Source organism: Phaseolus vulgaris, chromosome 2, assembly GCF_000499845.2.
Source record: "Phaseolus vulgaris cultivar G19833 chromosome 2, P. vulgaris v2.0, whole genome shotgun sequence".
Lineage (NCBI taxonomy): Eukaryota > Viridiplantae > Streptophyta > Magnoliopsida > Fabales > Fabaceae > Phaseolus > Phaseolus vulgaris.
In genome coordinates this window covers 32183878-32245155 of record NC_023758.2, presented here as the reverse complement: position 1 = coordinate 32245155, position 61278 = coordinate 32183878, and the positions used below count along the sequence as shown (strand labels likewise).

At 32.7% G+C, this 61278-nt stretch overlaps 7 protein-coding genes across 9 annotated transcripts; 2 read left to right on the top strand and 5 right to left on the bottom strand.

Moving 5' to 3' along the window:
* Positions 1-5039: 5039 nt before the first annotated feature.
* LOC137811509 (ribosomal RNA small subunit methyltransferase, mitochondrial) lies at positions 5040-6905 on the bottom strand. Its single transcript, XM_068613294.1, has 2 exons — positions 6383-6905; positions 5040-6261 (listed from the first exon to the last, which is right to left on the bottom strand). The coding sequence occupies exons 1-2, from the start codon at positions 6716-6718 to the stop codon at positions 5578-5580; spliced, it is 1020 nt and encodes a 339-aa protein (XP_068469395.1). The 5' UTR covers positions 6719-6905; the 3' UTR covers positions 5040-5577.
* Positions 6906-12930: 6025 nt separating this feature from the next.
* On the top strand, positions 12931-18778 carry LOC137811507 (beta-galactosidase 3-like). Its single transcript, XM_068613292.1, has 19 exons — positions 12931-13406; positions 13497-13592; positions 13689-13801; positions 13913-13979; positions 14115-14207; positions 14341-14484; positions 14739-14827; positions 14906-15011; positions 15104-15191; positions 15412-15530; positions 15637-15801; positions 15965-16149; positions 16473-16582; positions 16671-16780; positions 17081-17191; positions 17277-17390; positions 17477-17679; positions 17765-18101; positions 18204-18778. The coding sequence occupies exons 1-19, from the start codon at positions 13227-13229 to the stop codon at positions 18330-18332; spliced, it is 2559 nt and encodes an 852-aa protein (XP_068469393.1). The 5' UTR covers positions 12931-13226; the 3' UTR covers positions 18333-18778.
* A 2047-nt stretch (positions 18779-20825) lies between these two features.
* On the bottom strand, positions 20826-23289 carry LOC137811508 (thioredoxin H-type). Its single transcript, XM_068613293.1, has 3 exons — positions 23021-23289; positions 21240-21362; positions 20826-21167 (listed from the first exon to the last, which is right to left on the bottom strand). Exons 1-3 carry the CDS (start codon positions 23114-23116, stop codon positions 21024-21026), a joined length of 363 nt encoding a protein of 120 aa, XP_068469394.1. The 5' UTR covers positions 23117-23289; the 3' UTR covers positions 20826-21023.
* A 2251-nt stretch (positions 23290-25540) lies between these two features.
* LOC137811506 (protein RTE1-HOMOLOG) lies at positions 25541-27384 on the bottom strand. Of its 3 annotated transcripts, none has more exons than XM_068613289.1 (3): positions 27179-27384; positions 26376-26707; positions 25541-26060 (listed from the first exon to the last, which is right to left on the bottom strand). In XM_068613289.1, exons 2-3 carry the CDS (start codon positions 26646-26648, stop codon positions 25638-25640), a joined length of 696 nt encoding a protein of 231 aa, XP_068469390.1. In that variant the 5' UTR covers positions 26649-26707; positions 27179-27384; the 3' UTR covers positions 25541-25637. The 3 variants fall into 3 exon arrangements, with proteins under 3 accessions (XP_068469390.1, XP_068469392.1, XP_068469391.1); XM_068613291.1 differs by having other exon boundaries at positions 26376-26665; positions 27179-27319; XM_068613290.1 differs by having other exon boundaries at positions 26376-26677; positions 27179-27297.
* A 981-nt stretch (positions 27385-28365) lies between these two features.
* LOC137811504 (protein WALLS ARE THIN 1-like) lies at positions 28366-31003 on the bottom strand. Its single transcript, XM_068613288.1, has 6 exons — positions 30625-31003; positions 30452-30514; positions 30248-30364; positions 29473-29875; positions 29011-29162; positions 28366-28764 (listed from the first exon to the last, which is right to left on the bottom strand). The coding sequence occupies exons 1-6, from the start codon at positions 30801-30803 to the stop codon at positions 28590-28592; spliced, it is 1089 nt and encodes a 362-aa protein (XP_068469389.1). The 5' UTR covers positions 30804-31003; the 3' UTR covers positions 28366-28589.
* A 1162-nt stretch (positions 31004-32165) lies between these two features.
* LOC137811503 (uncharacterized) lies at positions 32166-38669 on the top strand. The gene is made up of 13 exons (XM_068613287.1): positions 32166-32424; positions 32544-32702; positions 32934-33182; positions 33265-33384; positions 33864-33944; positions 34365-34460; positions 35140-35235; positions 35930-35983; positions 36078-36281; positions 36783-36908; positions 37189-37254; positions 37370-37669; positions 37981-38669. Exons 1-13 carry the CDS (start codon positions 32362-32364, stop codon positions 38455-38457), a joined length of 2091 nt encoding a protein of 696 aa, XP_068469388.1. The 5' UTR covers positions 32166-32361; the 3' UTR covers positions 38458-38669.
* A 16381-nt stretch (positions 38670-55050) lies between these two features.
* Positions 55051-57969, bottom strand: LOC137811502 (protein SHI RELATED SEQUENCE 1-like). Its single transcript, XM_068613286.1, has 2 exons — positions 56589-57969; positions 55051-55873 (listed from the first exon to the last, which is right to left on the bottom strand). Exons 1-2 carry the CDS (start codon positions 57199-57201, stop codon positions 55524-55526), a joined length of 963 nt encoding a protein of 320 aa, XP_068469387.1. The 5' UTR covers positions 57202-57969; the 3' UTR covers positions 55051-55523.
* Positions 57970-61278: the final 3309 nt, after the last annotated feature.

Below are 61278 nucleotides of genomic sequence, written 5' to 3'. Positions count from 1 at the left end.
TTTCTTATTGATTAGTGCCCATGCAATCAATTCAACACTATTTTTATTGTTCTATTCAATTTTATATTTAGCGATTATTGTACTCGATAATTCATTGTTCTTTGTGGGTCGATATTCGTCCTTAGGGACAATTATTACTTATGACAACGCGATGCATTTGTCGTAGAAAGTCCTCACCATGTACCATTCCATGTAAACTCCCAGGAAAGAGAGGTGAATCACATGTGGACAAACTTAAAAACCAAGTATTTCCTAGTCAGAGTGTTCCCTGAATTACTTTCAATTTAAAAAGAAAATCAAAGAGTAGCAATTGAAGTGTCTACCCTAAACACAAAATCCTAAAAAAAAAACTAATGCAAATGCTACACTTAATGCTTAAAAATGACAAGAAAAAAAATGCAAAAAATAAATAAATATTGAAAATAAAAACAACAGCAACAAAAATAAAAACAAAAACAAAAATAAATAAAGAATGACAGAAAAAAATCATAACCAAAAACAAAAAGGATATAAAATAAAGGCAAAATAAAAAAAGATAAAGATAAAATATATAAAAAAATCAAAACAAGATAAAGATAAGAGATATAAGGTGATAAAATAAAGTATGTCACACCCAACATCTTTCATTTCTCCATCTTTCCTTTTCTATTTCACACCCAACATTTTGTTTTTTGTCAACAAATGACTTAATTATATGTCATTGTTCACTATGATGGAGCAACGAAAGAATGTATGATTGAAGGATGTACATTCAATTCTATGACACCAATAGTTATTGCTATCAAAAGGGAAATGAGCCTACAAAGAATGAAAGAAGTCATCCTCAGAAAACTGCATAGGGAAGCAGAAGAAAGGGTCGCAACAATTCACTTCCGCTACCCGACTAGACTTGATGGCAACGCCATCGAGATGAGGATGATGATGTTAAGGCGTTCTTTGTCATCTACGACTCCATTCAACTACAAACCGTGACTCCATTCAACTATAAACTGAACCTGAAGTGTACATTTGAGAGGTTTGCATCTTCATCAACACAATGTCAACCCACACACTCCTCTCCTTCACTAAACATTCATTTTGAACAATCACAAGAACTTCAACCTTCATACCACCACCTATCACAACTATTGTCCCATGAAACACCACACCTTTTCTCATTAGATCTAAATGAACCCACCCATCAACATCTTGGGGAATGGAAAAAAGACATGTAGTCATATACCCAACTATTAAGAGGTCCATAGCCTAGGCGAACACGAAAACCAACACCTCCCTCAAGAACCACCATAAGAGCATGGGGTTGTTGGTCTTCCCGATGAAGTCTTCGATCCTTTTAGTGAGGATGAAAACTAAATACTTACAGCTGCTGATGATGAGGAGCCAGAAGAACCATATCCACACCATACAAACAATCAACAACATGAACATAACTCATCTTATGTCCCATCGGAGCATTTTTTGCAATTTCCACCTGAACCACCTATGTATGACCCAACATTTGGTAATGCCTTTGATCGCGACACAGTAGTGTATCCTTTAGGGACACTTTTTGTCGGGAAAAGGTTTCAACACTAAGGAAGAAGCTCAAAATTCCATCAATCGTTTCCACATTATCAATCATTGTACGTACAAGGTGTCATCATCAAATCAATCAAGGCTCTTAGTTCAATGTGTTCATGATGATTGCGCATGGAGGTGTAGAGTGATTTTGCGAACCAAGATCAATTGTGGGAAATTATGAAGTTGGAAGGTGTTCACACCTGTGTATCTCACAAGACCACAATAAGTTGGGTATCAAATGATTGCACAAAGCATTCATGAAATCATCCAGATTGACCCTTCCACACCATGGTCAACCATAATAGCGCACATGAAAGCATTGGAAGATGCACAGTCAAAGGCAAACACTCATACAATGCTTTCCTTTAATAGGAGGAACACCAAATTTTTGGTAGAAGAAAGACAAAATCGAAGAGAAGTGCGGCCACCAGGCTGATTTGCAATTCGCTTGGATGAATTATGGTGTGACTGTGGGAAATTCCAAAAACTACACCTATCATGCTCCCCATGTGCTTGCTGCATGCAAATATGATTTTGCTAGCTACATCTCACTCTGTACACATTGCAACATGTCTTTCATGTTTACGAAGGACTATTTGGTAAACTCAAAAAATGAAGAGTATTGACACAAACTATTTAATGTACCATTGAAGAAAATATTAAATGAATGACTATCTCTAATTTAATTTTTTTTTTATGTTCAACATATACTACATCATTTCTATAATTAACAACAATTCATAACTAATAAACATGAATTTTTTTAAAACAATTCACATTTATGTTATTTAAATCTCATGTATTATCTTTTTCCATCTTTAACTAATATATAAATTGTACTTTAATGAGTGTTCACCACATATTTCATTTTTTTTATATTTTTTTTTATATTTTTTTTTATATTTTTTTATAATTAAATATGATTATATAATATTTGTTATTATAATTTATGACATATATTTATGTATAACTCGTTATTTACATAATTTTTCAATTTAAATATAATTTTTTTTCTTAACTTTTATTTTAAAATTATAATTTATACATTTATTTTTTATTAAACCTAATAATAAATGTATTCACTTAATTTTATTATTATTATTATATACAAAATCAATGAATAACTTAATTTTTATTTATAATTTTTTAAACCATTCAGTTAATATTTTTATTTATAAAATATCCAAACAATTTTATTTAATTTTTACTACTACTTATTTTGATATCTTTTTAACAAACGAAAAATACCAACATTTAATTTGGTAACAACATTATAATTTATTATAATTTTTTAATCCGAATTTTATTATAAAAATATATTTACAAATGTATTATAATTTATTCTCCACAATTCAAGTTTACTATAAAAATACAAAAAAGCAAAATAATGTTACAATTTTACATTTATTTTACCCATAATATTTACTTACATCCAAATATCTACAAAATATTTTATTTCATTCTCTTTGTATTAATATTTCTTCATAAATTTTTATATATTTCATTTTAAATTTTTAAATTTCAAATTTCAAATTTTCTTCTATTTTAATTTTATAAATATTTAAATTCACTACAATTTTATAAATATTTTAAATTTATTCTCCCCATTTTTAATTGAAATTTTCAAGACATTTAAGTTTTTAAAATTTATTTTATTTTATTTTATTGGTTCTTAAATTTATTTTTATTCTATTTTATATTTCTTTTTTTTTCTTTTTCATTCACTATAGATAAAGAAATAAAATAAAATAAAAATTCTAAAAACACCCGCCTTAAAAACCAAATTCTAAGAGAGCTTTTTTTTTAAAATACAAAATGAAAACATGGGAAATGGAAAAAACGGTGCTAGATAGGAAAATAAAAATAAAAGAGTATTAGATAAGAAAATAAAAAACAAAAGAGTGTTAGATAGAGAAATAAAAATAAAAATAGTGTTATATGAGAAAAAAAGTCTTTTGGTATTAAAAAAACAACAAAATCATACAAATTTTTTAAAACCTTACAAATCTTGTTCAAAATGAAAACAACAAAATTGACATTCACTTTTGAAAAAGACACATATCTTTAAAATAAAACAGTGATAAACTAAATATAGCCCGGTTACCCATGATTAATGAAAATAGTATATAAAATCCTAAAGTATTCTTTAAAAGAAAGATAACAAAATCGGTGCTCACCTTTGAAAAATACAGTAATCTTGGAAAAGATACATAAATTGGTGCTTACGTCATCTAGGTTCATGAACATATTGGAATCAGCACTCATCTTTACATTTCAATAAAATAAACATATGTAAAAATACCATTATAAATACTAGTGAAAACATACTAGCAATAGCAAAAACGCTGTAGCGCCTTTATATCCGCATTTCCTTCTTCGGTTTAAGTTATATGATGATAAAAATTTAACGTATATATAAAAATAATTTTGGATTGGTCGAAATTAAAAAACAAAAAATAATGTACAAAACTGATTAATTGCGTGTGGGAATGGAGGAGTGAGAGTAAGGGAAGAGTAGAGAGTTAGTTTATACATAAAAACTGTCACATAACATAATTTAAAAAATTTAAAAATAATTTTATTTTTTAAACAATTCATATGAAATGACAAAATACTACATTGTATTAATAAGATGAGATATATTAAATAAGGATAGAATCAGAAAAAAATTGTGTATACCAAAAAACGGTGATAATAGAGAATTCCCTTTATATAGATATAGATGAAGAAAAAGACTACCAATGATAACTACTTCAGTTGTCAAGATTCGCCTTTATCCAAAAAGTCCATATATGTGATTTTCTCTTCTTGCACCCAATGAGTGCTAAATGCATCCCATATTATAAGTAAAAATACTAAATTGTCCTCTAACAAGTTTGGTTGGAAGTTTATTTTAAAAAACTTATTCTAAAATGCATTTTATAGAGGCCGAGTTTAAACAAATTGTTAGATGAGCTCTTGATCAACATGAAAAATGGGAATAAAGAGAAGCAACCAAAAAATGAAAGAGAAGATTAAGTTTGGAAGAAAAATGAAAGGGAAAAAAAATAAAGAACAATTAAAGAGGGAAAGTAACTTCCTAGTCTATCACTTGTAATCGCTGAGTTTTGTAGTCTTGGAAGTGATCATTGTAGAGAGACATGCAAGGAGCCAAGGAGTCTGGCAAATATTTGTTTATTGTGGTATTGATGTGTGAAGAGCCCAAAGTTTGTTCTATTAATATATATACATATGTTGCAATCCAGTTTTGAATGCAATAATGTACACGATCATAAGATTGCTAAATCAAAAGAAAAGTGCATTTTAGATTTACAAGCTAAGATTTTGACCAATGAGCCACGACTGCAGCATACCAATCCAAATTTTCTTCATTAGCAACAAATAAACCAAACAGAAAGATCCTAACCATATTAAACCAAATCTTCTTGTTAAATATGCAATGTCGTCAAAAAAACAAGACAGTATGATAGATTATAAGATGCACTAAAGAAAGGTTTATTTGCGATCAAATATTTTAAACCAGAAAACAAACATGCACATTTTCTATCATGATCCTATAGGTACAACAGCTTTCTTAAACACCAGGATGCCAGAAGTTAGTTTCAACTTGTGCTATAAAACTTCAATTGAATCCCATTTAGACACAAGCACTGCCCTTGTTCACTACCATAAACTGTACTACAAGTTTGATTTGCAGCTTCTGGCTTTGGCCAATGCACCCCAATCTTTAAAATACATTTATATTTTAGGAGTACCATGAGAAGGCATACAAAGAGCTGATCTCGGTCCTTCAATGCTATATTGATGTTTTATCTAAGTAAAACCAGTCTGGATCAATCAAGCCAGATTTAATGGTTAGTGTTAACTCTTCTCCCTTCCCATACTCTTTCTAGCTCCCTCGTGCATTATTTTTTTCTCAAAAATATTATCAAATGAAGAAGGCTTGCATTCTAGTAAAAAAGAAGAAACAATGATAATGTTATACACAGCCGTTGATAAACATATCAGCAGTGTGCACTATTCATCATCGGCATCAAACCTATCTTCCCTCTTGAAATGTCCACGGTATGCAAAATAAATGCCAGCTTGATTGAACAAAGAGAGCAAATGCAGAAGCTCCTCGATAGAAAGTTTTGCAGGCCTTTTATCTTCAAACTCTCCCGTTCTAAGCACCCCAATAATCTTTTCCTTGAACGAGGTAAAGCCTCCATCATCTTCAGCATCATCACCCTTGTGGGAAGAAGCTTTATCGTTTTCATTGGAGATTTTGAGCAACTCAAAGACTTTCCTCTTGTTCTTAAAAGATGCCCCTAGTGTCTTGTTACGGTTATTGAAACAACTCGAGGTGAAAGCCCTCCACTCACGGAGATCCACATTGGGAACCTGAGGCTTAGGGCGGATTATGACCACAGAAGAATCAACTTTGGGGGAAGGGAGAAAGTCCCTCTTGCTTACATCCATCACATGCTCCACATCAGCCAGAAGCTTCACATTCACCGACAACCGGCTAAAGTCAGAGTCACCGGGATTAGCCACTAACCTTCGAGCGAACTCTTTCTGAAGAAGAAGCGTGGCACTCCGAAACGGCGTCGACCCATACACCAGTTTGATCACGAGAGGGGACGATATCTGATAAGGAATGTTGGCCACAACAAGATCAAACCGCGGAAACGGGGCTTTCATTGCATCTCTTTCAATAACCTGCAAAACCAAAACCCACGTGTTACGCCTTCTTCCTTAACTCTATACTTTTTGGCTCAGGCATTTCATCAAACGGGTGAGGTGTAAGGTATCATATGTGGTCGAGTCAGTCAACGCTTACCCTGAGCTTATCTTTGAGACCACTTTGAAGAACACGCTTCTCGAGAACCTGGACCAGGCGGTGGTCAATCTCGAAGGCTACTACCTTGTGCGCGGCTTCGAGAAGCTTGAGGGTGAGGTTGCCTGTGCCAGGTCCGATTTCGAGGACAGTGTCTGCTGGATTTATGGCGGATTTGCGAACGATGGTATCAAGAACTCTAGGGTTGATGAGAATGTGTTGACCTTTGCTCTTGTGAAAGTGTAAACGCTCTTCGCCATCCCCATCTCCATGCACTTGCCGCACTGGTCGTAACCTCCTAGGAATGAACCCAACTACGCGTCTGGTGGCGCCAAACATGGTACGCCCTCATCAACATGCTTCATTAAGGTAATAATAGATTGATAATAATTCACATTTTTCGTAAAATTACATTATAACTCTTAATATTATTATTTTTATATTTTTATCATTTAATTTTTATTATATATATTTATTTTTAAACCGTGAAATATATATACACCTTGTAAAAAAGTATCATTTTCCCTTCATTAATCTCCCAACATCAACGTAAAATACAAACTTACTTTGCTCCTTTCTTACATAGGCCCATCAACGCTATTTCCTTCTGGGCCTATTCCTTCTGCACCCCATACCACAAGAAGAAAATTACTAAAATACACTTCCTCACTGCACCATGCCACCATTGCGGCTGTCATTGCCGCTTACTCTTTTAGAAGTAAGAAGAAGAGAGAGAGTAAAATGATGGGTTTCGGTTAGAAGTTTGTTTTATTGTTTCGACTTTAGCTATGAGATATAACATCATCACCAAGCTCAATATATGTATTTAAGATATTATTTGTTTTGGAGGTCGATGTTATGTTATGGTTTTATCTTTAAAAGACGGTGTCTTGGTAGATTAAAGGAAGAAATAGTATATAAACTGTTATTGACTTTGACTTCTGAACAATGTGGACGTATTTTGGTACTGGAACAAGAATGTATTTCGTAAGATCTAAAAATCCTATTAAAGAAAGTTTATTCTGAAAAACATCTCATATATTCTGACTCGTTCTGAAAAGCTTATTATGGAAATCCTTTTCTAGAAATCATGTTCCTAAAATTATGAAAAGTTTATTTCCAAAAGATTTCTAGAAAAGGTGATTTTAATATGAGAGTGTAATTAGAAATTGTGGAGGTGAAATTTCTTCTGTCTCTGGATTTAGGGGCAAATCCACTTCGATCCTCACCAACCTAAGCCCAATATGTAATAGGTGTATAAATTACTTACTTAATAGTTTCTGGAAGGTCAAACTGAGGTGTGGTGTGGAACCAGATTTGATAGCAATTATGATTCTCCTAGTCCTTTCTCTGGTCAAAGGGCCACGTATGAAAAGCTTGGAAATATGATTTCTGAATGTGTCCCATACATCATTGCATACGCGTATTGTGGGACACAGATGGCTTTGTATTTGAGCTGATAATGCAACAACATTGGAGTCATCTTCTTGTCTTTGGTATCACTGCAAGCTCTCAGCTTCTCTATATTTATACGAATGATTGGAACCAAACTCTACCTAATGTGCTGCTCTGCTATCAAAATGAAGAAACTAAACTAAGCATGAAACGAACCAATCATTGTTTCAAGCTCTCAATCCCTTTTATGAATGTGTACTTCGTTTTAGCATTTGAAATCCAAAATGATTCCTTGCTTTGGTTAGGGGAGGACTATGCGGGTTGTTGTCTCATAGTTGTGTTATCCTTTTCTACGACACACAATAACAACATGATTTTTGTGGTCTCTATTTCACTGCTCAGTGGAGTGCCAAAATGATTTTATTCAAATTCTCTGTCATTCTTAGTTAATAATGATTTTGTTTATCCTTAATTGATAAACTTTTCTTTTATCGTTTCTAAGTGCAAAGTGTTTTAATACTCCATTAACATTAGCTAATAACTTAAATGTATACTTGGAATTTTAGTTTTAGAAAAAAAATTAGAGATAAGGTTAGTTGTGAGTTTTGACTAATGCCCAATCATAATTAATTATTGATTATATTAACGGCGACAGGGTCCCATGAGCATAAACAGGTTCCAACGCAGCAGCGAGACTGAATCAGGTTTTGTTGGATCTTCTTCTTCCTGTTACTTTCCCCTCTTTCCTCAATATACTAAAAGCTAAGTAACCACCTACTTACTAAATACTAATAGTAGTGAAGTTAGAATTAAGTTATTTAAAAATCATTCTTAGTAAAACATGTTTTTTAATTCACATAAATATGGTTACATGTATTTATTTTATCTCTTTTTCTACTTTGATTTACTTCCCCACGCAATGAACTCATGACCCTATGCAAGCAATGTATAATGAATTAAATATTAAATTAATGTTGAAATTTAATTGAATGAAGTGAGGAATCTTTTCATGTTTTTAATTGTATTTGGCAAGCAAAGGAGCATAAGGATAGAATGTCTCACTTTATATGACTGAAATAGTGGACCTAATCTATTTGTTTAATTCCATGACAAGATATATTTGGTGGTAAAAACTTGCTTATTCTCAAAATGTGATGATATATATTCTGCTTACTTATAAAAAAGTTGATAAATAAGTAAACAAATTTCAAGGCCAGATAAAATAACTGAATTACCATATATAATAAAATCCACAGGACATAATTAAACAATGAAATGAAATTTCTATAATTTAGGATGCAGTAAAGGTTGAATCTATTAACATATAATTCATAACATTGACAATGATATACTGTTTTTTTACAAGATAATGAAGGATACTCACTTTTAAATATAAATTACATCATCCATAGGGGATAATGAGGAGCTACTTTAAGGTTAATTTCAAATATTTATAAAACTATATCATAACTTTAGTTTAATTTTACAGTCGCTTCATTCTTTAGTAGTTTATATCTTTCTTGAAATATAAATAATTTAGTTTGAAACATAATCAAATATTAAATGTTTATTTATCTTCAAGCATAGACTCAAATCTTAGTTCACCACGTTATAAGATTTTAACTCACCTTATGAGTTTGTACTGATTTCATTCCCTATTAATAGCGTCGCATCAATTAATCCATACACAAAGAGAAACTAGAGCATTCAATTTCGTAAGTTAATTTAGTATTTTTTAAACTACATTTACCCTGTTTACATTAGAAATAAGTTTATTAATTTTTACCTAAAATAAATGAAAAAGTTGAAGCAAACACTACCACGATTCCATGAGGAACCCTAATTGTAGTCTTATTGAAACTTGAAATTGATGTTATTATTAAAAATAAATGGCTTACATAATTATGTCAACAGATAATCTTGCTCTATGAAAGTGTTAAAGATGCATATAAAGAAATCTGAAAATATTTTAAGATAAATGAAAGTGTATACGGGTGGGAGACCATTTAAAATGTTGTTACTTTATGATTTTAGAGAGCATCTTAATGTGATCATTGAATATTTCACAGGAGCAAAGTGGGTGGAGCGAGATTTATGGAGGAATAACACAAAAGCATGATTTATTTTATAGTATCAACAGAAGAACATGTTTTTTTATTCGTTTTCATTCATAATGCACACAAATGAGACTATTTATATACTATGAAGTATGACTCATAGACTCAACTTAATTATGGTATATTAGTGTGGGATTATGGTGTGAGTATACTTGAAAGTCCAAGTTATGCGCTATGAAGTGGGTGGACCAAATCAGCGTACAAAGTTCCAATCTCAATCCGTTCTTTTCGGCGTTAAACGTTGTACATGAACACCAAAGCAAGTAAAAACTAGAGAAACATCAAATGTAATTAATAAGAATTTAGGACATCGTAAACGACAGTGTGAAACGAGATTATGGGAGGGTTGAGAACAAAACATGGCCACGTGGGTGCTTCAGCTTCAGGGACATATATCATGAAGAACCAACCATATTTATAAACCACATTTACTCATTCGTAACCTCTCACTTTGGGTTGGTCGCAACACCTTAAACCTAATTTAAGGAGCACATGCATGGTAGAATACTTTTTTATGGCTTAAATAATGGGTTAAAACAAAGTATTTTAAGGGATCATCTACCCGCACAACACAAGTGCTGAAAGGTTACTTTTGCTTTCTCTATCTTTTTGCAAAAAAAGGTGAATATTCTATCAACGAATAACGAACTTTAATTCTTTATCTGCGACCAAGATATTCACCCAAACCAAACCTGTACAAAATAAATAACAAGGTCCCCCCAGTGAGAGAATAACTCAACACCATCCCTATTTGGCTTCATTAGAATGAGATCATGAACATCAATCATTTTCTATTTTATTAAAAGATCAAATGTTGAACTCAAAATTATATTAACATCTAGTTTTTATCTGCTGGAGAGATATAAACTCACAATTTAACACTTTCTCCCTTCCATTTTTATCACCAAGTGAACCTTGATCTCTTAAATTTAAATTAATTTGTATAAGTTTATTTTTATTTATTTATTACCCAGGGTAACTTATTTTTAAATTTGATTTCAAAACCTGTAAAAAAATATTTTAAAACAAAAAAAAATAACACTATAAAAACTCATTAAATAGGAACCAATTTTAAAAATAATTAATCATTATATTAAATTAAATATTATTTTAAAAATTTAAAAAAAATTATTGGTATATAAAATAATTTATATTATTAATAAAATTTATAAACTTGTTTATAAATTAGTATCATAAAACTTTAGTAGCTAATAATAGAAACTATTTTAAATACTAATAATTTTTAAAATTTTAAAATAATATTTAATTTAGTCAATATAATAACTAATTATTTTTTGTTTTTAAAATTAATTTTTTTTAATAATTCTTTTTTAATATGTATCATAAAATTTAGTAGTTAATAATTTTTAGGTTCATCTAATAATTTAGCAAAGTGTAAGTGTTTTATATAGCTGTTTAAGGAATTGTTCCCAGTTGATAGGGTGATATTCATATTTTGCTGGATTTTTTTTTTGTTATGCAGGATATTATATTTTCTTGTAATATGTGGATAAAACTTGTTCAATACCATAAAGTTGAGTTACTGTTCAATCAACTTGTATCTTTTCTCTTGTTTTATTAATAGAGATGCATATGATGTTTCTGAATCACTTTGTAACCCAGCACCAGAGAATTGCTAAAATATGTGCACTGACTCACAACATGAACACAGAATATTATAGTCAAATTTTGACTTCACACTTCTTTATTCACTTAGAACTACCACTTTGTCAAAATTATTAACGAAGGAATATTTTATGCCTTTTTATATTTAGCTTAATTTTCCCTTTTGGCCATACGACCCCGTTTCACGTATAAAAATGGACTACTTTATTTCTTTAGTACATGCCTTTTGCTTTTTGTTAAGGTTGGTTATGGTGACTTGATGGACAAAATTATTTAATACATACTTGAACCTCTTATATTAAGTAGTGAACTATTTATTATTAGAGATTAAAAAATCTTTGATAGAAATTGTTGGGAAAATTACATAATAGAAATTCATATTTATAAGAAATTATTTATCAAGCAAGTGAATAAGAGGTTAATAAATAAAATATGAATATAAATATTGAAAGTGGACTGAAATTAAAATAAGTGTGAACATGGTATCAGTTTGTGTAATCTACAGTTGAAATATGTTACATGATATGTCTCATAGTACAATGTTAGGTTGTCCTCGTGTGGTGTCGTTCACTTAATTTTTCCTTAGGGTTCGGTCATTAGCGGAAAAGTTGAGACAAAAAAAGTAAAGGTAGTAGGAATTTGGCATGAGTGGAGAGTGTAAAGAAATTGACAAAAAAGGCGAGGCTTGATTTTGTTTTTCTATGGTATCCAAGGCGAGAGGGTTGTGTGTGTTATGGTTATAGTAATTCCTTATTTTGTTGTATATAGCTTTGGCCAACAACATTGTGAAGCTGTGACAGTGGTAAATAGCTGTTCTGAAGACAATAGGGTAAAGGGTTGGCTCACAGTTGGTTCACATGAAATGAAATCACCAATTAAAAGGACCAAGAAGGTAAAGGAAAAAGGGTTTGGGTTCACATGAAATCGCCACTCATGTATGGGTCATGATTGCTCATAAATGTCGCATTCATCCACTCACTCATCAAACCAAACCCACTGTTGCTGTATTCTATTATTGTATTACTATTACTAATTCTATGTTAAGCTCTACACGATAAACATAGTATGAGAAATAACGGTTTCATGTATTGCGGCACGATGTTAATATTTGGTAACGAACCAGCACCACTTTTTATGCGCCAAACGAACTTCAGGGTTTGCTGCTTATCAACTGAAAATAAGATTACTACAATCAGTCTTGTTGGATAATAAAGGTAATTTCTTACATTTATTTAGTTGAGTGGTTTAATTTAAAATAAACTGTAAATATTGAATATTTCGTGCATTTAATTACAGAGTTGTTGCCGTAGCGGTATTTATTTAGATCACATTCTCTGTGTTATGGTTGTTTGGCATAGAGAATAGACATACGGATAGGTACATTATTATTACATAATTATTATTATTACTTTCGAGCATTGGTTGGTCGCACGGAACCACGCTCGCAGCGGTGTCCTTGACACCTGTGGCTACGAATGAGTCTGTGAAAAAAAGCTGTTTTGTGTTACGTCTTGTATAAAATGGTATACTCAGCACTTAACACTGGGCAGAGTGAGTTTATTAACCTCACTACTCTCTCTCTCTTTCTCTTTCTCCTTGGATACCAAAACCATACACTCAAACCAACACACCCACTCCACCTTTTCTTTCTTCTCTCTCTCTCTTAGCATTCTCCTTTCTCCATTGTCTTCGTCAGTGGTGGGGAAAGCATGGAAACCACCTCAGTTTCCAAAATGCAGTTTGCATTGTTTTGTTTGGCGTTGTGGTTGGGTGTTCAGCTGGAGTGGGTTCACTGTACTGTTACCTACGACAGAAAGGCCATTCTCATCAATGGCCAAAGGAGACTCCTTTTTTCTGGCTCTATACATTACCCCAGAAGTACCCCAGATGTAGTTTTCTTCTTCCATTTCCTATAATTTTGTTTTCTTGTTTGGCCAAACAAACTTTGCCTTGTTTACTGTTTTTTTTTTCCTGTGTAGATGTGGGAAGATCTGATTTACAAGGCTAAAGAAGGAGGTCTAGACGTCATTGAAACCTACGTCTTTTGGAATGTTCACGAGCCTTCTCCTGGCAATGTATTTCACTAACACTCTTTCAGTTCTTTAATTTTTTTTTTCTTGTTGCAATTGAGGTTTATTATCTCTGTTCTCTATTAACGCAATTTGTTTCAGTTCAACTTTGAAGGAAGGTACGATCTGGTGAGGTTCGTGAAGACAATACAGAAAGCGGGGCTATATGCTCATCTTCGCATTGGACCTTATGTCTGTGCAGAATGGAACTTCGGGTACCTTGAAAAAAATTTCACACCCTTTTGTGTTGTTTGTTTCTAACCCGAGGTTTTGGCCTTGTGGGGGCGTGTTCGATACCTTTAATGATTTTCTCTCGTAATGTGCAGAGGATTTCCTGTTTGGCTCAAGTATGTTCCGGGCATCAGCTTTAGAACAGACAATGAACCTTTCAAGGTAAGTCTCTCTAGCGCGTGCGCCCGCATGTACACACACCAAAATCGATTTTCATTACTTTAACTAACTAAAGGAAAGTATGGAATTTCTTTCAACTGAAATGGTTTTGTTGATGACCCGTGAACGGCGTTGCAGAGGGCAATGCAAGGGTTCACCGAGAAGATTGTGGGAATGATGAAGAGTGAACGTCTCTATGAATCTCAGGGTGGCCCTATCATACTCTCTCAGGTGTTGTTTAGCCTCCATTCCTTACTTGCTTTTTGTGTATTTATCTTCAGCCACTACTGGCTGTAGACTTTTCAGTTTAGATCTGACCAAGTGGCTATAATAATAGTGAAATATGTACATTATGCTATTTCAGATTGAGAATGAGTATGGGGCACAGAGTAAATTACTTGGACCTGCTGGCCAAAATTATGTGAACTGGGCTGCAAAAATGGCTATTGAAACGGGAACGGGGGTCCCCTGGGTGATGTGCAAGGAAGATGACGCACCAGATCCTGTGGTGAGCATTCTCATTCCTCCTTCTTCTTGAAAGTTATGTACGGTAGTATAACATGCTGAGGTCAAAATGTACCATCAACACATTTTTGTACTTTGATTCTATTGATTCTATTGTTGTTGTTATTATTATTGTTGCTATTATTATTATATAAAAAATGAGCATCCAACGCTTTGTAGCCCCAACCTTTTCTATTCAAGAACCTTGCATGTTCAGGAATGTGATTCATATATCTGTTTGTTTCCTTTTAATGGCAGATAAACACATGCAATGGCTTTTACTGTGATTATTTTACTCCTAATAAACCCTATAAGCCTTCAATTTGGACTGAGGCTTGGAGTGGCTGGTAATCATTTTTATTGTTACTCTCTAAGTTTGGAATTAAAGAAACGAGCTTGTATAATTTTTACTCTCAAATATGAAGGTTTTCTGAATTTGGAGGTTCAATTCATGAAAGACCTGTTCAGGATTTGGCATTTGCAGTTGCCCGATTCATACAGAAAGGAGGATCTTTTGTAAACTACTACATGGTTGGTTTTCTTATCCACTAACTCAATTTAGAAATTGATAATGAAGATGGGACAACAGCATTTACTCTGGTAACTTTCCTTTGCTCGTGTAGTATCATGGGGGAACCAATTTTGGCCGAACAGCTGGAGGCCCTTTCATCACTACAAGTTATGATTATGATGCTCCACTGGATGAATATGGTGAGAACTGAAACTTTTGTAATTTATGTAACTGCTGGCTATGGCTGCCTTTTTATTTAGCTGCTTCAATTACATCTATATCAACAATTTTACGTCCGAAACACTTGTTCACTGGTCTGAAGTATCACTCTCTAACTGCATTCATTCGTAGTTCCAACATTACCCCCATACTATATTACTGATTATTTTACTGAATACATTTGTTAAACAAAAATGATAGGTTTGATTAGGCAACCCAAGTATGGTCATCTGAAGGATCTTCATAAGGCTATGAAGATGTGTGAGCCGGCTTTAATTTCAACTGACCCAGCTGTTACTTCATTGGGGAACTATCAACAGGTTTAACATACTCTCTCTCTCTCTCTCTCTCTCTCTCTCTCTCTCTCTCTCTTCACTGTGCCACAGCTTCCTTTACCGACCCTAGTGAATATTCTCTTTTTCCCAGGCTTATGTATACTCAACAAAATCTGGAGACTGTGCCGCATTCCTCTCAAACTATGATACAAAATCTTCTGTTAGAGTGATGTTCAACAATATGCACTATAACTTACCTCCGTGGTCCATCAGCATCCTTCCTGATTGCAGAAATGCTGTTTTCAATACAGCCAAAGTATGTAACAAAAGTCTGGGATTTAAAATCATATTCCTTTGGTACTCTGGGGTCACCGTTATGCTTCCTAGCACACAATTTATTCCCCTTCAATATCGTCATCAATGGTATTCAACAATTTTAAATTGTATAAAGCCACTAAATTCATCTTCTCCTCTGTTAGGTTGGAGTACAAACATCTCAGATGCAAATGCTGCCGACAAATACTCATATGTTATCATGGGAGAGATTTGATGAAGACGTTTCTTCTCTTGATGACAGCTCTGCAATTGCAATCACTGCTTCTGGTCTCCTGGAACAGCTAAATGTAACACGGGATACAAGTGATTATCTTTGGTATATAACTAGGTAAGCTTGATTTTCTAAATTTGATTAGGCTTGCTTCTTAATTAAGCCACTTTGCCAATCTTGTGTTTTAATTCCACCCACCACATATTGACATTGTGACCAGTATGTAGTCCTCTTGCTTAACAATTCTCTATGTTCATTTTTCAATTAGCAGGTTACTTGCATTGGCAATTAAAAAAAAATGGTTAATTTTGTAGATACTTAGTACGGAATTGACATTATGGGATGACTTTGACATTTAATGGAATCTCTCATAGGATCCTGCTACTAAATGTTTAGAAACCATTTTTACCCTACTAATTATTTCATGTCTATTTTTCTAGTGTTGATATAGGTTCATCGGAATCTTTTCTCCGAGGAGGCGAACTACCCTCTCTCGTTGTTCAATCCACGGGCCATGCCGTGCATGTTTTTATCAATGGTCAACTTTCAGGTGTGTAGTCTGCTTCCTTCTTAACTAGATCTTCTTTCCATGTTAATAGTCAAATCAAAGGAGGCATGATAAATATGATTGAAAACAGGTTCTGCCTTTGGAACACGGGAGGATAGGAGATTCAGATATATTGGCCCAGTAAACCTCCGTGCTGGAACAAACAGAATAGCTCTGCTCAGTGTTGCTGTTGGACTTCCTGTAAGTCTCTTTTTTTCCACCTTTACTTTCCAGAAAAAATCCTACAACATCCAAGTATCGATCGATGCAATCCAATGTCAAAAGCTAATATTTCAGAAAAAACGTTTAAGGTTTACTTTTGTTTATTTTGTATGGTTTCTCCTTGAGTTTTCTTATGAAAGATCTTCTAACCTTCTTTTAATCGAGCGAGTTGTCACCGTGTCCACTCGTTCTCCTATAGTTGTCTCAGCTTTGATTATAAAGGCTTTATTCTTTTGTGTGTTAATGATTAAATCATTATTTTCGGATGTGTTGTAATAGAACGTGGGAGGACATTTTGAGACTTGGAACACAGGAATCCTTGGTCCAGTTGTACTGCGGGGACTTGACCAAGGAAAGTGGGATTTATCTTGGCAGAAATGGAATTATCAGGTTGGTTAGTCTTACTTCAGTTTATTGAGTTGTCTTGGTTACAAAGGATTTTTTTTTTATCAAGACATGCCCACTTTTTAAACAGGTTGGGCTGAAAGGAGAGGCCATGAATCTTGCATCTCCAAATGGTATCACTTCTGTAGAGTGGATGCAGTCGGCATTAGTTTCAGACAAAAATCAACCACTGACATGGCACAAGGTAAAAATAAACAGAAATGTGCTTAAGGTTCGTGGAAACCAATTCTTGGCCATAGAAAATGATAAAATTTATTGGTATATTTGCAGACTTATTTTGATGCTCCAGATGGAGATGAGCCGTTGGCATTGGACATGGAGGGTATGGGTAAAGGTCAAATATGGATTAATGGACTGAGCATTGGAAGATACTGGACTGCTCTAGCTGCTGGTGATTGCAAGGGTTGCAGCTATGCAGGCACCTTCAGACCTCCAAAGTGCCAGGTTGGTTGTGGCCAACCAACCCAGCGGTGGTAAGTATTATTTTTTGTCGACATTGTAGGTAATGCGTGGCTCTGTCAGGCCAGAGTCCCTTATATTTGGCACTAAATATTTCAGGTACCATGTACCTCGATCTTGGTTGAAGCCAAATCATAATCTGCTAGTTGTTTTTGAGGAACTTGGGGGAGATCCTTCAAAGATTTCACTTGCAAAGAGATCAGTGAGCAGTGTCTGCGCTGATGTGTCTGAGTTCCAGTCTAATGTTAGGAATTGGCACATTGAGAGCTATGGGAAATCAGAAGAGTTCCATCCCCCCAAAGTTCACTTGCATTGCAGTTCTGGCCAAACCATCTCTTCCATTAAATTTGCAAGCTTTGGAACTCCTTTGGGGACCTGTGGAAGTTATGAGCAAGGAGTTTGTCATTCTCCTTCTTCCTATTCCATCTTAGAGAAGGTACTCCCCAACTTCATTTCTTAATCCGACTCATCAACTTTGTAATAAGTTTTTCTATGGGCGATAGATTCCACAACTAATGTTCTTTGTTATTTATCTCAGAAATGTATAGGAAAGCCCAGATGCACGGTCACTGTATCAAACAGTAACTTTGGGCATGACCCTTGTCCAAATGTGCTGAAGAGGTTAACAGTTGAAGCTGTTTGCGCTCCAACCAAGTGGAGGGGATGAATGGTTAAAAGCACATTTTACGTGCAATCTGCAGAGACTTAACAAGAAAAACTCAAGAACAGTAATAGTATAGGTAAAGTTAAGTGCCATAGTTGTTTTGGGGAGAGTAACTACATTCTGTGTTGGTGCCGAAGGCACAAGGGTTATGATTTTTATGGAGTGATGTGACAACGGAATTGTATAAATTAGTGATTATTGGATAGGAGAGAGTTTTAAACCAAGAGTCCAAAATTTGGACACTTGTGTGTGAATTTTAAGTAGTAGTTCCCTGCCTTCAAAGTTTTAACTATAGGCAGGGGAACCATAGGCACTTTGGTTTGTGTGATGTTAGTTTTTTGGTTTTAGTTTGTGGGTAAATTAAACTCCAAATCAGGTTTAAGTTAGGAGCGGATCCTACTGTAACCATTCTCTCAACCACGTTTACTAATAGTTTATTGTTCTTTGCACTTTGTGTCCTATTCTTTCTTTTTGCCTTTATGTTGCACCATCTACCAATGTCTGTCAGACATAGATTTGTAAGTGCCGTGCATTAGGGCTCACGTGGACGAGCGTTTAAACATTTTTATGAGAAAAAAAAACCTCTCCTCAAGTTAAAACTAATTTATATATGAATTATTAAAAGTATAAATTGAGAGTAATTAAATATTTTTTATGAATTAATATATATCTATTATTAATTTGAATTTATGGAATTTTTAACTTTATTTTTCCTAAAAATATTTTTTATAAAAATTCATTGAAAGAGACGTAAGTTATTTATTTATTGGGAGAATATTTGTTATATTAGAAACCATGTAAGAAACAAAATAATAATATGCCAAGTTAGCCGGTTTTAAATAATAATGTCATAAATTTAATTTTATTGTCAATAGACTTAATGAATATATGCATATTGGCTCATATTTCATAATAGATTAATAATGAATTAATACATTTTAAAACGAGTCAATGCTTAATTTTTTAATAATGAGTTTATGATAAAGAAGACGCATCCATTTAATTCTATTTCTTATATAAAATAGGACAAGAAATGACTTTTTGGTTTGTTTATTTAGTTCCTGTATAATTATTTCCACCAAATCGAATGAAGAGAACACAATAGAAAACAGAAAATTATTGAAACATATTGAAATCGATTTGCATGTTGTTCGTGAGAAACTTCAAGCCAAATTGTTTCATCTTCTTCCCATTTATTTCGCTCAACAACTTGCTGATATATTTAACAAGTCCCCTAAACCAAAAAAATTGAAAAAATATCCAAGCTTGGTATCCTTGATATCCATGGTGAGGGAAACTATTGTAAATATAATTGTTTTACGTTTTACCTTTTATGTTTTATGTTTTTTCTTCTCTTTATGCTCTCTATTTTCTTTCTGCAACTCTATTTATACATGTTACTTTTCTTTGTAAAACACTTCTTTCCTGCATGCAATTAATACAAGGTTTTACATAACATTCTCTTATGGTGGAATGGTGAAGATCCCACCATGCACATACTCTGGTGTAAAGTCGTTGATCCCACTATGCATTTCTACTTGTGCAAAGTTTTTTTTCCACCCTGCATTAATAATAATTAGAATGTAGTGCACTTATTGAATGCGTAATATTGTAATTTTGTTAGAAAATGATGATGATGAGTATGTTGAGAAAATAGATAATTTAGTAAACTTTTAACTAAAACTACACATTTTTTTTCTTAGAAAAACATTTTATTTAATTTTTTAAGTAAAAATAAAAGAATCGAATTTCACATGTGAATGCATAAAAAAACTATTGTAGTATAACAATACAACTATATAATAATAGTTAAAGATGATCTAGAGGGAAGTATAATGAATTAAATAAATAGAATACGATAAAAAAAATTGTTTATGAAACTAGTAAACCATAATATTAAAAATATATAAGATATTTAGTTTACCTTTTTTTATTGAATAAAAAGGTAACTCGTCAATGCTACAATTGGGGTTTTCACATTTATCATGAAATTGTTTTCGTCTTTTTATAACTCCAAATCAATTTCATGAGTGGATCAAATTTTTCATTTTCCTCTAAAATATTAAGTCCTCTAGTATTGTATTATCTTGTTTACTATAATAATATAGATTTTTATTGATTCTCACTCTTAATCATAATTAACTTATTTATATATCATCACATTTCTACGTCACATAACTTAGACTCATCATTACTACTGGATTTTTCACATCTTAGTTGTTTATATTGGGTGGGTGGACTGTCACCATCTAATGATACTTAATTAGTGTAAAAGATGTTGATACGAAAATAGATGAGATTCTTATAATATTTAAGAATTTATGTAAAAATTAATAAACATTGAAAATACTTATTTTAAATTTGTTGAAAATAACTTTTTAATAATTTATTCTTCTCAAACTCAATTATAATTGAATCATGTTAAGTTTTAAATAAAAATATATCTCAGTCAATAGAATTGCCAATGTAAAATCAGGAGAGCCTGTGTAATCATGATTCATGATATAACACCATCCACTATTATTTAAGACTGAAACAAAGCACCAGTTGCTATTCAGAAATAGATGACAGAGTAAAAAGGTACATTGTGCAATAGCAAAAATACCAAAATAAAGTCTAGTACAAGGTTGTAAAATATAAAGACCAAAGCATAAATGTCTTGGAACCAAAGTAAACTACTGAGATGAGAAAAGATTAAGCACTAGATGCAGCCACATGTTTCTCTATTGTCTGCTGCAATTCTTCCTTCTTTGCTCCCACCACTTTGCCCAGAAGAGTTCCCTCTTTCACAAACACAAAAGTTGGCATTGCCTCAACAGCAAAATCTTCAGCAACACTCTGCAATCAACAAATTATTTATCATTATTCTCTAAACGAATAAACATAACTGTGTGATTATTTTATTTTTACCTTCAATTCGTCTACATCCACCTTCAGAAATACGACATTTGTAAACTTCTTAGCCAGCTCAGCCAAGAATGGAGAAATGAAACGGCATGGTCCACACCAAGAAGCAGTAAAATCCACAACAATCTGACATAATTACAAATGTAATAGCATGATTACCAGTGAAATATAACTACAATATCACACATTTTTATAAGATAAAACTCACATATTTTGGACCTGTTAAGGTGAAAATTTTCAATTCCAATTAGAGAATCTATGAAACTTTTTACAGGTTCTGTCATTAGTTATATGATAATGATAGCTACATATGTAAATGATTAGAACTGCTTGTAGGGTACTGCAGATTGAAGTTTGCAATGCATGATTATGTTAAAATATAAGGGTATAGGCGAACCATACCCTGTTGAAATAGACTATCCAAGAAGAATCAGATGATAACGAAATAATTATTTTAACAGATAATATACACTAACAAATTTCAATAACCAAATAAAGAATGAAAGTTAGATATAATGTTTATATGTATATATCAAGTCTGTAATTAACATGTTTACTGCAGAAATTACATACATGCTGCTTAATTGCACTGTTGCAGATTACTTCATAAACAGAAAAACAACAACCGAACAGTTCATTACTCTTTCAAATCCTGACAACAATTTCAATTGCTGGTCATCTGCTACCGCCACGGCAGAACAAATCAAAACTTCTCAAATTGAATTTTGTTTCTCACATTTTATTAGTTAATATAACATGAAATATTTTATTTCAGTGTATTTTCATATTCACTATTAAGGTTTTGTCGCCATTTCATTTCTTCTTTTAACATCTCTCACCACGTTTCCTCTCTTTCTTATTTTCTTCTCCACACATCTCATCACCTTATGGTTGTGAAAAAATCGTAACTCTTACATAAATGGAATTCCCCCACAATTCTTATATCTCACAGATCTTGCAAAAAGACAAAGTGAGGAAGACTGATTTCAAAGCTTAATAATATCAAGCCGTTGATAACAAATTAATCCATAGCGTTTGATTAGTAGTGTTTACAATGCAAGGTTAACATAAATGGTACACGATTCAATTTGATTACCACAAGACTTTTTTGGTAAATCTGATATACATAGCACTCAAGATCCAGAAAACCCAATTAATTTAATTCAAAATCAATTTTAAAATCCAAACTCACATGTTTACAAAAAAAGTTATAATTCTCATGAGTATAGTGTGCAAAAACAGTAAAAACAAATCATTATATAATCCTGCACACACAGAGTGTAAGAAAAGTGCAATTTCACACAGTCAATGAAAAACCTAAGATTAACAAGGGCATGTATTAATAAACTAATATAGAATTGATGATTAAAAATAAAATCAGTAGAGTCCTCCACAGTTTCTTTCGTCCTCATTGGATTCAGAGAAACATATATATTCTCCCCAAAGCAATAAAAAACAGAACTTTTTTCCAGAATACTCTTTTAGTCGAGTTTCAAAACCAATGAAGGCCGAATCAAAATATAACAACAATAAAATAACAGCAAAGTTAAGCTCAGATCAAATCCAAGGATGACGCTTCAAACAATTTATTAATAAAGCCATATATGAGACGTAAGCTATAGAGTCCAATGCATGATGTGAAGATGACAACAAAAACAAAACAAATTAAGAATCATAGCAAAAATTGAGATCGATGGATCCATGCATATATTAAAAGTAATTAAGATTAATGAGTTGATTTTTATTTTTTTTGGCAAAAGATTAATGAGTTGATTGATACATACGAGTTTCTTGGAATCATTGCCCTTTTGGAGTTGTTCGGTCCATGCCTCAACGGTGTGGCAGGCAATGACTTGTCCCTCTTCTGATGCGCCGGCCATTCTCTCAATCCTTATTTTCTCAGAAAGAAACCTTCGACGGTTACAAATTTCAATATGAATATCAAATAAAATACAAAGACATAGCCGCTGCTGTGTCACAACTTTAAATAAGCAAGGCGCATGGGTATCCACTCTCGCCAAAATGGGTTCGCTTTTCTCATTATTTACCACTTTGCCACCGACTATGTTTTTTCTGTGCATACGAAATAAAAATTAAATTGCCCAATTAATTTTATTGGTGCTTTCCGTTTCTCAGATACAAAAAAAAATTCATCCTTCACGGTTTGGATTTCGAATTAAGTGCACAGCTTCTTGAAATTTTGAATTCTTTTGTCACAAAATATTTTCCAAATAAACAATTAATTGAGTCGTGCTTGTTCTATAACTATATCATGTAATTTGCTTATTTTTTATTTTGTTGTAATTTTTTTCAAATCTCTTAACTTAATATTACGTTAGATGCTGCACGTTGAGTATATTATAGAAAAATTATTATTATAATTACAGTTTATAAAAAAAATCTTAAAAAGTGATTTTTTTTGTAAATATTTGTTTGTGCACATTCACTTATTTTTTATTACAAGTATTTTTTCAAGTTGTAACTTTTGTTTTTTAAAGTAATAATATTAACAATAAAAATGTGTTAATATACTTTGTATTAAAAATAAATGGGTATATATATATACACGTATACGTATGTATATGAAAGTTTTTTTTAACCCAATATTTTGCTTTGGAACACGCGTGCATTTTTTTAGATTTATCTGGGTGAATAACAAAATTAAAGCGTTTTATTTTCTCTATCATTTTGGCCTTTTGTATTATTTAATTAATAAAAAATAAATAAAAGTAGGTGTTTTTACCTTAAATAGGCATATCTTATCCGAATTTTATATATTTTCCTAAATATTTTTTGTGGATTTTAATCAAAATGAAAAAAATAAATAAATGCATCGTTTCTACCTTAAATGGTCATAAATTTTGTAAACATAAGATCCAATTTTTATGCATTTAATAAAAATTGAACTCATTTAAAATTTGGTTTAAAAAATATTATATAAAATAGTTAAAAATAATATTAATAAACATATAACATTGAGATATTGCAATAATTTTTAATCTTAGTTTGCTAAATAAATAAGTAAATCAATTTAATTAGATAGTATAGACTATAGAAAGCTACAATTAGAGGACAGAGTAGAAATCTGGAAAGACTTCAGAAAATAAACATAATACATTTTTCAATCCTGAAGTCATGTATCTTTTTCTTTATGTGTTTTTGGATTGAATATATCAATTTTCAAAGGAAAAATCATATGATTTATCCCAATTAGCAGTGTAGATTTGATTGGATTTTTTTTAATTCTTTTCTTTAAGTCTTAGAATGAAGACATATAGTAGATCGTGCAGAGAACAACAAAATGGAAAATGGACAGAACGTTTTTGAATGATAGCAGACTGGAACACTCTCAACTTATATGCAATTGAACCATTTCTATCTTCAAATGTATAATAAAATAATTCAAAGTATAAACTCAATAAATAAACTGATACTGTATCCATTGGTTAATCAAACATATAGTCAATGCTACTAAGCATATCATAATTTATGGCCAAGTTTACTTGATACCCAAAAATCAATATCAATCTCCCAAAATTATTGTATTTTTTTCTAAGAAATGGCCATGCATAATGCACAAGTTGTACGAAAAATGGACGCGTTTAAAAAGAGAATAATTTGATTCTTTTTATTTTTGGCCACCCTTTTCTGAATTCTTCACTATTTGATTTTGACGCATGGATATTTCTCGTTACCAGAACAGTTATCTTTTTTCAAGAGTTGGGTCATGAACAATTGTATGCAAAAATTCGTCTCTCCTTATTCACTACACATTGCTTTAAAAGGATTCCACTTAAAAAAACTAAAATAGCAAAGTTCTATTTCACACAGCACACAGAAAATGTTTTTGCTACTGACATTGTGATTTAAAAAAAAAGTGTAAATGGAAGCAATAAGAAAAAGCTCCGTAGGTGCTGGCATCAAGGGTGAACATGCTACTGGTCTTGTATACCTGCAAAAAATGGTGAAGTGTGTCTTTTTTATGCGGCAAACTTTTGTACTGAGCTTTTTCATGTTCGTGAAATTCACAATGATTTAATTATTTTAAAACAAAATTCAAAGTCCAATTCAAAACTCATTGAAGAGGATGGCAGCACCCTTCCTATTTCCAAACGTAAAAGGCAGTTTGTGACCAACACCAATCGAAATCCATTTATACCAACCTCAATCTGTAACAGAGACGTAGCACACAATGTCTTGGCACCAAAAAGACATGGGACAGGATGCTGCAAGTCACTTTATTTAAAACAAAATCATACACACAAGAAAACAAGTCCTACTGAAGCAACAAGCCGACAATAAAATTTATCTGAACACAGAGTATATGATTAATTAGCCATGTTTCATAAAAAAATATAGCGTATTACAGTTGTAAACGAAGTAGAGCCACAGAACCGGATACTACAATTGAATCAGATTCTTGAAACAATACGTACCAAGCAGGAACCAGCCAATAAGAATGGAAGTGAAAAAGAACCAAAACTTTAAGAAAGTGAAGCCCCCGAATATGACTCCAAGAAAAAATACAACCACAAATGGTAAGATGGATCGAAGCATAGATGCTTTGCTGACCCAACGTCCATTGAATAAAATGAAAATTGCAAGGTTCACCACATTCCATCCACCAGACAAGAAATCCAACCTGTTTAAATTATTGACAACAAACGAGTGGCAGTTGCAGGTAAAGAGATTGTAAGATCGGTGTTGGAATTCTTGAGTGCTTTTCCTTAGTGCATCATCCCAAGTCCTTAAATCTCCCCTATTTTCTCCTTCCGTGTTGTGTTCCACACCATTGTATGCAGACTGGCCCAGAGGTATGCAACACTGCCAACAATTTTTTTAAAAAACACTTGAGAAGCAATAGAAGAACAGAAAACCAACAAGCTAGAATCAAGTTCCTGCAAAATATAACTTTTTACAGCTTCCATTTAGTGTATATCACAGCGTTATGGAGAAATAAAACCCCAAAAGGAAGTTAGAGTCAAAGTGGTTAGACAAAGAAATAAGAGTCTCATGATATAGTCCTACTTCCGCTTCTTGATTTGTCCCAGCTTTAGTTTAGGACAATTTGTTTACTAAGGGGAAGCAAACTTGTCTATGTTCTCTTCACATAAAGAAAGACTAAACAATAGCATATACCTTTTCTTTGGGAACCTGAAAATAGCGAGTGGCAGCTCCAAATGTAAAATGATCCACACACACAAAATTAGGCCCCGCAAAATCCAATATTACTCCATCCTCTCTGCAGATGCCAATGTGCCCGATGCAAGGAATGAACCACGAGATCACAGGAAGTGGTGACCACACAACGGAGTATGGAAATCGAGCCCTTTTCGGATCAATTTGCGTAGTTTGCGAATAACTTCCTTCCATCATCTGCTGCTGTTGCTCAATATCCAACTCTGCTCCCATTGCAAAAGTCGGTAGAACTATATCACGGACTTCCCAATACACAACAAGCAATTACATAACTGAAAGTCATAACATCAAACATGTTTATAAACAAAGGCGCATACTATATATATATATATATATATATATAATTTGAACCTAAAACCAAAACATCACTAAGAAGCAGGTGTAGTGTCTAATATTTCAATTCCAAGATTCAAGTAAAGCAGCGATGGAATTCAAATGTTACATGTCTTTTAAGGTTCTCAATTTCTGGTTTCAAGAACAACCATGAAGCAGAGCATTAAATCTAGTTTGACCAATAACAACCAGACAACTACATCGTTCCTTAGACAGATTTGGGTTTCAAAATTCGAGATTTAGGTACGGTTTCGCGAAATGAATTGATGGGACAATGATTCCTAAACTGGAATATGCGCGATTCATGATGAAATTACAAAGCAGAAGAAACCCTAGACTAGCATACGCTTGAATTATAGTCAACACATAACATAGAAAATAAAAAAGTGAAAGGGATCCGATCCAATCACCTTTTACAGCAGACAAAGAAGGATCGCTACTCTGCCCGCACACTGTGCAACTGCGCACAATTTCAGAGCCTAGTAAACGCAATGTGTATAATTAATTATCTTCGTAACTCTACTTTTTCATCACCTATTTGTTAGAGTGTGAAACAAATATTATTCACACACTCTTCTACCGTCTAATCTTAATTTTAAATTTAATTGCGTTTTCTAATCAACAAATTGTCCCAGTATTATTTATATGGGGCAAACTGAGAAATCTTAGTGGTTTTGAGTTAAAAGGAATAGATAAAACTATGAAATAAATTCGGGATGTGAAAAAAAAAATTTGGAAATAAAGTGTATCAATTTAATTGAACCCTTCAATGGCTTTGAATTTGAGAGCACGTAGAAGAACTTTGTGGAAGTGATTGAAGTGATCTTATTGAAACTACTCCATGTTTGGTTTGTGATTAACTCCTAATCCCTAAATTACACTAGTTAACTCCTAATCCATGTTTGATTTGTCTGTTTGTTTTTGTTGTGTAAATAAAACACATGTAAAATTCATTTTAACAACTTTTTTTATTATAAGTATCCGTAAAATATATTTCATCAGTCTCTTAATTATTTAAAAAATATTAACTACAAATTTCTCTAAAAATAATATTGGAAATCCCTTCTTAATTTAGTGGGCACAATGATCGATAAATCTTGATAACTGGTCCATTGAATATATTTTCTGATTGTCATTTCACAAGTTTTGGAATTATAATTCTTTCTTGAAAATGTGATAAGCTTTAATTATTCACCATCTCCTTTATGTGATAAATCTTTCTCCCATTCTCTATATAAATGGAACTTGTAAGGAAGAAAAAAGAAAACAAGTGAGAAGAGCAATATAGAGAGTTGATATCCAATGAAATGTTAGAGAGATGTTGTATTCTATTCTTGTTAGGTGAGATTGAGTGTTATTCTCACATAGTGAGAGAAACAAATATTGTAATCCTACTTTCATAATGAAGACATTTTCTGGACTATGTCCTGTGGGTTTTTATTTCTAAAGTTGAAAAGGTGAAAAAAAATTTCAACGTTACAAAAATTCTCGATGTCATTATTCTAATTTGATGTATTTTTTTATCTGCTTATTATGAATAATTGGAATAAACCTAAAAACATAGATATATTGTGAGCAATTGAGCAAAGTCACAAAAGAAAATATAAGTGTAATTTTTTTTTTAGAATGAAATGGAATGTCACCTAAATGTTTAGGGATTCAAATTCCCCTATATATGCCTATCATCAATATCACATGTTGCCAAAAGTAGTAACAAAACAACTAATAACCCACCACAACAAAGAAATGTTGTGCCACTAGGTCATACCACAAGTGACATTTACATTTTTATAATCATATTAATTTCTTGTCCCATTACTTCTAAGAGCTTTCTGCAGTAATCAATGGTTGGTTAAGGGAAAAAGCATCACTTTTTTCTTCCCTGTGATTCTTGGCCTCAATGGGGACTATGACCTCTTTGATTGTCTTGGATTCTTGACTTCTCCCCCATACAACAAGATACAAACCGAATATGATTAAGCATGCTCCAATAATCCTGCACCTCAAAATAGAAAATAATAAAATTTTATGTAGTACAAGCCACAGTTAACATAATTTTGTAATTTACCATTCGAATCTTATGATTCAATACATCTACTTTACTTAACTTATCTAATTGGTTTGATTCCATGATAGTCCAACTCAAACTTTAGAGGCTTTAGCTAGCAGATGACATATTTAGCTTTAGAAATAAGTTTAAGAAAACAATGAAATTAAAGTTATTTGAACTATCAAAACCTACCCTCCCAAGAAGAATTCTTCACCGAAAATAATAGATGCCATCACAGCTACTAGTAATGTTTGTAAAGGTAGATAAATTGAAGCAAGCACTGGCCCTCCTTTGCCAATGGTCCATATCTGTATTGCTGATGCCAGGCCTGAAGTCACCAGTCCCTGATACAAACCAACCTATTTTGTCATCTCAGTTGTCATATTTCACTTCCCTTTAACATAAAAACAAACTCACACCATAAACACTAACAACTAAATGAAGTTTCTTGATGTCAAGGTCACCAATTATGATCCTTGATTAAGTTAAAAGAAAATCCAAATTAAGCTTGCTACAGTGGTGCTTTGTCTTTGAACTTTAACTTCCACCATTAGCCAAGATGAAAAAGAAATCAGTTTTTGTGTAGGTAGAAACACCAAGTGAACAAACATGCTGATGAAAATGTAAACAGAGAAACCAGTTTAATTTACAAACCGAGAACAAAACACTGTAGATCTCTCCACTTGAATTGAACTGCCAGGCTTTGGAATCCTTCTCAAAAAAGGCTGCAATTGTCAAAAACTGCACAACACCAAAGAAGCATGTAAATGCAGAAACTGTGAGCGGGGCTGAGTATTTGTTCAGAACGAATGCTTGCATCACTATCCAACCAGACCAACATAAGGAGTGACCGAAGAGATAGATGCCACCCAAGTTCCAATTCTTTTCTGGGGTATCCCTCAACATAGACAAGTATTGTTCATGATGAAATGTTAAATGTGGAGTATAAATAACAGGTCCCTTGTAAAGGGTAATGATAGTAGCTCCACCAACAGAAGCAAGGACACCAAGGACCTTAGCCACACCATCAATTCTATTGAAGTGAACGCTCTCATATCTGCACTTCCCTTATATATATAATTGAACAAATAAGTTATACTCGTGAGCTTAATCCATATACAATGTGTATGAAGTGAAACATTTTCAATAAATTTTGACCATTTTGTCATGTCAGTATCCTATTTTCTAGACTTTTGACACAAGAGGGTCAACAACACATTTTCTAATATACCTATTTTAACATACGCTCTACTACTTGTTTAAGTTTATCAAAAATTACAAAATCATGAGAGAAACTTGTCAAATAAGAAGTGAGACTCATAAAAAATTGTTCTTTTCAATACAATTTACCATAAGAGATTGCATTTTAGACAAACATCTTAGAGATGTGTTGTTAACATTTCTTTAGAGGTTAAAGATTGTAGCTTGCCTGAGTAGTGCAGCCATGAGAAAGGTGAGGGCTGGAACAGAATTCTGCATAGCAGCGGCAAAGGTAGGTGAAGTTTTCTCCAAACCTAAGAGGTAGAATCCTTCTTTCATTGTTATTCTGCCAGAATCAGAAGGGGGGAGTTTAACAATTACGCCTAACATATATATCTTATGATAAATGGATGGCTTCATGAAGGGATCCTACCCAACAAGTCCAAGTAGAAAAAAGTGTACCACACAACAAGTGGTTATTGTTGGCCTGTCTTTCCTTGCAGAGAAGAAAACAGATACAAAAATGAAATAAAAGGTTAGATAGTTTAACTGGGAATAGGTAAAGGGTTCCTATATATCTATTTACCATAGAGCTAAACTGCATACTTCTCTGAAAAATATGCGAGTGGACCCAGAAGAACCAAGGCAGTGATGTTTCTATAGACAGGAAAAATAAGCTTGCTTACTCCTGTATCAAGTGCAATTCTCAGAAATATATGATTTCCTGCATAACAAAGTTGTAGAAACGTTAAGGCTATGTGCAGATTAGCTCGTTGGGGCATCATGTTTCTTGGTCTTTTGTGTATTGTTTGCTGATAGTGATAATGCTTTTCGCTCTAGAGAAGCAGAACAGGATTAGGAGTATGGAGAGTTCAATTTTGTAAGAACTGTTTGACCAGGAAAACACAGGTAAGAGAGGAGAGAGATCAGTGTATAAGATAGATCGATCTAACTTGTGGACAATCAAAAAATAAAAAAATAAAATATAAGTCCCATTTGTTTTTTTCATATATAATAACATCTAGAATCAGATCACTTGCTTGCATGTGATTGTTAATAACTTGTTATGATTTTATTCTACCTAAATATTTCATCTCTAATAAATACCAACTCTCCATCTTAGTGTTTTTGACTTAGTAATAAGAATGAAAAACAAACTAATAAAATAAATTGAATAAAATAGTTAAAACGAGTAATATTCACATTTTCATAGCAACATTGTTGAAATGATTTTGTAAACTAAATCACAGGAATAAGAACCAGTAGCATTTGTATAAGTGTTGATGAGTGTTCCTTTGTCTAAATGTAGACTCTTGAGTGCTTGGTAAACTGAATTAAGCTTAATCCTCCATTCATTAGTTATTATGTCAGATAATTAAGTCTCCTATAAGAAGATTTCTCTACCTGAAGACATTATTCAAAGTCAAAATAATTACAGACAATGTTTCATGAATGATTTTTGATTAAATATGAAACATCAACAATTTTAAATTAATTAATTGAACACATGAAAATGATATTTTTTTTAAGAGAAAATAACTCCAACACAATTGTTTCTTCTTCAAAATTTTAATTATAAATTTTTAATAATAAATTATATTTTTAAATGAAAATATTATTTGACATACTTCTATGATAGTTCCTATAGAAATGATACATTTACAATATAATTTATAACATTTTTCTAATCAATCAATACTTTTTAGTAGGGTATATTGCTTTAAAAGAAAAGGTTATATATTGATAGTGTAAATAATAGATATTTATGTACAATAAAGTTTGAAACTTTTATTGTTTATAATTTTTTTAGGATGAAAAAGATAGTATTATACACTCATTAAACTAATATTATTTATTCAAAATTTGTTTTTTATTATAATTTAAAATAGCCACCGATGCTTAATACAAAAATAAATAATAATCAAGTGACATTAAGATAATAATGCAAAATTGTATAAATGTACAGTGGTTACAATTAAGGTATGGACACTGAAATTTTCTATTATTATTTAATAGATAATATGGTCAAATATAAATTTTATTTGAGTAAATTATTTAAAAAGTATTAAAAATAATTTATTAAAATAAGTTAAAAGTTATTAAAATTATATTATTATAAACAGATGAAATAATTTTATCAAAATTTTAGGACATATAAAGATGAAAACCACCATGCTTCTGAAAGAGAATGAAATAAAAATAATTTTGACTTGGTTTTTTTCAGCCATAGAAGACCTAAGTGGTATAGTGTAGAAGTGAAGAGGTGGAGGCATGTTGAATGTTTAGGAGAGGAAGAGGAAAAGAAAGGAAGAGGAGAGATTAGCTGAATTGCGCACCTAAGCCATGAGGAAGCGGGATTTGGCCATTCTTATGCTCTCCGCTTTTGCTATTTTCTTCACTCTTCAGGTGCCCTTTTACTCTTCCCCTGTTATCCAACTTTCTCTCACTCTAAAACCCTAATTTGGTCATTCATTATGCCTCGATCCAATTTCACGTTTATGTATCTTTCATTGATCGCTGTTTAGCAAGATGGTGGTATTTCGTTCAAAGAAGCATGGATGCACCTGACCGATGAGTATCCAATCAAATACGAGGCCGATCGTCTTCCTCCGCCCCTGGTTGCTGATCTCAATGGAGACGGTAAGAAGGAAGTTCTTGTAGCTACTAACGACGCCAAAATTCAGGTAGCTTCGATTTTGGAATGTTTCCACTTCTTTATTGCTCTAATTTTCGTTCACCTGTAATCTTTCATGCTTGTTTTGGCATCTTCTCATTTCTAGTGTCAATATGTGTTTGCATAGGACAAGAAACGTCTAGTTTATACTTGATTGTTGGTTTTTCTGGGTAATAGCTTTGTTCAGATTGGTACCACTACTGTTGGTAACTGGGTTGTGTAATTATGCTGGGTCTCTCAGGTTTTGGAGCCCCATACTAGGCGTGTCGATGAAGGGTTCAGTGAGGCGCGTGTGTTGGCTGAAGTGTCTCTGTTGCCTGACAAAGTACGTGTCATGTCTGGTAGACGGCCTGTTGCTATGGCCACCGGCATTATTGACCGGTATAAAATTGGGCAGCCGCAGAAACAGGTTTTGGTTGTAGTAACATCAGGTTGGTCCGTAATGTGTTTTGATTCCAACCTCCAAAAGTTGTGGGAAAATAATCTACAGGTACAATGTTTTAGCTGTGCTGTTATATCGTTATTTATTACTCTATGTTGGGTTTTACTAATTCCTCTAGTGGTTGTTATAGGAGGATTTTCCACATAATGCTCACCATAGGGAAGTTTCTATCTCTATAAGCAATTATACTCTGAAGCATGGAGATACTGGATTGATAATTGTTGGTGGCAGGATGGAAATGCAGCCACATGTACGTGTCACTTTGCTCATTGTTTCCTGGTTCATTACTATATTTTCCTACCAGGCCCCTTTCTGTGTTCTAATAGCAAAAATTTCCATATATCCTTGATGGTGTTTATCATCCTTTTTAAAAAGTAGAGACCATGAACAGCTTATGAGTGACACAACGTTGTGGTCATCTCGTATTCTTTTACATTCTGCAAGGGCAAATGTGAAAGTTCCTCTGCATCTTTGTTTGATGAAGTATGTTAGTAATATATATTTTGCATTACTTCTTGAATTTCAGAAACTTCTATTTGTTATTTGATTCTTATAATTGTAATGTTTTTGGTTCATGCATCTCTGAGGTATGTTCAGAATTATTACTATTCAGTATTATCTTCTAATCTAAACTTGTTTCTTTGCTCAAATTGGTAACAGGGTCCTTTTTCCGTTAATTTTGTAATCAATTGTTTCAATCTAGCTATGTTGACTGTTTTATAATTTTAGATTTTTATGGATCCTTTTGAAGAAATGGGAATGGGAGCCAGATTTTCGGAGCATCAACGAAGAAGTACCACTGAAAAGGAGGTATAGTCTGTTTGCTAGTGGATGCTATATTTTGTGCCTGTTTTGTTTACCACCCTGTAGCATACTAAAGTATACCTACAAAAAACACTGTATGTAGTTGTAGTCCTTAAAATTTCGCTAAGTCGATATAATTAAGCCAATAAACTCTGCATTTTGCAGGTAGTTGCATAAGATTCTAGACCTTCATAATCAGGCACCTAAATAAATAGGAGACAGTTTTAAGTGTATGTTTGTATAAACTTCTTTATATGTTCTTATAGAAAAAAATAAGGAAAACTGAAACAAACTTTTCCATAGGGACTTGGAGAAGGTTTTCTTTAAATTTCTCTTTTATTCTGAAAAATGTATCAGATGTTAGTTCTTTTCTTATTCTTGTGTGGTGGAAGTTTGACTTTTTGTTATGATCCTTGCCTTGGGTAGGCTTCTGAAAACTCTGGAACTGTGGATTTACGCCACTTTGCATTTTATGCATTTGCTGGTCGATCTGGTGCTGAACGATGGAGCAGAAAAAATGAGGTGCCGTGCTTTATTCTTTGGTCTTCAGTATGTTCTATTGTTTGGGTGTTGTCATCTTTCTAAATTTGAACTAAAATTTCATTATATAAGAATGCATTTTGTTCCTTTTGTTATTTTTGTTTGAAGGATAGACTTTTTTATCTTTTAAGTTTAGTAAGTGCATCTTCTCTATTCTCTCCCCGTTTGTTTTATCTTTCGAAGTTTATATAGGTGTAGCAAGGAAACATGAAAACTGAAGAAAACTAATGATTAAGTAAAAAAAATACAGAGCATATTGAGCTGTATTCCCTTGCCAATAAACTATAGCATTGAAGAAGGATGCTAAAGGTATGCTGTTAGCATATGCACTAGCATTTTAATCCACTGGTGCACATTATATATTTTTCCCAAAAGATACCCATGAAAGAAATGGAACCACCTCCCAACAAGCATCAAAGTTAGTCTTGTCGGCTTTTGACACCAGATATTAGATGTTTTACAACCAAGTGAACCGATTTCAGGGTTAAGTCTGATTGAATTGTGTGATTGATGCTAACCTGCCATTTAACTATAACTACAACCAAACCTGGGCTACATGGATAAAGCAACTTAGTGTTCACTTACCTAACATCTATTTTGTTGAAAGCTCTTGTGTAGTGTTATCCTTTACTCTAATTGCTGGTATTTTCTGTTCATTTAGAACATTGAAGTGCATTCTTCAGACGCATCGCAATTACTTCCACAGCATAACTACAAGCTTGATGTTCATGCTCTGAATACCCGTCAACCTGGAGAGGTACTTACATTTTAGCTATTCAACTAAATCATAAGTCTATGGGTATGCTGGATTAGTGAAATGTAATAAAGGTACACAAAACTATTGTTATTTATAACCTTTCAGCAGTCACCCAGTGAGATTTGAGGGGAAGCAATGAAATCACTGTTTTTCTTCTTCAGTTACATTTACAAAATCTAAAAAATGTAGTTGTTGATTTTACTACTATGCCCTTTTAGTTTAGTTTAAATGTTGTAAGTAATCCAAAGCAATAACTTGTTCATTCCTTTCTTTTTCTCGTTAATCCCCTAAAGTCAAAGTAAGTTCCAAACAAAGGATAAGTAATACCAACCCTTCCCACTCCATTCGATTCCATTGCAATAAGCTAAGCAATTCAAACATAATTGTTTAAAAGTGTTTCCGTGCTTATTGTCAACATATTCCTAACTTCCTAAAGAACGGAAACTATGCTCCTTTCATATATTCATGCTATCCACCTTTTCTCTTACAATGGTCAACCATTAAAACAAATATTTGCTTGCTTGTATGAGCTTTCCAGAAGAACTCCCGTCATCAATTCCTCCATTATGTGTGGAAACACTGAAACATGCATATGGTGGAGTATTTTTGTTTAAATTATGTAATTGAGAAATCTTTGTTTTTTAATTATAGATATTTCCCTAAAATTTGCTTCATGTGACATGTGAGATTGTAGTTTGAATGCAGGGAATTCAGAGAATCAATCTTGGGAGTTATGCCTCATCGCTGGGTACCTTATATTTGACATCCTTTATTAGCCTTTTATACCAAATCTTAATCTCAAATACCGTTCATACTTTACAATATATGAATGTGTTTATCAGGCTAGGAGAGAAGATACTTTGTTGAAACTTGCCCACTTCAGACGGCACAAGAGAAAAACATTGAAGAGAACACCTGGAAAGTCGATGAGTTACCCTTTTCACAAGCCTGAGGAAAACCATCCTCCAGGAAAGGACACAACCAAAAAAATTTCAAACATAATTGGAAAAGCAGCAAATTATGCTGGTTCAGCAAAATCTAAGAAGGTTATATACTAACCATGCCATGTAATTGCTAAAAAAGCTGGTTATATTTGATTATTTGTATTGGAATTCATTCAATTGTATTGACATAATGATAGTTAGTTTTTTATATGACTATTATTTGACAACTTAAAATTCATCCAGTAATAGAAACACCCTGTTTACTTCTATTGCACATCCAATTTTTATTTTATGATTTAAACTTGAGTTGGTATTCATTTGCATCATCTATTGGTTCTAAGCTATTTAGGTGCAAAGTAAGAATAGTCGTAGATCACTACTGTTGTGAAACATAGCATGTCTAAATTAGATATTCTTGATTAGGGGTTTGCTATGTTGAAGTAATTTCTTTGCGTCATATTATTTTAGTTTTCATGTTATTTCCTAACATGAGATTGGTTTTCTAAGAAATAAAATTGACATGTTATGGCACTGAGAAAATTAACTTTTTGATAGAAAAGAGTAAAGAATTTGCAATCATGATGTTTCTCTCTTCGATTGCAGCACCTTCCCTATGTTCCCACCATAACCAACTACACTCAGGTTTGGTGGGTTCCTAATGTTGTTGTGGCTCATCAGAAGGAGGGCATAGAAGCTCTTCATCTGGCATCTGGTCGAACAATATGCAAGGTAAACATAAAATCCTTTAGTCAACTTGAACTTATTGCTTTACCATGCATTTCTTGATTAGCGTAGAAGACAATTTTACCTAAAAAAACTATTGACGCCATTAAAGGCTGCAAGTATTTGTAAAGCTCAATCTTCTGATACTACTTTCAGCTCTTGGAGCACATTGGTTTCTTACTCAAAAGATATACCTTGTGCTATTCGGCCAAAATTCTATTTAGCTCCGTCATATAATTCGTAAGCATTTTCATGTCTAATGTAATGCCAAATTTGTTTATTTCAGCTTCATCTTCAGGAAGGTGGTCTACATGCTGATATTAATGGTGATGGAGTTCTAGACCATGTGCAGGTTCATGTTTCTTAACCCATTTTAATTAAAAAATCGAGCTAGACCGTATTAATTTAGCATGATAGCAAACAGAGAATGTTCTTCTGTCTGACTTCTGGAATATTCATCCTATAAGGCTGTTGGAGGAAATGGTGCTGAGCAGACTGTAGCCAGTGGGTCTATGGATGTGCTACGTCCTTGTTGGGCTGTTGCAACATCTGGTGTACCAGTACGAGAACAACTCTTTAACGTATCCATTTGTCATTATACCCATTTTAACTTATTCCAACATGGAGAACTTTATAGAAGCTACAGTCAAGGTTCAGAGAGTGCCTCTTTAGAGGTAGCAACGCCTATTCTAATTCCTCGAAGTGATGGTCATAGGCATAGGAAGGGAAGCCATGGCGATGTTATCTTCTTGACAAATCGTGGAGAGGTACAGCATTTTTTCAATTGTTTGTTGAGCACCAATAGTATTTCTTTGATATTTCCAAGTTTTCCGGTCACAAATATTTTATACTGTGGTTTTTTGAGATATATCATAATTGGGAGTTATTTCTCTAAAAGAAACGTTTACTGAATCTTTTGAAACATGGAATTTTTGGATTAAATTTCATGTGACCATTTGAAATAAAGATCTTTCGAAATGCGGGAGAAGCTTTTTGTAGTGCTTGAATAGATTCTAAGATAAACTTGCAATTTTATTGACACTGATATCGGTGACCTGGAAAAAATTGTTTCTTGCAGATTACATCATACTCCCCTGGCTTGCATGGTCATGATGCTGTTTGGCAGTGGCAACAATCAACTGGTGTTACATGGTCAAATCTACCATCCCCGTCAGGAATGATGGAAGGTGGTCTGGTGATTCCCACACTAAAGCCTCTTACTTTGCGGTTGCATGATAATCAGGAAGTGATCCTTGCAGCTGGGGAACAGGAAGCCGTGATAATATCACCAGGAGGAAGTGTACTAGCTACAATTGAACTACCTGGTTCACCAACACACGTTTTGATCTGTGAGGACTTCTCAAATGATGGGCTCACTGACCTTATTCTTGTCACCTCTAATGGAGTGTACGGCTTTGTTCAGACCAGGCAACCAGGTGCTCTCTTCTTCAGCATGCTGGTTGGTTGCCTCATAGTCGTGATGGGGGTTATATTTGTCACCCAGCATTTGAATTCCACAAAGGGGAAGCCTCGTCCCTCATCCGTTCCTCGGTGAAAAGCTGGAACTGAAATTTATACTAGCCCAACTTGACGCTATTGAAGAAACAGATACAGTGAAGTGTGTGCAACCAGTCAAGAGTATTCAAAACGCATAGAGCTTGAGTAAATCTCTAGGAGGTGCTGAACGGTCCTAGAATGTTGATTGTAAAATTTGGACAGAATGTAGGAAATTTGATGTTATAATATTATAAGGAAACTTATGCTGTCTGCTTCCTGGATTTTTGACCTGTCGTTGAGGAACCTATACTGTACACAGTGGTTACTTGTTCAGAATTAGTTGATGCGCTTCAGAAACTCACCAGACGGTCTTTCTAATTCTTCCCAAGGATTTCTTGCTCAAGGGAGTTATTTAACTCACCGTACCAAAATTGCTCTTCATTTTGAACCAACTTTATAAATAAATCTGCATGGGACTAAGATGCTACGCAATTCTTGAGAGTGAGTTAAGGATGGTTTGTTGAGAAAATTACTGGTTGATAATAATGTTACGTAATTCTTAGGAGAAGTATTTAGAATTGTACTCTACATGGTCGAGATGGCCGCTGAGATTGCACTTAGGCTAAACCCTAAACAAGATAACAACGGTTAAAAACTAATTAATAAACTTTAATTAGTTCGTTAGACTAAAATAATATTAATTTAAAAAGTTGTGATTGTTTAATACTTTCGTTTGGTGAATGTCACACTGGATGAAATTGTTTTTTTATGTCAAAATTACTTAAATTACTAAATATTGATTACTTTTGTAGGTATCTTCTTTATCTCGACCAAAATCTTAGAAACAACTCCCAAGTTCAAACCAACTAGATAAAGATGACTCGTTCTCTATCTATACAAGAATAATTGGTGTTTGTTGTGGAGTTGAGAAGGAGCGACATAATTTAGTCGTATTTACAAGAAACACAAGTAATGATTAAAGGATTATAGGTTCAAGAGTAGTTGGAACCAAACACATGGCTCTTATTCTAGCTCTTCAAATGGAGATGGCCAAAATAAAATGGAGGAATACCGAAGAAATTCATGCCTTTAGAAGAGAAAATAAGGAAATTAAAAGAAAAATGGAAGGGATGCACCCCTTGGAGTCTCAAGAAAATGAATATCGAAAACTGATGATTAAAAACATAACAACATCCCCGAACACCCCTAGTTACACTAACCTATATGTTGGAAGCGAAGTCACATCTTCACACATCGACAAATATCTCACTAACATTGGGGGGAAGGGGGTTACTTGGCGACACCCTTTTTTCGACAAAATAATAAGTGTCAAACTCCCTCCCAATTGGAAGGGATTAAGCATTTGTCAATATGATGGACGAGTGACCCTCACGAGCATGTTGATGTTTGTGACCCAAATGAGCCACTTTACATCGGAGGACACAATGCTCTACTGTGTGTTTACCAACATAATTGAAAGGACAAGGGTTGAGTTGGTTTACTCATCTTCCACCATGCTCTATTAACAACTTGAAGACCTTAGTCGGAAAATTAGGAACACGGTTTGCAACAAATCGACCGCATCACATGATATCAATCACCCCTTGTTAATATCCAACGAGAGAAGATCAAGTCGTTGAGCCTATTCATGGAAAGGTTAAAAAAAGTAACTCTGATATCAACCTCAACCTAGAGGTTGCGCTCCATGACAACATTCAAACTAAGGTCGTTCTTAGGTAGTCTATGTAAAAAGCCAACTACCGACCCGGATGGGTTAAGTAGGAGAGGTCAAAGTTCATACAGCTTCAAGAGCTCCACTAATTTTTAAATCAGGTCCAATCCGAGAGCAGACTCGAGAAGGCCAAGTAGAAAGAGAGGACAAGGAGTATATCGACTGCCCAAATTCTCCACTACACTCTGCTAAATGTAGATAGGAGTCAGATTGTGTAAGAGGCTTTAAATACCGACCTAATCCCGACTCCACAAAAGTTCTTACGCTTCTAAATGCCGACATGAGCAAGTAATGTCAATACCATTGTAACTCCGCCCACACGACCGAAGAATGTTTGGCATTGAAAGATAAGATAGAGGAGTTGATACAAGTAGGGCACCGTTGGAGGATTGTTAGACAAGAGTATCGCTCCACACCTCACTCCCCCAGAAAAATGGAAGAACGATCGTGATGAGATTATGAAAGACGAGACTAGAATCCCATTGAGACAATGAAGATAGGTCAAGGTGCTCACACCGACCGAGAACAACAAGCCCGTAAACTCCACTTAGAAGAGTCATCAACACAACAGTCGAAGGATTTACTGTAGGTGGGGCATTGAACTCTACAAGAAAGTGACATCTTTGTGCAGTACAGTCAGTGAATGTTATCACGTCTTCCACTCAGCGAAGGATGCCCTCAATAATCTTTATCGATGTTGACTTCAAAGTCATTAACCCAACTCAAAATGACCCCATGGTCATAACAACTAAAGCAAAAAATTTAGCAATAATGAAAACATTGGTTGATCAAGGAAGTTCAATAGACATACTATATTGGAAAACTTTTAAAAAGCTATAGATATCCAAAAATGAGATCCAACCCAATCATGACAGATTGTGAGATCTTCTAGTGAATGGATTGATTCATAAGGATACATAGATCTTTACACCAAGTTTTGGAAGGGAAAGTTGCAAAGCCAAACAATGAAGATACAATACCTACTCGTCGATGCTAACATGTCGTACAACATCCTCTTGGGAAGGCAGTCCCTTAATAAGCTAGGAGCAATAGTTTTTACCTCGTATTTGATTATGAAATTCCCCTTAGTGTTGGACAACATTATCACTATCCATGTAGATTAGAAGACTACAAGAGAATGTTATGCGACAAGCTTGAAAGTTGAACCACCAAAGTTTAGCGAAGATCATCTTCCATATCGAGATCAACCAAGCCCAAGTAGAGAATATATTGTCTCATTAACCATCCTAGATCTGAGAAGAAATGACATGGAATGGAACTAGGAGAGGACGCCATCCTGTTATGATTACAAGATGAGAACCGTCGTATTCAAATGGGGACTTCATTAAGCACATAAAACACTAAGAGAAGATATATCGAGTTATGTAGTCATGGTGAAAAAGTCAAATGAAAAACAGATAATATACACTAAAATTAATCTAAAATTTGGGATAATTTAAACTAAAAGTTGAACAATGTTCTCACTCATTTTTATAAATAGATGAATATCACAACTTAAAAAGATAATTTTTATAGCATTTATTATTCTAATTAATTACTAATTTAAAATGGAAGAACTCTTTACACTTATCTTCCTCATCCAAATGGATATCCTTTAAGTAACCAAAACCAAAAAATAACTTACACACAAATTCAAACCAACTAGGTAGAAAAGAGTACATTTTCCCCTATCCATACAATAACAAGAAGAATGTAGCATGATCTTAACTAAGGATCAATCAGCTGGTAATAATGCTTTTTGATCCAGAACCTCGAGAGAGAAAAAAAGAATGGTAGTGATAGCTTTTGTTTAGTTATTGTGAGTGAAGGAACATGCTTTAACCTGTAAAAAGCAAGAAAAGGGTTAAAAATAGAAATGGGTTTCTTGTATCCAACTCATTCATACTTTATTACTGTTGCTTTCGGGAAAAGGGAGGCAGTGACGTACGCAGCTATTTTCAAGGTATGTCTGTCTGGATCTGGGAATTTAATAATTTATTTCAAACAACCCTCATCCCCAACTTTCTCTCAAACAATTTTTATTCAACTCAAAATTCAATTCAGTCAGCAAATAATTGAGTTCATTTTTTGATAGAAGTTCCTTAAACATACTTATTAAGGTCTGATTTCAAACAGTCTATAAAATGCATTTTAAAACATTAAATCTACTTAAATAATCTTTATTTTTGGAACGCATCATCATATCCAACTTAAAGTTAAGAACGGATAAAATTATCTTTTTATGGGATCTAATTTGAGGATCAATTTTTTGGTTTGATTTTAAAATGATTAAGGAAATCACAAAAAAGTTAAAAATATGACAAAAGTTTAAATACAGTTAGTTAATAAACCTAAGACAGTTTTTTTCTCACAACTAATATTACCAAAATATTAATAATATTAAGATACTATAGGATTAAGTTAGCTAAAAGATATTTGAGTAATCTGCTTCTAGTCATGGGTTCAAACTTAATTATCATCTATATATTAAAAAAACTAATAATTATCATCAATTAGCTAAACTCAATGGATAGTGGCTTAATGCTAAAAAAATTAAAAAAAATATATTTCTACCTGTTCCTGTTACAAATCAACGAAATGATTAATTGGAGTAAATGTTAAAAACACTTAAATTTTAAAAATATTTAGTATATTTGATTTAGATTTAATACCCTTTGAATTAAAATGCAGAAAAAATTGTAGAAAAGTGTAACATTGAACTTAAAAGAAATGTGATGTAGACTATAACTAATTATATTCCAACTGTTTCTTACAGGAATCTTTATGAAGTCTCTGTAGGTGTTGTTGATGCATACTGGAAAAAAAGTGTTATAGTTATTTGTCTTTTTTCACTTTATGTTTATTTATGATTCTGATTTTACTTATGCCATTATTTACTGTCAGTTTTGTTGAGAGAAGGCTGACTACTGAGCCAAACTTCAGTTGATCAGCAAAAAAGCAACAGCCAAAAGTAGGCACCTTCGTGCTTCCATTATTCATGGCTTTGTGTCTTATTCGCATTTTAGCCACAACATTTTCTATTTTTATCTTTTCAATAAAAAAAAATACTTTATTTTGTACACATTTTGAGGGTTAATTATACTTTTTTTTCACTACATATCTAGAAAATGTAGATATACTTAAGGACATATCATAACTTAGTTTTCTTAGTTACATATTTAAAAGACACACATTTATCTTTATTCAAAATAATGTACTTCAAATCAAATAAAGTTATTGAGGATGGTAAAACTCTTTTTATGAGTGTACAAAGTTGATAAAAAAAATAGATAAACAGGAAAAGATGATAAAAAGATAGTATAGAGTAACATATTGAACTTAAACCCTTTGAGATTAAGGAATTTTTTTGAGAGATTAGTCAACAAGTGCTAATTCCTTTCATTAAAAATGACTTTTGTGCAGTACTTATCCTGTTTTAAAATAAATATATTGAAATTTATTGTATTTTAATTTATTTAAAAATTCTATTTTTTTATAAATAGTTTTAAACAAGTTAACTTGATCATACTAAAGTATTTTTCCTGACACAGGTTAATGTTTCGTCTTGGATCATTTTTAAGATACTGTCAATGAATTTCTCGTTGTCTTGAATCATTAGTATGAATGTATTAGATCTAATGTTAATTTTTTGTTTTCTTCTTTAGTTGTTAGTGTTGGGGAGGACAATAGGAGATTTCTTTATGAGTTTTAGATGTGAATGTGAAAAAGTTTTTTTTTTTTTTTGTTATCAGTTATAAATATATAATAACATTACAAATTTAAAAAAGAGGTAAAATAAAACTAATAAGTTTGATAATAAGTGTTTTAGTTTGAACTTATTTAAGATTAATGTAAGAAATTTATTTAAAAGAAATAAAACTAATACATGATTAACTTGATTAATTACTGCTTGATTTTGTTATATGTGCTATTATATCTAGATAAATTTAATTATATATTCATTAGAAAGTTGGTAAAAAGAATTCATATCATTGATATCTATGTGAACTACTAGATTAGCACAATAATACAGTGACTACTGAAACTATTTTAATTCAGTATGTGTTCGTGAGATAATTTTAAAGATGTGTTGACTATTTTAATTTTTACATAGAATAAATTATATAAACAATAAACCCACTAGTTTAAAAGTTAAAACCATAAACTACATCATAAAGCCATTTGAACAAATTTTTCAATTTTATTAAAAACAAATAAATAAAATATTTTTTTAATAAAATAAAATAAACTTATAAACAAGTTAAGATAAGAATTATATAGAAGAATTTGTACAAATTAGTTCATATATAAACTAATTTGACTATAAAAATTATATAAGAGTTTTTTCAAATTAGTTTATGGATAAACTATTTTTTATTTATGAAAAATTATAAGAAGTTTATATTATTTTGTTTGTACACTTTCTATAAGACTTAATATTATTTATTAATAGATTTTAAAATAAATTAATTATAATATTTATAAATAAAGATTAGATGTTCATTCCATAATTTCAGTTTTAGAAAACTTTTACTTGTTTACATGATCTCTACCACAACACAAGTGTGGTTTCCTTACTAGTTTAGGATTCTGTGAAGCTGGTGGATTGTGCATGAAGTTGATTTTAGTTAATAGTTTAATTTTTTTTTTTTGTGTTTCAAGTTCTTTTCTTCTCCTCCTTAAGTGAATGGTTGAAAGAAGATGTTATTGGTGTAGGATTGATATTGTGAGAACTGTTTTGGATTGGTTGGAGTATTTGCAAGGGTTATCAAGTGTCAGTATTAGAATATTCTTCAATCCAGGTAAGGAATTAATTTTTTTTTTATCAACAAGAAAAAATAAATAAATAGTGACCACTTTAGGAATGATTCAACACTTATACATATCACAAGAGATATACATGATATGTCCAAATAATCTCAACCCATAACTAAACTAACACCTAACAACAGACTCAGAATCATAGTAGTTAGAATAAAATTGCGATTCAAATCAAAACATAACTTTGCCGATTCAGAAATGAAGTTGAATTGTTTTAGGTCTTGGATCGTTATATGAATTGAATGAATCATGGGATTCACGATTCAGTTTCTTTACGTCCGATACAATTAATTTTTCTAAGCTTCATCCAAAAAAATAAAACAAAAAACAGACAATCACAGAACAATCACACGTTTAAGACAAGAAACATTATAAGAACAAAAGAAATGGAGAAGGTAAAAGGGAAGAACGAAGAGAAGAGTTGGTAGAGAAAGTTGGAGATGAAGAAGAACTTTGAGAACGCAGAGAGACCAAAAGAAGAGTGAAAAAGAAGATAAAAGAAGAATAAGAGTGGAGAGGAAGAAGAGACAGTAATTTTAGGATTTATGGTACTTTTACTTTTGGTAAAATAATTTTATTGGGAACGAGTTTTAATATCTTTTTCTTATAAAAAAAATAAAAGTTTAAAAATTTTGTAAGTATAAATTTTTAATTTGAAAAAAAAAACAATTTTTTAAAAGATATAGGTGCCCATATAACCTTTATTATATTCTAAGCTTTTATTTATAAGAAATTGACATACATAATAATAAAAATGATGTTGAAATATCACTAGATATCTAATAAGAGGAAATACAATAAAAAAAACACTACAAATATGAAAATTAGTATATAATTTTTTTATAACAAATGTAAAAAATTAAAAAAAATAAATTTACTAAAAAGTTATTTTAATACTTATTTTATTTATTATGTATCTTACTATTCACATTTTGAATTTCGATTTTATAACAATGCCCATAACATTAGGAAAAAAGTCTCCAAACTAGAAAATCCAAAACAAACACCAAATGAAAGGGAAACAGTAGAGAAAAAGATCCAAAAACAGATTGCCTCAAAAATCTCACATAAACACCATTCAAAGAACACCCATACAGCCAAACATAATTCACCTCGGCAACAACAACCCACCAACCAAAAAGCTAACCAACAAACTAAATCGAATACAAACATACCAGGGGATCAAGACAACAATCTGAAAACAAGAAACAGGCTGATTGAACTTTGGAAGTAACCCAAGACCAAGTCTTCAGCTAAGCTAAAGAGAACATTTTAGAGTGATCCACCACACACCTTTGAAAATGACCTTGTTCCTATGACACCAAATCTCCCTTACCACCACAATCCACACACTCTCCAAAACTAAATTAGCAGTTTCATAAGCATTACAAATGTTGAACTGTAGGAAATGTGAGGAACTAAAGATATTCTATACAATATATTGGTTGTTAAGTGGGTTGTTGTGATGTGTTAGGGTTTAAGGTTTAGGATTTAGGATTTAATATATCTGTAAAACTGAATATATGAGTATTATGTGAAGATTGAAAAAAATCTAAGTGAGAATTATTATATTTTTTTATTTAAGCATGACAATAAAACGGTTGATGAGTATAAAAAGATACATATTCTCTTTTCATGATAATATTACTTTAGAAAATATGTGTTCTTTCTGTTTGAGTTGTTCTCAAATTGAATATTGTCTGACTCCAACTTAATTGCTTAGACAAGGAATAAATAAAATAAAATGAGACACTTTAGGGGTGTCACAATCCTTATACAAGAAACCTCAAACCAAACTACATAACACTTAACCAACCGAGGTTCCAACAGACTCTACAAAACAACAACCAGAGTGTCATAAATATGACTAGACATATATAGTCATGACCACATCAGAACGCAAATACAACATATGTCCAAAAGGACACCTTCCAACTAAAATAACAATTCAAAGGAACTCTCACAAAGGAAGACAGGATAAAACAACTACCCTACAACCTTCTCCATCTTCTTAAAAGAAATATGTCAATCTTTCATTTACCGTAACTCAAAACCAAGTGTTCCTTTATACTAGAGTAAAAATCCCAACCAGATCAACTCATCGATTCCTAAAAATAAACTTATTCCTATGATTCTAAATTTCACCTATAATTACTACCTAGATCCCCCAACATCTAATAGTAGCATCTTTCAAACCTATAGGCTTAAACAACTTAAAATGCATTTGTGCATCATAAAGAGAGGCCCAAAAAAACCCAACCACTCGAGACTTAGAGTTCACCACCTATTTTTGCTCAGGCAAAGTGTTAGTTATGCAAGTGACGTGTTGTACTTTGAGTGACAAAGAGGCCGAGACAATTCTCTCTCCTCAAGCGATAGGGCTAGTGGTTCTAGCAACACTGCTTGTCAACATTTAAAGGAAAGATGAGATGGTGTACACGTATAACTATGTGTGGTGGTGTGTGACGCATATCATTGGGGTCAGGTGCTAATAGGACTCTCAAGTATCCTGTGGCAATGGAGGAGTTTCTGAAACTTAAATAGATATTGCTCAAGCGATGAAGAGGTTGTTGGAGTCATGAGAGATTTTGGAGACTATTACTCGTGAGTAGCTTTTTTCACTTAAATAGTGGTTGTGTTGCTCAAATGAAATAGAGTTTACCTTATGAAGGTTGATAGGTCATTTTTGCAAGAAGAGCTCGCTTGAACGACAATATTATGAGATAACGATGATGTTATGCTATGTTTGATGTTTATACATGTTTAAATGTATTTCTTTATGCATGTTTATGAATGAGAATATGATATATAAAATGTGAGATTAATTATATATGTTTAGGATAAATATATAATTGATTATGAGATGCATGATATGATGTATGCATGAAATATGTTCTTTTTGGGTGGCTTTCGTGGGTGATATTGTTGGATTGGTTATATACATGTATATGGATTTCATATATATGTATATAAGGTTTGACCCTGGATGGTTGACCCTAGTTGAGTGATTACATGGTCTTTAATAGTTGATGTATGGATACTCGGGATGATATCAGATCTTGATGGTTGTCACAAATTCGGAACTCATTTTTTTTATCATCAAGAAAAAAATAAATAAATATGAATCATTTTAGGAGTGGTTTAACCCTATTACAAATCAAAATAGAAACATCCAGCAACTACTCTAAAAACGATAGACCCTGGAAGTTTACAAAATCCTACCAATTCAAGGCACCACAGATACAGAATAACACCACACAATCACCCTACTCAAACTAAAGGCATGTAGAATCAAAGGCTCTTAATTAGAAATAAACCAGTCAACGGATCAAGACACCAATCTGACAAGGAAAAACAAGCAGCACAACATTAGATGTAATCCAAGACCAAACTTAGTTGAACCAAAGAAAAATTTTCAGAATGGTTTATCACTCCACCTTTAAAGATGTACTTATTCCTATGCCTCAAAATCTCACCAATAACTACAATCTAAACACTTCCCCAAATGACATTAATGTAGGTTGGAACGTTACACAATTTAAAATGCAAGAAATGTGAAACAGGATCAAAATGATATACCGACACCACCCCAAGCCAAACATAACACTGGTTCCAAACTAACCAAACAATTCTATAGTAAAAAAATAAATGCTTTGATGTCTCCTTTTCCTCTCCACACAAACAACATGAAATACTATCAACTGTAACCCCTCTTCTTACCAAATTGGCCTTAAAAGCAATCGTATTACCCAACCCTCTCCAAGTTGTCAAGTGAGTTGAAAGTCAAACTTTGATCTTCCAAAAAGATTCGAACACAGACGAACATTCCCTTCCAAAAAGAGCCCCTTAGAATATTGTAAGTTGAGCTAACCGAGTACCCAGTGGTCACACTGTCCTTCCAAATCCAACAATTTTTCTTATCCAAGATAAATTCGGAACTCATGTTAAGGAGTATCCCTGTTTCAGTATTGTCTAATCACATATACATGATTCAGAGTGATGAGAAGTTGTGAGAGACTTACATCTAATTTGGTATCAATTTTTCGTATCATCCTAATATTGGAGATATAGATAAACTAACATCTAATGTGTCAAAAATATATCAAGTCAAAAATATATCAAGTGTTAGTATCTGGTGTTATACCATGTTTGTATGTGTGATAAATATTTTTTTATATTAATTAATTCATCTTCTGTCACTATTATAGTCTGTACTTTATATGGGAACAAATTCTATTGCAAATAGTGGTGAAAGACAACTAACTTCTAGATGATTACATATCTTTATTTTAATTTTGTTTTTTAACTTTTTTTAACATGAGTTATAAAGTTCATTAAACTTTTTTAATAAACTGTTTTGTTAAATTTGTACAAAATATGGGTACATAAATAACTATTTACCTTACCTATAGATTAAGATAAGGTTATAAATACATGAGTACAATATCTTTTAATATGGTTCTTGATTTATGGTGTCAATATTTTATACATGTTAAATCTGTAAGTGAGTAACTTAGGCTTACATTAAAAAAATATTTATAAGTAATGTGTACATATGATTTTACTTACATATTTAGTAAATTTTATATAAATTTGTAATAATTGATAGATAAATCAACAATTCATATTGATAGAAGTTCATTCGGTGAGCTACGCTGTTTTTTAATTGCAAATAAAACAGTTAATATTAGAACTGTAATGTAAAATGTATATTAAATAATGTAGTATTATATTGTTTGATCCATAAATAATTTCTCATGATAAAGACAAAAGTATTATTTATTTCGTTATGGATGTAAACTCAACACATCTTAATATTGAAAAGAAATAAGTACAAAGTATAACAAGCTTCAACATTAAGTGTAAAAGCTAGTCATACTGAATAAAGAAATATTGTTAATCTTATCTAACTCATCACATTTTTGTTGGTTAATTAGATTAATTTTTTTTATCAGCATTAATTAGATTAGGTTATTGGATACGTTAATTCCATTCAGTACTTACAATTAAATCTAGTTTAAGTAAGAAGTCCATATTTTTAAATATGACGAATCTCCAACTCAACTACATAATTCATATACATAAAGAAAACAAATTTTGTATATCTAACTAATTATTAGAGTATTATTTTGTAAATGTTATAATTAAATATTTCATATGGCACCTGTTATTAAAGTACTTTTTTTATTTGGTACATTATTTTTTAAGATTGCACTAAGAAAGTTGTACGATAAAATTGTAATTATTGTTTTGATATCATAAAATTCGAAAAAATTATTGTTTGTCTATATTTTTTAAATACTTTTGCTAAAAAGTTAAAGAGATTTTTTTTTAAATTACTAAATCCCATAATTCCAACATAACTCAATGATAATTGCTTTAGATTGAATAGAGTTATTAAGTAAGATAGAGAAACTCAATTTAATAAAATATAAAATTAGAATAAATATAACCAAATGAATTTAATTGGATTAAATAAAAACTTATTGTGAAACCAGTCCCTTTAGATGTAAACTAGTTCTTCGTAAGGTCCATTGATAAGGACTTTCAAGAAGATTAATGTACCTTATTTCTTTTCAAAACTTAAACTTAATAGATTATCTTGTATTCTTTTGTTTTGATAATGTACCTTAGAACAATCAAATCATGTATATGTAATTATAATTGTTAAATAATAGTAAGTAATCCAAAAAAGAGTAACATTTTATATATTGTTCATTCTTAAAACATATTCTCTCTCTCTCTCTCTCTCTCTCTCTCTCTATATATATATATATATATATATATATTAAAATACCTCATGTTTTTGCACTTTTATCATATCATACTATCGATTAAACCTGTCATTTTCTATCTTTTTTCTTTCTTGCTAGTTATTGAATAACACTAATTATTAAGAGGTTGGAAATGTGTGCCAAAAAAGATCCAATAAGTAATATTTGATAAATGAAGAGATAGGTTTTTAGTCCCACAGAGAGCAGCACCAATACAGTGCTAGATAAATGGCTGACAGAAGAAGAGTTATATTATGAGATAGGTACTTATGTTGCATTGTATGTGCTATTCTATCCTTCCCCATCCATAAAATGAACACACTTAACAATTCTGCACAAACATGACAACACATGCACATGATCAAAGCAATCACCCCCTCTACACATTGACCACTGTACACAATTCATCAACACAAATTAATACGAGGCTTTCTTTCTTACACACTATTACGACCTCATCATCAAACCTACTCCTAGCCCCATTCCTTTGTAAGGATAACACATGCTTCACTTGAGATTTTTTTGGTCCGGGGGACATAGACACATACACACACCATCCATCCCTCACTAGACAACACACGCAAACATTTTGAAGAACAAGAGAGAGTTGCCTGAGTCATCCCTAACCAACCAGCACAAGTCTTGGTGGGACCACCAAAACTGCTATGCACAGTGTTGAGACCACCATTCCATTATGGTGCACACTAGGCTCCTATGCCTCTGGCTCACCCTATGGTACTGCCATGCTGCCGCTGAAGCAGTACGAAAACATAACCCACCCATTATTCTGCAAGAAGCCCTAGTGTTCATTAGATTTGGGTTCTTTGGTCCTGCTTTACAAATATCAAATCAGACTTCCAATTGCTTAGACCTCCTCAGACGCCTTACTTCAATTGTACTACAATTATTATGGACACGTGAATTGTGTAGTCTATTTCAAACTGCTCAATGCCAGTAGTGTGGCATCTGTTTTCACAACCTTTTGACCATTTCACAAAATATATACTTCTGGAAAACAAGCATTCATAGCAGCAGTACACAACACCGTAAACCACTGTGGCCTACAACCAAGTTCAGTTTTAGCTTAAGTTTCTTCTCCCCCAACCGGCAAGTGTTTTCTTTTCAGTTTTCAAATGCTGGGGTTAGATCACAGGCTACCTATCAAATCAAGGTGTGTATATCCTACAATTCCCTCAAATGTCAGCTTTAATACTTTTTTCTTTATATGTATGTAAACTAACTTGTATGATTAGTGTATCATCAAAACAACCTTTTATTCTTATTTTATTGAGTTTATTTTTAATAGAGAGGAACATGTTAGGGCTAAACAAGAACTACCAAGTTAAAATCATTTATTAATCAAAATAATGGATAGAGTTGAATTGTAATATCTACCCCAAGATTCATCAATGAACACATTCAAGTTTATTCCCTTGCTTTCAAGTTGGCACTGCCAAAGTCCACTATGCTGTTGTACTCTTTATTGCGTGAAAAAGAATACGAATCCAAGAAAGAGGGCAAAAATTTAAAGCGGAGTTTATAGAGATCAGTTCGCCACTATCAGCCACTTCCAAGACAATTGGTAAAGTGGTATAACTATGTTACTAAAGTCAAATAATAGAATCCACAAGTTCTTATTTATTTAGTCTTTCATTTTGTCTACAAAACATAGACGTACATATACTACATCTTTTAATTGCTTTTAATTGTTAAATACAGTCTTCTCCCTCCTGATGATATCAAACAACCAATTTGCATCTCCATTAGTGCATCTGGTTTTATTTGTGTAATTTCATGAAAAAACTCTTAACAACAAATACCAGAAAAACCAAAGCAAAAGTGCTTTTCTACTGCTCAATACAAAGTTGTGTCAAAATTTAATATCAAACCAACTGTATAAATTTGAACTTATCTCTCTTACTGTAGACAATAAATACATTAGTTGCACCTATTTTAAAACTTATTAAATAATATTCACCATGACTATTATTCATTAAAATAATAAAGTGAAACTCCGGAATCGAACCAATATACATTGGTGAAGATGAATGCTCATGTTAATTGTAGGGATAATTGTGTTTTACAGTTCTAGTTTGATTAAATTCCTTATTAAAAACACGTGCATCCCAATAAAGCAGGACTGAAAAACGGAGGAAGTGAATAAGGAGTTACATCGGCAACTAAATTTGGAAAATAAACTTTTGGGTTAAGTTGGTACGAGGAAATTCTAATTACACTACTTCAGGTCAAACATACATTTTACTTGTATACAGATGTGGTTGCATCTGATTGCTACCAAGAATTTAAGTCCACATGGTAGCTGCCATAACATGTATTTATTTACATTACGAATAGGACTCAAACATAAATTTCATAAAAAAAAGTATAATAGGTACAAGACAAGGTGAAACCCACTGTACAAAGAAGAGATATTCTACATTAATTTTGTTTTTCAAGAATACAAGTTCTATACTCCAATTACTAAATCAAATAGTGAATTGCTGTGAGATTATTTTGATAAGAAATGCTTACACGACAACAACATTAATAAAGTCTATTATAATTTTTAATAAAGTCTACTATATTTGGTATTGATTATTTTCTCTCATATAACATTTTTTAACAGTAACCTATAAATAAACATATGTGACAGTAACATACTTTTAACATTTTTACTTAAACATCTAATTAAACATCTAATCTAACAAGCATGATAAAAACTTTACAGACAGATAACCTTGGTTTATACAGTAATTTTATACATACATACATACAAATAATTCCATAACGCTCATTTCATAGATAAAAACAAAAACTTCTAATAAAATCCAGTGAACCTTGACCAACCAAACATGAAATAAAATTCAAGATCACAACCTCTTTGAAGTACAAGAGAGAATATTAGCATTAAGGCTTAGATTTTGAACACTTAATTAACTTCAAACTTTATATGCAAAGGAAGACTAACCACTAGAACCAATGAAGTGTCAAGTCCCCCAGATATTGAACTTATAAACTATGTAGTCAAATCCAAACAGAAAAGCTTTTCAGAAACCAGAGACAAACTAAAAGAATCAGTAAGATCAGAGATATGTCAGATTCCAATACCTTCATGCATTATTCGTCATAAGTGACTTTTCATAACAGATTTCTCTATTATCATCGTCTACATTAAGGATGGATTCATTCAAAATTAATTATATTTTTCATGCCTCCAATATTACAGATAAAAATCTATAATAAGTTGCTAATGTTTGAAAATCTATGAAAAACTCAGTAATAAAGAGTAGAAATGGAAAAGGGAATATTACAGAGATGTAAGAAATATTTATATAGAGAAAAGAGAGTGAATTGCAATAGATCATTGTATGTTAGAAATGCAAATAAGTTTCGGAATAGAAAATGAAGCCTACATAACTCAAAATCATAGCATATGGAATGTGAAATATTTTCATCAAATGGATGTAAGAAATTCTGTTGAAAAAAATAGTAATGATTAGAATAAGTTAACTTTAATGACTTTCCATGTAGAACTTGCTATTGGAAAGAAATGCTGTTTAAAAACATTAAATAAAATGCAATTTAGTATTTTCTCTATCCTCAAGTTTTGTCTGCCTTGTTCCTCCTATGTCCAACATTTAAATAAAAATCATGTTGAACAAAAAGTAAACAACAAGATATATTGAGTGGCACACAACATTATAAAAAGTTGACTATCCATAATAGGTAGTTATTATCTAGAGGTTATTTGGTTGTCTATAAAATGTAGTGTAGGTAATTATAACACATTTAGCGGACATCTCATGGAAAAACTGAATTACATGACACTGATCAGAGAGTACAGGGGTTGGCAGTCATGAGATGGAGAGAGCATGTAGCATCACAAGTTTTCGAATCCTGCTGACATCTTAACCTTTCCCTTTTGTTTTACACATTTTAGTGTTTTTGGATCAAGCAACAATTTGTTTTATACCATAAGCTATACTCATTAGACATAAAATGGAGTGTTCGCCTATATACGTATAGTTTGCTGCATGTGCATTAAATATGAGCATATTGATTAACAATATTTCCTCTTTAGCAATGAACGTCACATCTGTGCAAATGTAGATTGAGTAAGATGTTAGAATTACAGCATCGCATGGGAAATAGGGAGAGAAATCTTTCACCTTTTAAATTTGAATGTTCATGCATGGTTGGAACCCCATACCGGAAAATGAAAATTTTAATTTTAAAAGATAAAAAAGAGTAGAGATCATCTTGGAGAATTTGTAAAGATCAAGATTGTGTTTGTAGTTGAATTTCAAACGGGCAAGCATACGGATAAACAGAGAAAAAGCAGCTTCGTATTGAGAACAAACCAGACAGCTGTGATATAATTCAACAAACTAATGCAAGAATCAACCCCTAAAACCATCATAAAAAAAGAAGAAGACGGAGAACAACCCGATATTAGAACCAGGTGTCCATTAATATCGTACAGAGAAAGATACAAATAAAATAACACTGGCTAACGAATTGTATATCCTTACTTACCAAGAATGATACATTTTCAGACTAATTAAGCATTGATCATTTGCATTTGCATAAAAACAAAACACGACACGTGTGCATTTTCTTTTTTTCTCTTTCTTCTTCTCTTTCCATTCTCTCCTACTCGAATGAGCATCAATTTAAGACTACAAGATGATCATAAAATAGTGGAAAAACAAAGTTGGCGAGTGAAGATGCAGTAAATTAAAACATAAAAACAACATAAAAATTCTGTTTGTTTGCTTTGTTTTGGCTTTTGTTTGTTCAAGATCGTGGGTGAGGGAAGAATTGCGTACCGCTACCGGGCATGAAGGTGTTAAGAGGAGCTGGATACAAGGAAGAAGAAGGATCAAGGAGTGGCTCTGAGACAACAGCACCAGTAGTGAGGTTCAAACCTCCAACCCCAGTGGAAGAGCTTTCCCCATTACCACCCATGTAATTACGGTTACCTTCTGGACCATAGTCATATAAAATCCCTTTGAACACATGCCCTCCAATGTTCACAGCAGTTGAGTATGCATACTCCTCATCCGCCTCGTCCATCGAGCTCACACGTACGCACCTGAACTCCGCAGAAGATCTCACCACCGCCGGGAAATTAACCTCCTCTAACCCTTTTTTTTATAGGGTAAAATGTGTAGAGAGAGAAAGTAGAAAAAAAAAAAAAAACAAGAACAAGTTAGATGCACTTTAGAAGCAGAAGCAGAAGCAGATGGATTGTGTTTGTGAGAGTTAACAAAGGAAATAGAATCTAAGTAAAGATACTGAGACAAATACATATGATAGAAAGAGTGAAGGTGAAAATGAATGTGTAGTGTTGTGTTGGTATGCGCCAGTGAGTGTTAGCAAAGAAAGGAGTACAGTCAGTCACGCAGAGAGAAAGAGAGTAAGAGAGAGAGTGAGAACAGGTTCTTCTTCACTGTCAATCTAATCGTCAGGTCAGGGCTACTAAAATAACAGTGTTTCGATAAAGAGAAAGGAGAGAAAAAGAGAAATTTTGCTTCACACACGCAATCGATACCGTCCTTGTTTGGATGTATGCTTCCAAAACTTTCTCAGTTGCTCCATATATCTTTTCAGAGAATTTCCCTGGACGACTCTCCATTATTCTTTTCTTTCACAACACATACACGTTTCCTTTCTTTGCTTTCCTTCCCTTTTTCTCTCTCAAGAGTCAATCACTCAAACTGTGAGGTGCTTGTGGTAGTCCATGTAGCAGTGTGACAAGACGAGACAAGTAAAAGATGATGATGACGAAGAGAAGAAGATATATTGTATAAGTGTAGTAGTGCGTAGACTATAGTAGTAGTAGTGATATATAGTATATACCTGAGGAGGAGGGATTGGAAGGCAAGCGAGTGCAGGCGAGAGAAGAGGAGGTGGGGTTATTATGATCCCTCTCTCTCTGCCTTTTCGGAAGCTCTCCAGAACTTTCAATGTTTTGTTGTAACGTGGAGAGTTGTTGCTGTCTCTCGCGACGGCGTGAAGCCGGTACCCATGTGCTCTTGACATGGGTTTGGCAATCGAAGCCCCGGCTCTTGCAGCATGTTCTGCACCGCATGTGAGGGCAATCTTTTTTAGCTTGGTTTCCACAATCTTGACAGCTAATCCCACCGCTTCCACTCCCGCTTCCTCCTCCCACCATGAAGCCGGATCTCGATGAAGACTGATCATCGGAGATAGGCCTGCTGGGTCCAACACCAACACCCAAGGCGGAGTATAGATCTTGGTGAAAGAGGGGTCGTGGTTGTGGAGGACCCTGGTCCATAAAGTGTTGCTGCTGCTGTTGGTTCCATAGCTCAAAGCCACCGCCTCCTCGGTGGTGGTGGTAAGAAGAAACGTCGTCATTCTTGTTGTTATACCAGTATAGGGTATCGGGAGGGGGAGGAATCTCCTCTTCGTTGTTGTTTCCTCTACCTCCTAGTGAGAAAATACCCGCCATTCTTCTGCCTCCTCTACTGTTTCTGTCCTTCGAAAATCCATATCAAGAACAATACCTCGATCTTCAACCAAACAACTCGCTCTACACACAATTATAAATATAAATAATTAATAATAATTAATTACTACTATAAAACACTCCAATCCACGACAACAGCTTCTGCTTCAATTAATTCCCTACGTTCTGAAATTGGGAGAGAGAAGGTAAGAGAGAGACAACTACACAACCACTAGGGATCTTTTGTTTTTTTTTTTTTTAAGTTAAAAAATGCTAGGTTCTTGTATGGTTGTGTTGTGTTTCTCTCTCTTTGTTGTTCTGATATGGATTAAGTTGTGGAGGCAGTAGTAATAGGTGTTGTGTGGTGGGTAGTTAAAGAGAGAATTGATTTGAAGGGTTGTTGGTGGAGGACAGAGGAGGAACAGTGTCGGGGCAGCGTTAATCGCGCCCTCAACTCATTCTCCCTCGGCCAACGCCAAGGTGCATTAATAAATTAGAGCGAAGCAACAATCACAAAAGCGTGATTTACAGCACTGCAAACGCCGCCATGCCTTCTCTGCTGTGCTGTTCTGTGCTGTTCTGTGCTGCACCTCTAATTTAAGTTTCCAATCCCATTCTCCTTTATTTGTTTTTTCTCTCTCTGATTGTTGGCGTGAGTTTATGAGAGCCCTTTTTTTTTTCTTCTGACCACTTCTCCTTTTGTGTCTGTGGCCTGTGATGTGGTTAAGTAAGCAACTTAGCACTATCACAAAAACAAACTCACTCCACACTAAGTAACTTAGTACTCCTCTCATTCTTTTTTATCAAAAACAAAAATTCTAATTCTAATGGAATGGATGTCATTCATCTCATCTCCACCGTCCATACTACTTCCCATCATCATCCTACGTTCCATCTTCTTCCACGTGTCATCTCAAATACCTTTCTGCGCCCCACGTCCTTTTCTACCGGAAAACCCGCTTCTTTTTGTGACATATTGTCCTTTTTATCTTCCTTAATTTCTAGCATTATTATCCTTTTTATTTATTTCTCTTCAAATTCTTCTCTTCCCTCTCTACCTATCCATTTATATTTATTACTAATTACCATTACTTCCCATAGATAATACCTATCTACCTCTTAAAATTATATGATATGCTAGGCATTGGTTTATTTAAATTTTTGTAAGACTGGTTTATTGTGAGACAATGACATGAGTATAGGTATGCATAGAAGGAGTATTGAATTAAAAGAAACATTGGAGTTGGAAGAAATTTGTGGCATTTCCATAAGGGAGGGTTTGGTTTTCCTATGGCAATGAAGGAATGAAGTTTGGTGTAAATAGTTTATTGAGGTAGAGAGATTTTGGATGGTGAAAAAGAGGTAACTTGATCGGGTTTCCATAAAAATAATCATGTGGCCTCAAACATTATGTGTGGATGAAGGGGAACAGAGCGCCACCACATCGTGATCGTACATGTATTCTTTTTTTGTATTAAATTATGATTTGAATAAAAAAGAGGTAGCTAGTAGAATGAATGAATGAAGTGAAAGGGTTTTCGTTTGGTGTTGAAGTGAAGAGTCCACAGATTGTTATAATATTATGGAGTGACTCTTAGGTTTATGTGAGTGTCTCCTTAAACAATGTGCAATTAAGAGAGGAGAAGAAGGGGGTTGACTCTGGTGAGTATTTGGAGGAGGGCATTGAAGGTATGTGGGAACGCATGATGAATAGTTTAATGAGTAAAATTGGAGTGGGAGTGTGATGATTAATACAGTTAGAGAATTGAGAGAAAGGGAAGGCGCCGACCTGCAATACCAGCGCATGACCATGAGACCATGAGACTGATGCCACAGACTTCCACCCCGTACTCTTGTTTATTTGTATCTATACTCCCACCATGCATCACTGCACCATTTCCATCTCACCTAAACTCAACCCTAAAGTCTATTTATCTTTCTCAATTACACACTTCAATTACTGTTAATCTCCTCTACAACTTCTTTACACTATTCTCTTCTTTCATACAATACTACTAAAAAACTTTCTTTTTCATAACAATACTCACTTTACAAATTTTTCTAAAGCTCACATACTTAATTAACTTAACTCATATTGAAAAACATATTATACTCATGCATGCCAACTTTGTTTAGAATAAGAAAGCTGAAAACTATGAAATTTACTAATGAATTCTTTTATATAATTTTATTCAGATTTGTCTTTATTGTTTTATAATCATTAAACATCTTTAATTTATTTTTATATTTTTAACTATTGTGACTGGTAGAGAAGAGATCAATATATTTTAAATATCCTCACTAATGTTATAGATAAAATTAAAATATATTTAACCAAACAAGGTACAAATTATTTGTTAATTATTTTTTAATTATTAAAAATATTACATATTTAAATGGTTACACGTAAAATTTTCTTATGTGTCATTTATATACTTGATTCATTAATCAATTATGCAAATTATAATAAAAAAAATATTTGTTGATATTATTGTAACTTATTTAATGGAAGTTTTCACACTGATGTTAAAATTCATAAAGAAAATTATTTAACATCTATTTCCAGATCAGACAGAAAACAAATTGAAAAGTTTATATGTACTCAGAGCTTAGATTCCATAAAGATAGTATGATCAATAGCAATCTTTTAAAGATAATAATGGAATCACACATGAATATTAATTTCAGTGAATACAAAACATTACTGATTGAACAACCAGAATGTGGGGTTTAAAAGATACTGCTACTTACAACTTTTATCCAAAGAATTTTATTCATTTATTAACCGAATCTCTTTCTCCTGGATATAGATAATCAGAAAAGACTTAATTTAATTTTGAACATTTCATTTACATATATTGTTGTGGATTGCAAGTATGTCATTTTATATTCATTTCTCACACTCTCACTGACTCACTCTCTCTTTCTCTCACTCTCTCTCTATATATAAGATAGATATTGCTTTTTTATAAAATAAAATTAATTCATACACTTTGGATAACTTAAATGAAATCAACTTATACAACTAGTTTTTGGTATTTGTTTGATATACATTAGGTATTAGGTGAGATAAAATTTATGAACTCTTTTACAACGAGTTTAAAGAAAGAGCATCAATCTAGCCAATAATAAAATCAACATTAATGGCCAACTAACAAAGTGTTAGTCAAATGATACATTATTACATAGCATTAGACTAGCTAACACTTATTGTGGATTGATAATTTAATTTTCCTAACACTCTTAGCATTGATGCTAAAAATAGCTTGATGGTTTTCTTCCTAGGTTATTTCATGAGATTGATACATGCTCCAATGCTATTTCATGATTTCTTTATCCTGAGTTGGTTTTAATTTGTTAGTTTCATTTTTCAAGGCAAGTAAAAAATATTAATGTTTTAATTCATTTCATACTTATACTTTTTTAATTTATTTATAATTGCTTTCATTTTTTTAGTGTAAAAAACTTTAGTTTGCTATTGAAGCCCATAATTTTCTGTGTAATGCTTTCAAAATTGGAAAATAAATGTTTTTATAATACTTCAACAAAATTATATAATGAAATAATAAATTTATAAAAATTTGTATCTACAATATATATAAACTACTTTTAAGTGAGTAAAAAATGTCTTTTGTGAACAAGTCCAGTTTCAAATAATTTAAAAAAAGAAAATATACATGTATGGACCACTCATTTTTTGAATTATGTACGTGTATCATGTTACTTTACATGAAAATGAAAGAGCATAATCGTTTTGTACCTTACAAGAGGACTATGAACCAGCAATGCAGTGGCTCAAGTGTTATCAGCAAGGATTGTAACCAATATTCAGATCTGAAAGGTAGTTCATATACATTAGTTGTGTCTGAACTTATAAAAGTAAATGAATTATACATGCATGTATATATAATAAGGATCAGGGCATAGCTAGCTAAACCTAGGATGGTCCTGTAAATACTAGAAACAAATTATTCATATAATGGTATAGATAAGCTGTGAAAATTATTGTACTGATGATGCGTGTTTGGCTATATTTTAGTTTCAGTGTCACTCACCAGTACCAAATGCTGGTACTAATTA

Coding starts and splice junctions, on each gene's coding strand:
- LOC137811506 (XM_068613289.1), bottom strand. CDS start 26,648: ATGGGAGCAGAGTTGGATATTGAGCAACAGCAGCAGATGATGGAAGGA. Junction 26,061..26,375: donor TTCAGGTTCCCAAAGAAAAG/GTATATGCTATT, acceptor AATTGTTGGCAG/TGTTGCATACCTCTGGGCCA.
- LOC137811502 (XM_068613286.1), bottom strand. CDS start 57,201: ATGGCGGGTATTTTCTCACTAGGAGGTAGAGGAAACAACAACGAAGAG. Junction 55,874..56,588: donor TTCCAATCCCTCCTCCTCAG/GTATATACTATA, acceptor TATAAAAAAAAG/GGTTAGAGGAGGTTAATTTC.
- LOC137811503 (XM_068613287.1), top strand. CDS start 32,362: ATGAGGAAGCGGGATTTGGCCATTCTTATGCTCTCCGCTTTTGCTATT. Junction 35,984..36,077: donor GAGTTATGCCTCATCGCTGG/GTACCTTATATT, acceptor TGTGTTTATCAG/GCTAGGAGAGAAGATACTTT. Junction 36,909..37,188: donor CTGGTCGAACAATATGCAAG/GTAAACATAAAA, acceptor TGTTTATTTCAG/CTTCATCTTCAGGAAGGTGG.
- LOC137811509 (XM_068613294.1), bottom strand. CDS start 6,718: ATGTTTGGCGCCACCAGACGCGTAGTTGGGTTCATTCCTAGGAGGTTA. Junction 6,262..6,382: donor GTCTCAAAGATAAGCTCAGG/GTAAGCGTTGAC, acceptor TTGGTTTTGCAG/GTTATTGAAAGAGATGCAAT.
- LOC137811508 (XM_068613293.1), bottom strand. CDS start 23,116: ATGGCCGGCGCATCAGAAGAGGGACAAGTCATTGCCTGCCACACCGTT. Junction 21,363..23,020: donor GCAATGATTCCAAGAAACTC/GTATGTATCAAT, acceptor TAATTATGTCAG/ATTGTTGTGGATTTTACTGC. Junction 21,168..21,239: donor TGGATGTAGACGAATTGAAG/GTAAAAATAAAA, acceptor TGTTGATTGCAG/AGTGTTGCTGAAGATTTTGC.
- LOC137811507 (XM_068613292.1), top strand. CDS start 13,227: ATGGAAACCACCTCAGTTTCCAAAATGCAGTTTGCATTGTTTTGTTTG. Junction 14,208..14,340: donor GCCCTATCATACTCTCTCAG/GTGTTGTTTAGC, acceptor ATGCTATTTCAG/ATTGAGAATGAGTATGGGGC. Junction 15,802..15,964: donor CTGTTTTCAATACAGCCAAA/GTATGTAACAAA, acceptor CTCCTCTGTTAG/GTTGGAGTACAAACATCTCA.
- LOC137811504 (XM_068613288.1), bottom strand. CDS start 30,803: ATGATGCCCCAACGAGCTAATCTGCACATAGCCTTAACGTTTCTACAA. Junction 30,365..30,451: donor TTTCTACTTGGACTTGTTGG/GTAGGATCCCTT, acceptor TGATTCTGGCAG/AATAACAATGAAAGAAGGAT. Junction 29,163..29,472: donor TCTACAGTGTTTTGTTCTCG/GTTTGTAAATTA, acceptor GGTTTGTATCAG/GGACTGGTGACTTCAGGCCT.